Raw genomic sequence first — 72089 nt, forward strand, 5'->3', positions numbered from 1 at the left:
CCCACCCCTTGCATACAGTGCCACCCACACAAATGCCAAAACTGGGAACAGTGGCTGTGTTCGTGCAACCACCGCATCCCAATTGACATGAATGAGACTGTCTGCATGGGGGGGGGTGTACAGAACACCTGTGTATCCCCAATGTGAGTAAACACCGCCCTCGCATGGGCGCGCGCTGTACTGCACCCTGTGTGAATGAGGCCTTAGAAACTCAGGACCTCTGTCAGGCTTTCACTGCTATTTGTGTCCCCACAAGGAAGATTCACTCTCTCTATTCGTTCTGGAGACCACCGTCACAGGGACTAAAAAGAGGAGAAAACCCAAAACACTCACTATTATATAAGAGAGACTGGATATTCTAAATATATCACGGACTGCTTTATTTAACCACTTGACCTCCTGAAGGTTTCACCCCCTTCATGACCTGGACATTTTTTGCTTTTCAGCACTGCACTATTTTAACTAGCAAGTGGGTGGTTATGCAACACTATGCAGTACCGCATTTGGCCAGAGGTGCGGGGGCGCTGGTGACACTTGGAGCCGCTCGGATGCACTTGAAAACACTCGGCTCCCGCGTGTTTCCAAGCCTCTTCGAGTGCATCCGAGCGGCTACGAGCGGTCTCCGAGTATTTCTGAGTCTCTCTGGTGCCCCCCCCCCCCCGGCCACATGCGGTATTGCATACAATAGAAGTTAACGTGGAACTAATTATCTTCGTTTACATTGACTTCTATGAGGAAACTCGCTTTGATAGGCGAGTGCTTTGGATTACAAGCATTCTCCTGGAACGGATTCTCATGCAACACTGTACACAAATTAAATGTATATCATTTTTTTTCCCTCCACAAATAGGGCTTTCTTTTGGTGGTATTTGATCACCTCTGGGTTTTTTACATTTTTATTATATAAATGAAAACATTTTGAATGCCCCCCCCCCCCCCCCCCCAATATTTTCTACTTTCTGTAATAAAACATATCCATTAAAAAAATAAAACAATCTAATTTCTTAACAAAGCAGTGGAACCTTGGATTACGAGCATAATCTTTTCAAGGAGAATGCTTGTAATCCAAAGCACTCGCATATCGAAGCCAGTTTTCCCATAGAAGTCAATGGAAACTAAGATAATTTATTTCCACGTTGACTTCTATTGTATGCAGTACCACATGTGGCCAGAGGTGGGAGGGGCGCCAGAGAGACTCGGAAAAACTCGGAGACCATTTGGATACACTAGGAAAGCCTCGGAAACACTCGGCAATAGAGTGTCACCAGCACCCCCTGCACTTCTGGCCAAATGCGGTACTGCACACCGCAGATTCTTGAATCCTACTCGTTTTGCAAGACAACACAACACAAATAATAGCTCGTATTGCGAAACGCTCGCTGACCGCGTTACTCGCCATCCGAGGTATTACTGTATATGAGTTCTGCCACTAGATATCTATTAGATTGTAAGTTCTGAGCAGGGCCCTCTTAATCCTCCTGTATCTTATTGTATTATAACTGTATTGTCTCCCTTTTATATTGCAAAGCGCTGTGTAAACTGTTGGCGCTATATAAATCCTGTATAATAATATTGCATTTGTTACATGCACCTTTTATATTGTTACATTTTACCTCTACATGTATTTGATATTTTGCTATAAAGCACAATACATGACCCAATGCAAATGTTATGATGATGATCTGTGCAGGAACTCTGTTGGAGGCTCCCAGGCAGTGGAAACGTTGGGCTCCCTCTCGCAGGTCTCTGGAGGTTTCCTGTGCGCGTGCTCCGGTGGGATAACATTGAACTAAGGAGCGCGCAGGTCAGTCGCTAGACGGAGATGACATCACCGCTGTATATTACACAGATGGAGGATGCACCAACATTTTTTACAAACTGACAGCTGAAAGAAGATGAGCTGTTAAGGGACAGACTATAATGTGAACCCGATGGCTCTAGTTTATGGACTTTAACCTTGTTGCCGCCCCGCCCCACTGCCTGATTGTATGTCAGGCAACCAGGGGGAGAAGGAGAGACGAGGAGCCCAAATAGTGACTTATGTCAAACCGATATTTGATTTTTAAAACAATGTATAGTGCAGTACTCACGTTTCATACAGTAAAACTGGATAAAAACAAAAGGAGCAGCGAGCTCGCGACCAAAACTGCACTTCCGGTGTCCATATGTTCCTACGCGTGTCGTCACGTTCACCCTGATGAAGTCACGCGATCGTGACGACACGCGTAGGAACAGACGGACATCGGAAGTGACGTTTTGGTTGCGAGCTCGCCGCTCGTTTTGGGCTCCCCCTCACAGGTCTCTGGAGGTTTCCTTTGCGTGTGCTCCGGTGGGATAACATTGAACTAAGGAGCACGCAGGTCAGCCGCTAGATGGAGATGACATCACCGCTGTATATTACATGGACATAGGATGCACCAACATTTTTTACAAACTGACAGCTGAAAGTAGATGAGCTGTTAAGAGACAAACTGTAATGTGAACCCGATGGCTCTAGTTTATGGACTTTAACCTTGTCGCCGCCCCGCCCCACTGCCTGATTGTATGTCAGGCAACCAGGGGGAGAAGGACAGACGAGGAGCCCAAATAGTGACGTATGTCAAACCGATATTTGATTTTTAAAATAATGTATAGTGCAGTACTCACGTTTCATACAGTAAAACTGGATAAAAACAAAAGGAGCAGCGAGCTCGTGACCAAAACGGCACTTCCGGTGTCCGTATGTTCCTACGCGTGTCGTCACGATCACCCTGATGAAGTCACGCGATCGTGACGACACGCATAGGAACAGACGGACATCGGAAGTGACGTTTTGGTTGCGAGCTCGCCGCTCGTTTTGGGCTCCCTCTCGCAGGTCTCTGGAGGTTTCCTTTGCGTGTGCTCCGGTGGGATAACATTGAAGGAGCACGCAGGTCAGTCGTTAGACGGAGATGACATCACCGCTGTATATTACATGGACATAGGATGCACCAACATTTTTTACAAACTGACAGCTGAAAGAAGATGAGCTGTTAAGAGACAAACTGTAATGTGAACCTGATGGCTCTAGTTTATGGACTTTATCTAGTTGCCACCCCGCCCCATTGCCCGATTGTATGTCAGGCAACCAGGGGGAGAAGGAGAGACGAGGAGCCCCAATAGTGAAGTATGTCAAACCGATATTTAATTTTTAAAACAATGTATAGTGCAGTACTCACATTTCATACAGTAAAAATGGAAAAAAACAAAACGAGCGGCGAGCTCGTGACCAAAACGTCACTTCCGGTGTCCGTATGATCCTACGTGTGTCGTCACGATCAGTCTGATGAAGTCACGTGATCGTGATTACACGCGTAGGAACATACGGACACCGGGAGTGACGTTTTGGTTGCGAGTTCACCGCTCCTTTTGTTCTTATCCAGCTTTACTCTATAAAACGTGAGTACTGCGCTATACATTGTTTTAAAAATTAAATATCGGTTTGACATGCTTCACTATTGGGGCTCCTCATATCTCCTTCTCCCTCTCCATCATGATGCTGTACTGCACAGGTGACATTATGTAAAAAAAAAAAAATTAATTTCTTAATTTTCCAAAAAATTATGACAAAAATGTACAATTTCAAAAAAAAACTCGCCATGCCTCTTACTAAATACTTTGGACTGTCTACTTTTCAAAAAGGGACATTTGGGGGGGGGGGGATTTGTGCTGTCCCGGCGTTTAGGGCCTCAATAAATTAAATCGGCTGTCAGTACATCGGGATTGATCGATTTTCAGATATATCCTTTAGTTTGTGGGCTCTACAACTTTCCTACAGACTAAATAATATACGCTGATTTGGGTTATTTTTTACCAAAGAAATGGAGCAAAATATATTTTGACCTAAATGTATGAAGAAACATTATTTATTTGCAAACTTTTATAACAGAAACAAAGAAAAACGTGGGTTTTTTTTTTTTTTCAGAATTTTCAGTCTTTTTTCGTTTATTTAGCAAAAAATAAAAAAAACCCAGCAGTAATTAAATACCACCAAAAGAAAACTCTATTTGTGTGAACAAAATGATAAAACTGTCATACGGGTAAAGCGTTGCATGACCGCGCAATTGTCATTCAAAGTGTGATAGCGCTTAAAAGCTGAAAATTGGCCTGGGCAGGAAGGGGGTAAAAGTACCCGGTATGTAAAGCCTTATTATAGGCTTACCTGTAGGGAAAAATGTCCAAGGAGAGTATACAACCACTCTAATGCCCCGTACACACGGTCGGATTTTCCGACGGAAAATGTGTGATAGGACCTTGTTGTCGGAAATTCCGACCGTGTGTGTGGGCTCCATCACACATTTTCCATCGGATTTTCCGACACACAAAGTTTGAGAGCAGGATATAAAATTTTCCGACAACAAAATCCGTTGTCGGAAATTCCGATCGTGTGTACACAAATCTGACGCACAAAGTGCCACGCATGCTCAGAATAAATAAAGAGATGAAAGCTATTGGCCACTGCCCCGTTTATAGTCCCGACGTACGTGTTTTACGTCACCGCGTTCAGAACGATCGGATTTTCCGGCAACTTTGTGTGACCGTGTGTATGCAAGACAAGTTTGAGCCAACATTCGTCTGAAAAAATCCATGGATTTTGTTGTCGGAATGTCCGAACAAAGTCCGACTGTGTGTACGGGGGCATTAGAGTTCCCTTCACTGGAACGAAGAGGACAAGCCCAACCCCTGAAAAACAACCCCCACACCATAATCCCCCCTCCACCAAATGATTTGGACCAGTACGCAATGCATGGTACATAAAGACGTGGATGAGGGAGTTTGGGGAGGAGGAACTTGACTGGCCTGCACAGAGTCCTGACCTCAACCCGATAAAACACCTTTGGGATGAATTAGAGCGGAGACTGCGAGCCAGGCCTTCTCATCCAACATCAGTGCCTGACCTCACAAATACTCTTCTGGAAGAATGGTCAAACATTCCCATAGACAAACTCCTAAACCTTGTGGACGGCCTTCCCAGAAGAGTTGAAGCTGTTATAGCTGCAAAGGGCGGAGCCAACTCAATATTGAACCCTACGGACTAAGACGCCATTAAAGTTCATGTGTGTGTAAAGGCAGGCGTCCTAATACTTTTGGTAATTTAGTGCATCTACAGCCCTCAGCTCGCCAAATGATGCGAGCAGGCGAGTGGAAATAAGCTGAGGGCGCATATGGGGTCGCATGGGGGGGGTTGAATGGGAAATGATTCTTCTCCCAATGATCGGCCAGGGAACTGAGGACTGGGGAGGAGAGCCGGCCGGGTCACACAGAGAGGAGAGCTCCTTCTGTGACACAACTTGGATCTGAATCGCTGGCCGCTGTCAAAGAATGTCCCGCCTCCTATGATAGACAGCACACGTGTCCGATGCCGGGAAATTGAAGTAGTGTGTTGTCCATCATAGGAGCCCGTCCAGGAGGCGGGACTTCGATAGCGGCCGCCATTGCAGGCCCAAGCTTTGTCACAGTGGGAGATCCTTTCTCTGTGTTATCCGGCTGGCTCTCCTCCCTATGAGCCCCGTGCAGTGATAGGCTGCACTGATTGGCACTGATGAGGCTGCATTGATGGGCGCTGATGAGGCTGCATTGATGGGCGCTGATGAGACTGCACTGGTGGGCACTTATGAGGCCGTGCTGATGAGCACTGATAAGCTGCATTGATGGGCAATGATGAGGCTGCATTGATGGGCACTGATATGCTGCACTGATGGGTGCTGATGAGGCTGGATTGATGGGCACTGATAGGCTGCACTAATATGCTGCATTGATGGGCACGGATATGCTGCATTGCTGGGTGCTGGTGAGGCTGCATTGATGGGCACTGATATGCTGCACTGATGGGTGTTGATGAGGCTGGATTGATGGGCACTGATAGACTGCACTGATGAGGCGGCACTTATGGGCACTGATATGCTTTACTGATGGGCACCGATAGGCTGCACTAATATGCTGCATTGATGGGCTGCAATGATGAGGCTGCATTGATGGGCACTGATATGCAGCACTGATAAGGCTTCACTGATGAGGCTGCATTGATGGGCACTTATATGGCTACACTGATGAGTCTGCATTGATGGGCACTGATATGCGGCACTGTTGAGATGGGCACTGATAGGCTGCATTGATGGGCGCTGATGAGGCTGCACTGGTGGGCACTTATGAGGCCGTGCTGATGAGCACTGATAAGCTGCATTGATGGGCAATGATGAGTGCTGATGAGGCTGGATTGATGGGCACTGATAGACTGCACTGATATGCTTTACTGATGGGCACTGATAGGCTGCACTAATATGCTGCATTGATGGGCACTGATAGGCTGCATTGATGGGCACAGATATGCTACATTGGTGGGTGCTGGTAAAACTGCATTGATGGGCAATGATGAGGCTAGGCTGTATTGATGGGCACTGATATGCTGCATTGGTGGGTGCTGGTGAGGCTGCATTGATGGGTACTGATATGCGGCACTGATGGGGTGCACTAATGGGCACTGATATGCTGCATTCATGGGTACCGGTGAGGCTGCACTGGTGGGCACTGATGAGGCTGTGTTGATGAGCACTGATAAGCTGCATTGATAGGTGCTGATGAGGCTGCACTGGTGGGCACTTATGAGGCTGTGCTGATGAGCACTGATAAGCTGCACTGATGGGCACTGATAGACTGCACTGATTAGGCGGCACTAATGGGCACTGATATGCTTTACTGATGGGCACCGATAGGCTGCACTAATATGCTGCATTGATGGGCAATGATGAGGCTGCATTGATGGGCATGAATATGCGGCACTGATGGGGTGCACTAATGGGCACTGATAGGCTGCATTGATGGGCACTGATGAAGTTGTCGTTGTAAATATTTATTTTTGTAACTTAAAAGAGATGTATGTTTTATTTTTTACATTTTTTGATTCATACTTACCTAGGTGGATGCTGCATCTGTCCTCCGCCGTCTCTGCACTGAGAACCGATCCACCGAACACCGCCGATGGCTCAATTCTCACAGATCCCCGAGAGGAGGGGCGCTGCCTGTCAGTCAGCGCCTCTCCTCTCTGCTCCTCCACGCTCATTGGAGCGCTGAGCAGTGGAGGGGCGTGGAGCGGCGCGTCTCCGTGGCTCGCTGAGACCGCCATCAATCAAGGCAGCTGGCGGATCCAGACTTGGGAGGTCGGGACGACGCGGTGCCTGGACTGACGATGGTGACGTCGGACTTCAGACCGATCTCCGCTGAAAACGGGTCACAGGGGTGCAAAAAGGAAATCGCTCTCCTTCCTGTGATCCGTAGGAGAAACCCGGCCTGAAAAGCTCAGGCTGGACTTCTCCTTTAATTCTACATTCATGAGATCATTTACGAGGGGCGTGTTTAAAGGTGGAATTAGGGGGGCGGGGCATGGCCATTTTTTTTTTTTTTTTTTATTGCATTTTAGTGTAAATATGAGATGTGAAGTCTTTTTGACCCCCCCCCCCAGATCTCATATATAAGAGGTCCTGTCATACTTTTTTTCTATTACAAGAGATGTTTACATTCCTTGTAATAGGAATAAAAGTGACACATTTTTTTTTTTTTTAAAAGAACAGTGTAAAAATAAAAAAGTAAAATAAATAAGAAAAAAAACATTTTTTTTTTTAAAAACGCGCCCGTCCCGCCGAGCTCGCACGCAGAAGCAAACACCTACGTGAGTAGCTCCCGCATACGAAAACGGCGTTCAGCCCACACATGTGAGGTATCGCCGCGATCGGTGGAGCGAGAGCAATAATTCTAGCCCTAAACCTCCTCTGTACCTCAAAACATGCAACCTGTAGATTTTTTTAAAACGTCGCCCTATGGAGATTTTTTTTTAAAGGGCAACAGTTTATCGCCATTCCACAAAGGGGGGGGTGCAATTTTGAAGCGCGACATGTTGGGTATCAATTTACTCGGCGTAACATTATCTTTCACAATATATATATATTAGAAAAAAAAATTGGGCTAACTTTACTGCTGTCTTATTTTTTTTAATTCAAAAAAAGTGTATTTTTTTTTTTGCCCAAAAAAAGTGCGCTTGTAAGACCGCTGCGTGAATACGGTGGGCCAGAAAGTATTGCGACGACCGCCATTTTATTCTCTAGGGTGTTAGAATAAAAAAAAAAACATAAATGTTTGGGGGTTCTAAGTAATTTTCTAGCAAAAAAACAATCTGTTTTTAACTTGTAAACAACAAATCTCAGAAAGTTGTTCGGTCCTTAAGTGGTTAAAGGGACGCCCCACCAATCAGCTGTCCCGGGATTCTTCACACACAGTAGAGAATACAGACCTCTCCTCCTCCCCGCAGCGCCCTCTGGTGGCGGAGCGGCTCTCGGCGCCTTCCCTGCCCATCACAACAACACGGGGGATCCGGGGCGCCGCCGCCCATTGGCTGCCCCCACCGCAGGCTGCCTCCCGATTGGTCAGGCGAGCCGTCCGTCAAAGAAACAACCCCCCTGGTCCCGCCCCCCTCCTTCCCTGGAACCAGCAGGTTAGTGATCGCCGCCGAGGAGCCCGGGAGAAGCGCAGTGACCCGGATTCGGGTGAGACGGACAGACCGCAGGATGGACATGAAGAAGAGGATCCACCTGGAGCTCCGGAACCGGACGCCGGCCGATGTAAGACCCCCCCCCCCGGGGGGATCCGGTGTGTGTGGGGTGTTTACGGGGTATCTCACGGTAACGGGCGGGTGATGTTTACGGTCCCCCCCCCTCCCCCGCACGGGTGCTGTTTACCGACCCCGGTTTAGTAACTTTATCACGCGCCGGCGGTGTTTATCGCTCCTCCGGTAACGATCGGTGCGGCGCTCCCGTGCTGTCCCCCCCCCGGGAGACACAGGTGAGCTCCGGGTGTGGCGGTACATTCCGGGGTGTTTATATAAGATCGCCGCCATCCTCCCCTCCCCCCACCGCCCGGTCACGGCGGACCGGAGGATTACGCAGCCGCCTCCTCTCTGACAGAACATGGCGGAGGAGAAGCGGTAACATGACCAGCCGCCGGGGCCATTTTGTTTCCGAAGTGTGACCTTAGGAAGGGCAGACATGGAGGGAGGAGGGCCCGGTACTCGGTGCGGATCTCCGGTGAGCGGCTCCGGTGGGCTGTGTGACAGAAGACACAATGGTCACTTTCCCGCCCAGTGAGGAGAGCGGAGGGGCGGAACCCCATTGGATGACGGGCGGTCACGTGGGAGGGAACAGGTGTGTGTGAGGAGAGCGAGTCCCCTCAGACTCCGAGATCCGGGTCACTCACCGTACCGGGCGTTATTCTGAGGGGTCACTCACCGTACGGGGCGTTATTCTGAGGGGACGGTCACCGTACCGGGCGTTATTCTGAGGGGACGGTCACCGTACCGGGCGTTATTCTGAGGGGACGGTCACCGTACCGGGCGTTATTCTGAGGGGACGGTCACCGTACCGGGCGTTATTCTGAGGGGACAGTCACCGTACCGGGCGTTATTCTGAGGGGACGGTCACCGTACCGGGCGTTATTCTGAGGGGACGGTCACCGTACCGGGCGTTATTCTGAGGGGACGGTCACCGTACCGGGCGTTATTCTGAGGGGACGGTCACCGTACCGGGCGTTATTCTGAGGTGACGGTCACCGTACCGGGCGTTATTCTGAGGGGTCACTCACCGTACCGGGCATTATTCTGAGGGGACGGTCACCGTACCGGGCGTTATTCTGAGGTGACGGTCACCGTACCGGGCGTTATTCTGAGGGGACGGTCACCGTACCGGGCGTTATTCTGAGACAGTCACCGTACCGGGCGTTATTCTGAGACAGTCACCGTACCGGGCGTTATTCTGAGGGGTCACTCACCGTACCGGGCGTTATTCTGAGGTGACGGTCACCGTACCGGGCGTTATTCTGAGACAGTCACCGTACCGGGCGTTATTCTGAGGGGTCACTCACCGTACCGGGCGTTATTCTGAGGTGACGGTCACCGTACCGGGCGTTATTCTGAGACAGTCACCGTACCGGGCGTTATTCTGAGACAGTCACCGTACCGGGCGTTATTCTGAGGGGTCACTCACCGTACCGGGCGTTATTCTGAGGTGACGGTCACCGTACCGGGCGTTATTCTGAGGTGACGGTCACCGTACCGGGCGTTATTCTGAGGAGACGGTCACCGTACCGGGCGTTATTCTGAGGAGACGGTCACCGTACCGGGCGTTATTCTGAGACAGTCACCGTACCGGGCGTTATTCTGAGGGGTCACTCACCGTACCGGGCGTTATTCTGAGACAGTCACCGTACCGGGCGTTATTCTGAGACAGTCACCGTACCGGGCGTTATTCTGAGACAGTCACCGTACCGGGCGTTATTCTGAGGTGACGGTCACCGTACCGGGCGTTATTCTGAGGGGACGGTCACCGTACCGGGCGTTATTCTGAGGGGACGGTCACCGTACCGGGCGTTATTCTGAGGGGACGGTCACCGTACCGGGCGTTATTCTGAGGGGACGTCACCGTACCGGGCGTTATTCTGAGGTGACGGTCACCGTACCGGGCGTTATTCTAAAGTCTAATAAAGATTGTTTAAAAAAAAAAAACAAACTGTCACCCCCCTCCCCAGAACTGACCCCCCCCCCATTCCCACATGTCACTTCAGCCGTCGTTATTCTGGGAAGACGGATACCGTACAGGGTGAGGCGACAGTCACCGTACCGGGCGTTATTCTAAATTGTAATAAAGATTGTTTGTTTAAAAGAAGAAAAAGACTGCACTATAAACAAAAAAAAGAGGAGCGACTATTTTGAAAAAAACGCATTCTTTTTTTACTTTTTTCTATAATAAATGTCCCCCAAAAATATATAAAAAATTTTTTTTTTTCCTCAGTTTAGGCCGATATGTATTCTTCTACATATTCTTGGTAAGAAAAAATCACAAAAAGCGTATATTGATTGGTTTGTGCAAAAGTTATAGCGTCTACAAAATAGGGGAAAGATTTATAGCATTTCTATTTTATTTTTTACTAGTAATGGTGGCGATCTGCGATTTTTATTGTGACTGCAACATTATGAGGGACACATCAGACACTTTTGACACGTTTTTGGGACCATTGTCACTTATACCGCGATCAGTGCAATTAAAAATGCATTGATTACTGTAAAAATGTCACTGGCGGTGAAAGGGGTTAACTGTGTTCCCTGGGAGGTGATTCTAACTGAAGGGGGAGGGGACTAACTACAGGAAATGACAAATCGTGTTTCCTAGCTAATAGGAACACGCGATCTGTCACTCCTGTCAGAACAGAATATGGAAGTGTATGTTTACACACACTCGTCCCTGTTTTGTCTCTCCTGGTCGCGATCGCTCGTGGCCGGCGGTCATCGCGACCGTCGGCTACGAGCATCGCCCCCCCCCCCCCCCGCTGTGCAGCGGGTGCGCGCCTGATATCCGGGCCGCGCACGATCGCGTACAGTAACGTGGTTTCCCGCGGGGGAGCCAACCTGCTGCAGTAAAACTGCGGCGTCTGGTCCGGAAGCGGTTAATATTTTAGGACGCGGTTTCCATCCGATCAGAGGGAAAGGAATCTTGTGCCGTATGACGGATGTCTTTTCCTTTTCTCTATGCCGGCGTTATTTTCTGATGTTGCCCAAAGAACGCTTTGTAGCAGATGAATCTGTGTTTACCGCTTGCAGAGGGACCGCCCCATGTAAGTACGGTGCGGCCGCTCTGCGCCGGATCACGTACATTTACGTCATTTACCATTCACGGTTTAGGGGGCGATTCGGTAAGGCACAGGTCAGTCAGCAGGTCCCAGCTGATGCTTTATGGCAGGGACCCGCTGAGAAGCTTTGACCAATCACAGCACAGGCCTCTGTACACAGAGAAGAGATGTGGCTGTATTTTTTTTTAATTAATTTTTTTATTATTATTTCCTCCCTGCAAAGGGAGAGAAATCAGCCACAATCCGCACACATTTAACCCTTTGATCACCCTAGATGTTAACCTTCCCAGCCAGTGTCATTGTACAGTGACAGTGCATATTATTAGCACTGATCACTGCATTAGTGTCACTGGCCTCATACACACCACTAGTGTGCGTGTTTTTTTTTTTTTTTTTTGTTTTTTTGTTTTTTTTTTTCCGTTCGACCCGCTCAGGTTGGAGCTGCTGTACTAACAATCAGATGTTGGCACAGCGATCTCCCCTGTTGAGTTATTGTGTTCTGACAGAAGGACGTTCAGAACACTCCAGTCAGCGCTCTCAGCCATTGGCAGACCGTTTTCGGTCACGAGCCTTCAACTCAAGCCGGCCGAACCGGCTGCCATACACACGGGGGCCGAATGTTGGCCGGTTTCTTTTGAACCGGCTGACGTTCGGCCGATGTGTACACCAGGCTTCAGTCAGTTCCTCTCTCCCCAAGTGTTGGTGTCAGATTGTCCGCCGCTGACTTCTTCTGGTTTCCAGGCGCATGAAACAACCCCCCCCCCCCCTTTCCATCCCACGCCAACTCCCACTGTGATTGGACACAGGGATTTTGTCAGCAGGTCCCAGCCAATGATTGTCCAATCACAGCCCTGTATTAACAAACACACAGGGCTCCGTACAGAGGAAACGATCAGTGTCTGTTTGTTTCTTCTCCCTGCAAAGCATTTTTAGTAACAAAAGAAAGAAAAAAAAACAAAAGCAGCACATTATATAGACATTAACACATTCTTAACCCCTTGAGCGCCCCTGATGTTAACCCCTTCCTGCCCAGTGTCTGTACAGTGACAGTGCGTATTTTTATCATTGATCACTGTATTAGTGTCACCGGTGATGTCAGCGGCAGTCAGTCAGACCCCCCCCCCACTGTCACAGTCCCACTATAAATCGCTGATCACCATCATTCGTGTATATAAAAATAATAATAATTCCAGTATATATATATATACCATAGTTTTGTAGGCGCTTTAACTTTTATGCAAACCAATCCTATAAATGTAGCAAATACATTTTGCCCTCAATTCATGAAGATATTTTATTTTATTGAATATTTCATTTATGACAGTAAAAAGTATTGTCTTTTTACAAAAAAAAAAAAAAAAAAAATGTAATAAAAAACAAAAAAAACAAAAAAGAAACCCAGAGGTGATCAAATACCGCAAAGAGAAAGCTCTATGGGAAAAAAGTGATTTTAATTATATTTGTGTGCAGCGTCTCACAATTACCAGTTAAAGTAACTCAGTGCTGTATTGCAAAAAATGGCCTGGTCATGAAGGGGGGTAAAATCTTCCGGAGCTGAAGTGGTTAATGTCCTCTCCAGTGTTATTCCTGGGGGGGGGGGGGGGGGGGCTCCGTATAGTAGGCTGCAGCTAGTGACGGTAGAACGTTCTCCGTTCATAAATGATTATATTATTATAATTTCTGTTTATTTGCTCTGGTGCAGGATGTGGGATCTGATTGTAGAAAGACGTTTCCGGCTGCTTGGGGCCTCTTGCGCCAATTATCCCGTGTTGTGTGCTGCTTGATTCATCGACACGTAGCACCTGTGTGCTCTATCTGCTTGACCCCTGGAAGATATACCCCCCTCTCATGACCAGGCCTTTTTTTGCTATTCGGCACTGCGTTACTTTAACCGACACAACTGCGCGGTCGTGCGACGTTGTACCCAAAAATAAAATTGACGTCCTTTTTTCCTCCCCACAAATAGAGCTTTCTTTTGGTGGTATTTGATCACCTTTGCTGTTTTTATTTTTTGCACTATAAACAAAAAAAGAGCGACAATTTTGAAAAAATATATATTTTTTACTTTTTGTTATAATACATATCCAATTAAAAAAAAAAAAATGTTCATCAGTTTAGACCAATATATAGTCTTCTACATATTTTTGGTAAAAAATATAGAAAAACCAATAAGCGTATATTGATTGGGTTGTGCAAAAGTTATAGCGTCTACAAAATAGGGGATAGATTTAGGTCCTTCTTCCTTTTTTTTTTTTTTTTTTTCTTTTTTAACCACTTCAATACCAGGGGGCACTTATACACCTTCCAGCCCAGACCAATTTCCTGTCGCATCATGGCAGCATACACTTTGGGTTGTGACTCCGCCCCCACAACCTGATAGGACTACATAGCTATAAGTTGTAGAGATGGCCCCTGCCCAGTATTCTCTTATTTTTCCTCACCTGAAGGACTGAACATATCAGAAGCACCCCCTTACCGAATTCGCCCCAGCCAGGTTCTAGCCTCTCCTGGGTGGAAGTCCTTACCTGTACAGCCTCTAAACGAGCTAGATGGAAGGAGCCCCGCTCTGGTGATCTCGGGGGTATGTTGCGGTCTAGTATAAGCCTTAAACAGGCTTAGTTGTTGTGCAGCGGTCGCCATGCCTCCTTTTTTCACTTTGTGTTTTTCTCCCTCTTTGCTGGGCTCTGTGGTCCCTCTGTGCCTCCCTACAGGCTTCCCGGGCGTCTCGGCGCTTCCGCGCATGCGCGGTGCGCGCCGTCAGGGCGTCCTTTCGATTTTGCCAGTTTCCAAGATGGCGCCGGGCGCCTCGCGCCGCTACTGCGCATGCGCGAGCGGGTCGTGACCTCGGCGGCCATGGCGGCAAATTTAAAAGCCCTGTTTGTCATTTCTGAGCTCTCCTTGCTTCCTGGAAGACTTCTGACTGCTGTGTTTTGAACTTCTGCATTCCTAAAGCTCCCTCTCTCTCTGGGTAAGTGTCTAATACTTATGCACTGTTTTGTGGGACCTGGTTGCATGTTCTTACCTTCCTATACCTTTCTCAGGTATTCACCTTCCTCTCCTATGGAGGCCGCTGCCCCAGCAGATCACCACCAGCCTAATAGGTAAGGGGGGGGGATTCCAGCGGTAAGTAGAGAAGATTGAAAAAGAGAGCAGGACCGTACTAATGCTACCTAATTGGTCAGCCCTGTCAGGTCCGCAAGATCATCTAAATCAGGACGAAGAGAATCTTCGCACAGGAGAAGCCGCTCCGGCCATAGACGCAGCCGCTCACGCGGAAGAAGCCGCTCAGGCCGCAAGGGGAGTCGCAGACGGAGTCGATCCCACTCAAGGCATAGCCGTTCCTACCGCAGAAGATCCCCTGCACGAGGACACCAATCCTCTACGCACCCTTCCCGCCCAGCCGGGAACGCTTGCTGGGTATGTGGGGCCACGGCCCTCCCAGACAAACTAGCCTGCTGCAAGTGCATAGATGAAGCCACCAGGGAGAAAGAGCCGGATTCCATAGAACCCACTGGAGTCTCTACTCCCCAGGTCTCAACTCCTGATGTGGAGTTTACGGCCTATAGCACCTCACCCACCATTCCCAGTGCATCAAGAGAGCAAGAACTACCGTCGGATGATGAAGAGCCGGAAGCTTCAGCTGGCTTTGATTTTGCGCTCATAGAACCGTTCATCAGATCGGTTAAGGAAGCGATTAACTGGGAGGAGCTTGAGCAGACACAGCCTAAACAGAGAAAATATTTCCCAAACCTCAAGAAGGTTCCGGAGGCTTTCCCATTCATCGACGAGTTAGAGGAGCTCATTAAGGAGGAGTGGCAGAATCCGGAAAAGAAGTTCAGTCTGTCCAACAGACTTACCAAACTGTACCCTCTCAAGGAACCCAAAGTATCTCCTTTACTTTCTCCTCCAGTAGTGGATGCATCTTTGATGCGTCTAGCCAGGCACGTGACGCTCCCCATTGAAGATGCAGTAACGTTCAGAGACGTGCTTGACAGGAAGGTGGATACAGACCTTAAGAGAGCTTACCTGTTCGCAGGAGGCGCCTGCAGGCCAGCGGTGGCATTAGCGGCGGTTGGGAAAGCTATCTCCAGCTGGTCCTCAGCTACAGCGAGGCTCGTCACTGAGGGCGCAGATCAAGAACAGATCACTAAGGCCTTACAAGAACTTAGCCTTGCGGGAGATTTCGTGGCGGAGGCTTCCGTAGATACTATCAGATCCACCTCAAGGTCTATGTTAGCCTCTGTAATGGCCAGAAGGGCGCTATGGCTTAAACCTTGGTCGGCTGACCCCGCCTCGAAGTCAAACTGGTGCAGGATTCCGTATGATGGGGTGAACCTCTTTGGAGCAAAGCTGGATACCGCAATCTCTAAAGTAACAGGCGGGAAGTCGGGTCTCATACCATCGGACAGAAGGCCGAAACAACAAAGGCCACCTCCCTTTAAACGTAACCTTCCGGAAAGATATAGGGATGCGAAATCCTATAGACCCGGGAAGGAATACAGAAGGAGCTGGAAGAACCCCCAGACGTCCTTCCTTAAGTTCCAGAAACCCAAGACCCCTGCCTCCAATGACCAGAAGTCCTTTTGAAGGTTCGCCCGCCCAACCAGCGGTAGTGGGGGCCAGACTCACAAAGTTCAAGTTGGTCTGGGCGGGAATGATAAAAGACCCATGGACGGTGTCCACCATTCATTTCGGTCACAGGTGGGCATTCAGAGGTCGTCCTCCAAGAGACCAATTCTGCTCAACCAGACTTCCTCCTTCTCAAGAGAAAAGACTATCCCTAGTCCAGTATATCCAAGAGTTGCTCCAGAAACAAGCAATAGTGGAGGTTCCGCCATCCCAAAGAGGCAAAGGGTTCTACTCCCCACTTTTCTTAGTGAAAAAGAAATCAGGGGACCTTCGTCCAGTCTTGGACCTAAAAAACCTCAACCGGTCGATACGGTTAGAAACATTCAAGATGGAAAGCCTTCAATCAATCCTCCAAGCAATAAACTTGGGAGATTGGATGCTGTCAATCGACCTCCAGGACGCGTATTTGCATATCCCTATCCATTCCGAGTTCCAAAAATTTCTCCGGTTTACCCTAAATCATCAGCACTTCCAATTCCGAAGCCTTCCGTTCGGGATCTCTACCGCACCCAGGACGTTTACAAAAGTCCTATTACCTGTAATAGCCCACCTGAGAGAAAACGGGCTGAGGGTCCACCATTACCTGGACGACATCCTACTTCTCTGACAGCCAGGACTCTCTTGTCCTTCACAGGGAAATCCTGGTCTCCACACTACAGTCCCTAGGGTGGCTGATAAATTGGAAGAAGAGCAACATCCATCCCACACAGAGAATGGTCTTTCTGGGGGCCGAATTGGACACAAGGGAGAATACGGTGGAACTTCCGGGGGAAAAAATCCCTCCTCTAATTCAAAAGGTGAAAAGGGCAATCTCCGCTACAATGCTCCCGGCCAGGACCTGTCTCAGTATCCTGGGCTCCCTAGCTTCCACCATTCCAATGGTCCAATGGGCGCAATGGAATTCGAGGCCTCTTCAGATCTCCTTCCTACGTCAGTGGAAGGGCACATCAATGTCCCAACCAATCCTCATCTCTCAGGAGGTAAAGCAATCGTTGATGTGGTGGGTACGTCCTCACAACTTGAGAAGATGCAGGCATATAGTCACTCCCTATCAAGAAACCGTGACCTCAGATGCCAGTCTACAGGGATGGGGAGCCCACTATCAGGACCTTGCGGCTCAGGGTCGTTGGCCTTTCAGGGCACAGGATACAGTGTCGAACGTTCTGGAGATGAGAGCAGCGTTCCAGGCTCTCCTGGCCTTCAGTTCTCACTTGAGGAGGAAGCACGTCCTCCTGAGGATGGACAACAAGGTGGCCGTTGCCTACATCAACAGGCAGGGGGGCACCAGAAGCAGGTCCATGTTACAGGAGGTCCGTCCTGTTCTGGAATGGGCGCAGCTGAATCTACTGGACCTAAGGGCGGTTTATGTCCCGGGAGTCCAGAACACCTTAGCCGACTCACTAAGCAGAAATTTCCACTCCAACAACGAATGGTCTCTGAGTCCACAAGCCTATGCTCTCATATCCCGAACCTGGGGTCCTCCAGAGATAGACCTAGCAGCAACTCCGGAGAACTCAAAGTGTCAGAGATTCCTATCAAGGACACCGTTTCCTTCGGCAGAGGGGACGGACTGCCTCCAATACCCCTGGAACTTTCACCTGGGGTACATTTTCCCCCCGACGCCTCTCATAGCGAGATTCCTCCTGAGGCTCAAGAAGTCAACAGCATTGGTGGTAGCAGTGATCCCTTTCTGGCCGAGGAGGCCATGGTTTACTACCCTCATGCAGCTGAACACGGCAGAGCCTCTGCCTCTCCCATTGACGACAGACCTACTCTCCCAGGGACATCTTCTTCACCCGAACCCGGGGAAGCTACACTTGATGGCCTGGAGACTGAAAGGGCTAGGTACCTAGAGCAGGGCTGTTCCCAGAAGGTGGTGGATACCTTACTCCAGGCCAGAAAGCCTACTACCAACATCACGTACAGAAGAGTTTGGGAAAAATTTGTCTCCTTCTCCCACCAGCAAGGTTGGGACTCGTCCTCCCCGTCGGTGTCTCACATCTTGGAGTTCCTTCAATCAGGCCTAGAGAAAGGCCTTAGGTCAAGCACCCTGAAGGTCCAGGTATCGGCCCTGTCCGCCTTGACAGGAGTTAAATGGGCGCAAGAGCCTCTGGTGGTTCAGTTTCAGAGGGCCTGTCTAAAGCTGAGGCCCCCCAGAAAACCGTCATTCCCGGTCTGGGATCTCTCAATTGTTCTAGAGTCATTATCCAAGGAACCCTTTTTTCCAATGCAGAGCATATCCCTCTGGGATCTAACGCTGAAGGTTTCATTTTTAATAGCCATAACATCGGCGAAGCGAGTGTCAGAAATGCAAGCTCTAATGGTTAGCGAACCATACTTGGTTGTTCTTCCAGACAGGCTAGTCCTAAGGCCTTCGGATCGATTCATCCCCAAGGTGTCCTCATCCTTCCATTTTAACCAAGAGATTAATCTTCCAGCACTCAGCACGGATCAGGGAGACCCTCATCCACTAGATGTTAAGGGTACCGTTATAGAATACCTCTCAGCAACAAAATCCATCAGAAAGTCGGAAAACCTCCTAATTATCCCACATGGTTTCAGGAGAGGTCAAGCGGCATCCTCACGCACCATTGCTTCATGGCTAGTAAAGACCATCAAGAGATCTTACTCACTGAGTAACCATCAAGTACCTGAGGGCTTAAGGGCACACTCCACCAGGGCAGTGGCAACCTCCTGGGCGGCATATTGTAGAGTCTCGGCGGAGACGATTTGCAGAGCGGCTACCTGGTCCTCCAGGAACACCTTCATGTCTCATTACAAGGTGGATTCCGCCTGCTTATCCACGGTGGATTTCGGAAGATCCGTTATCCAGGCCAATTCCTCTATTATTTGATTAATAAACTTAGTTTGAATTCCCACCCAGTCTTTGCGAGTTACTCCCCAAAGTGTATGCTGCCATGATGCGACAGGAAAACGGAAAATTGTATACTCACCTTTCCGTAATTTTCCTTTCCTGTCGTATCTTCATGGCAGCATACAATCTCCCACCCGTCTAAGGTGAGATATATATGTACGGAGAATACTGGGCAGGGGCCATCTCTACAACTTATAGCTATGTAGTCCTATCAGGTTGTGGGGGCGGAGTCACAACCCAAAGTGTATGCTGCCATGAAGATACGACAGGAAAGGAAAATTACGGAAAGGTGAGTATACAATTTTCCGTTTTCCAGCTTTCAGCGCTGTCGCAGTTTGACAATTGCGCGGTCATACAACACTGTACCCAAACTAAGTTTTTATCATTTTTTTCCCCACAAATAGAGCTTTCTTTTGGTGGTATTTGATCACCTCTGCGGTTTTTATTTTTTGTTAAATAAAAAAAGACAGAAAATTAAAAAAAAAATAAAAGTTTTGCTTTTGTTTCTGTTAAAAATGTTTGTAAATAAGTACGTTTTCTCTTTCACTGATGGGCACTGATAAGGCAGCACCAATGAGCGGGTACTGCTGGGCACTCATGGGCGGCACTGCTGGGCACTGATAGGCGGCACTGCTGGGCACTGATAGGCGGCACTGCTGGGCACTGATAGGCGGCACTGCTGGGCACTGATAGGCGGCACTGCTGGGCACTGATAGGCGGCACTGCTGGGCACTGATAGGCGGCACTGCTGGGCACTGATAGGCGGCACTGCTGGGCACTGATACGCGGCACCGATGAGGTGGCACCAATGAATGGGCACTGGTAGGCGGCACTGATATGCGGCACTGATGGGCACTCATGGGTGGCACTGATGGGCACTGAAAGGCTGCAAAGATGCGTTCTTATGGGTGGCACTGATAGGCATCCCCGGTGGCAGTGGTAGGCATTGAGTGGGCACTGGCAGCTGCCTGGGCACAGATTAGTATTTCCCTGGGGGTCTAGGGGGCATACCTGGTGGTGTGGATGGCCATCCTGGTGGTCCTGGGCGGCTTCCCTGGTGGTCCTGGGGGGCCTGTGCTGATAAACAATCCCCCCCCCCCGTCAGGAGAGCAGCCGATCGGCTCCTCACTCGCATCTGGCTCTTCCTATTTACTTCGTGATTGGACATGGCTGATCACGTGGTAAAGAGACTCTTTACCTAGATCGGAGTTGCGGTGTGTCAGATAGACACAACGCAACAACGATCGCCGCGACGCCCAGTCAGGATATTGAAACCACTTTGCAGCCGTCGTTTTGCTGTATGGCGGGCGGCAAGTGGTTAAATGTTTTTACTGGTGATGGCGGCGATCTGCGTTTTTTATTTATTTATTTTTTTGTGGGACTGCGGTGGACAAATCTGACTCCGAGTGACACTTTTTGATGACCAGTGACATCAATACAGTGATCAGTACAATAAAAATGCACTGTCACTGTATAAATGTCACTGGCAGGGAAGGAGTTAACACTAGGGGGCGATCAAAGGGTTAAGTGTTCCCTGGGAGATGTTTCTAACTTGGGGGGGCGAACTGACTGGGAGTACAGAGAGATCGCTGTTCCTGATCACTAGGAACAGCAGATCTCTCTCCTCCTCCTGTTAGAACGGGGATCCGCCTTGTTTACATAGGTAGATCTCCGTTCTGCCTCTTTATGGCGATTGTGGGTGGTAGGAGGACTTCGCGGCCACCAGGCATGCGCATCGGCTCCCGTGCCGCTGTATTTATTACACGAAAGTGGTTAACTGACAATTGCGCAGTCATGCAACTTTGTACCCACATATTTTTTATTTTTTTGCTCTGTAAACAAAAAAAACAAAAAAAAAAAATGTTTTATTGGATGTGTTTACAGCAGAAAATAAAAAAATATAGTTTTTGTTTTCTGCTGTAAACACATCCAATAAAAACATTAAAGCAAATCAAATGTATTCATAAATTTAGGCTGTTATGTATTCTGGTACATATTACAAAAAAATCACAATAAGCGTATTTTGATTGGTTTGTGCAAAAGTTTATAAACTACAAATTATGCTGGAATTTTTCTTTTCTTTTTGTACTAGTAATGGTGGCAATCAGCGACTTATAGCGGGACTGCGATATTTTGGCGGACATTCTGACACTTTGTGGGAACCAGTGACGCTAATACAGTGAGCAGTACTAAAAATATGCACTGTCACTGTACTAATGGCACTGGCTGGGAAGGGCTTAAACAGCTAGGGCCATCAAAAGGGTTAACTGTGTGCCTAGCCAGTGTTTGTGCGTGCTGCGTTAGGTGCTTTCACTAAGGCCCCTTTCACACTGGAGCGGTGGGTGCGTCGGCGGTAAAGCGACGCGTTTCCATCAATTTCGCGCCGCTATCGGGGCGCTTTTACCCCCGCTAGCGGCCGAGAAAGGGTTAAAAACCAGCCGCAAAAGTTTTAAAACCACCACAAAGCGCTGCTGCGGCAGCGCTATGCTGGCGGTATAGCCGCGCTGCCCCATTGATTTCAGTGGGCAAGGAGCGGTGTATACACCGCTCCAAAGATGCTGCTAGCAGGACTTTTTTTAGCGTCCTGCCAGCGCCACCGGTCCAGTGTGAGAGCCCTCGGGGTGTTCACATTGGAGACACAGCAGCGGCTCTTTCAGGGCACTTTGCAGGTGCTATTTTTAGCGTTGTAGTGCCTGCAAACCGCCCCAGTGTGAAAGGGGTCTAAGGGATGTGCTTTGCAGGGAAAAAAAATCCATCACATCCCCCGCTGACAGGATGGGGCTCTGCCTTGTAGGGCTGGGAGATAAATATAAAATATATCAATATAAATATTTGATTCTCTTAAATAAAACTCGATTCACGATTCGAATCGAGTTTTTTTTTTTTTCTCTTTGGAAACCACGCCGGTCCTGAGGCGCTGCGGGCATGAGCTTTTAGGTGAGGCCGCGGCTTCGGCCTAGTCCGCGGCTTCTGACCTCGCAGACTAGGCCGAAGCCGCGGCCTCACCTAAAAACTCCTTGCCCGCAGCTCCTTAGGACCGGTGTCTTGTCGAATACAGTCCCCTATCCAGAAGTGTCCGCCCTGTACTGCGCAGGCGCAGTACGGAGGACAAACGAGACGCCGAAAGTCTCCGAAGTTCAACAGCTGATCGTCAGCTGTACACGGCGCCTGCACTTTTATTCTTACCCTATGTCCAGGATCATTCCCTACTATCCAAGTGGACATAGAGTTAGAATAAATAGTTGCCGAGCGCAGCGAGGCCGTGCCCGAAGCGTGGCGAGCGAAGCGAGCCCGCGAGGGGCCCTCTTACACAGCCATCGCTAACAGGTGCCTGAGCGCCGTGTACAGCTGATGGTCAGCTGATCAACTTCGGACATTTTCGGCATCTCCTGCTGCTCCGTGCTGCGCCTGCGGGACACTATATGTCAGAACACCGGCACTGTGTCAGCGCGGGTCCTGCGGCGCTGCGGGCATGAGTTTTTAGGCGAGGCTTCGGCCTAGTCCGCGGCGTCCGGCCGAAGCCGCGGCCTCGCCTAAAAACTCATGCCCGCAGCGCCTCAGGACCGGCGCGGTGGAAAAAAAAAAAAATTAAAAAAAATCGATTTGTTTACATTTTGAATCGATTTGACCTCTCAACTCGATTCAAGATTTAAATCGATTTTTCCCCAGCCCTACTGCCTTGTCTACATAAGCAGAGCTCTGTCCTGTGTCTCTGCTTGCCGATCGGTGGGTGCCGACAGACATCCATTGGCCGGCACCTGCAGGTCAGCTTCTTCCGTGATTAGCACGTCCCCCTACCGGAAGTTCAGAATTTTATATATATATGTGTGTGTGTGTGTGTGTGTGTGTATGTGAATCTACTCAGAACGGCCGCTTGATAAGTGGGTTAAAGTGGCATTAAAACAAAAAATGTATTCTATTGCAGCTTAGCAATCATAAGATGTGGCGGTTGCATTAGTTTTCTTTTTTTTTTTTTTTTTTTTTTCCCCCTGCTTTTACCAGGTGATCTGGCCAGTAACACACCATCTGTATTAGAGCGCCCCCCCTTATTCTGGATGAACAAATTATCCTCCTTTTTTTTTTTTTTTTTTTTTTGTTATTTATTTCTTTTTTACATGCTGGTCTCCTATCCAAAATGAAGAGGTTACTAAACATACAAAAATTTCTGTATGACAAAATACAACTACAGAAGTGATGTAACCACTTCCAGACCGCGCCTTTTCTGGCACTTTTTTCGCTTACATGTAACAATCACTATTTTTTGCTAGAACATTAGTTAGAACCCCCAAACATATATTATTTTAAAGCGGAGGCCCTAGAGGATAAATTGGCGGGTGTTGCAATTTTTTTTATATCGCAACGGTATTTGTGCAGCGGTTTTTCAAACACAATTGTATTTTGGGAAAAAATACACTTGTGGTTTTTTTTGCATTTAAAAAAAAAAAAACACTACGTAACTACATTTTTTGGTAAACTATAAAAGATGATGTTACGCCGAGTAAATAGATACCAACCATGCCACGTTTTAAAATTGCGCACGCCCATGCAACGGCAGCAAAAAAGACATAAATTTTACTATCAGTAGACGGCACTTTAAAAATCTTTACAGGTTACCACTTTAGATTTACGCAGGAAGTCTGGTGCTAGAATTACTGCCCATGACCTGACGTTCGCAGTCTTACTGTACATGTGAGACGACCTCCATTTACGTGTGTGCTGGAACAACGCGCGTGTGCGGGGGGGGGTGGATAGGGGCACTTTAATTTTTTTTTTTCTATAACTTTTATTGCTGTTACAAGGAATGTAAACATCCCCTGTGACTGCAATCGGCATGTGCCAAGGTACTTTTTATGGAAAGATCTGAGACTCCAAATCCCTCCTTTGCCCTCAACGCATTCAAAACACCAAGATCGTGTTTATTTTATTTTTTGATTTTTGATTTTTAACCACTTCTGGACCGCCGCACGCCGTTGTACATCCAAACTTGGCCGGTGGATATCGTTGTTATGGCAGCAGCTAGCTGCCATAACCCCGGTATCCCCGTTTTCGTGCAGCGGACGGCTTTCTGATAAAAGTGGTCTCTGCGGCGGATTCTCCACGGGATCACTTTTATAAGTGGCGGGAGAAGGGGCCCCCCCTCCCGCCGCGATCCGGTGCCCTCCGCCGCTTACCGGAGCTGTCAGTAGCGGCGGAGGTGATCGCGTCCGTCTCCCTTCTGTGCCTGGAGATGAGTGAGGCTAAGATGGCGCCCACTCGTCTCCATGACACTGCTGGGCGGAAGCGACGTCAAAACGTCACTTCCGCCCACGCCTCTTAAAGGCATATTTTTTTCAATGTCGTTTTTTTAAATGACTTTTTTTTTTTTTTTTTATTGCATTTTAGTGTAAATATGAGATGTGAGATCTTTTTGACCCCCCAGATCTCATATTTAAGAGGACCTGTCGCGCTTTTTTCTATTACAAGGAATGTTTACATTCCTTGTAATAGGAATAAAAGTGACACATTTTTTTTTTTTAAAACCGTGTAAAAATAAAATATAAAATAAATAATAAAAATAATTTTTTTTTTTAACCCCCCCCCGTGCCAACGAGCTCACGCGCATAAGCGAGCGCATACGTGAGTAGCGCCCGCATATGAAAACGGTGGTCAAACCACACATATGAGGTATCGCCGCGACCGGTAGAGTGAGAGCAATAATTCTAGCCCTAGACCTCCTCTGTAACGGAAAACATGCAACCTGTAGAATTTTTTTAAATGTCACCTATGGAGATTTTTGAGGGTAAAAGTTTGACGCCATTTCACGAGCAGGCGCAATTTTGAAGTGTGACATGTTGGGTATTAACCACTTACCAACCTGGCCAATTTTGACACTTTGCTCCTCAATGTAAAAATCATCATTTTTTTGCTAGAAAATTACGTAGAACCCCCAAACATTATATATGTTTTTTTAGCAGAGACCCTAGAGAATACAATGGCGGTCATTGCAACTTTTTATCTCGCACGGTATTTGCGCAGCATGTTTTCAAACACTTTTTTTTGGGAAAAAAAACAGTTTCATGCTTTAAAAAAAAAACAAAACAGTAAAGTTAGCCCAATTTTTTTACATAATGTGAAAAATGAAGTTGCGCCGAGTAAATAAAAACCTAACATGTCACGCTTCAAAACTGCACACGCTCGTGGAATGGCGCCAAACTTCGGTACCTAAAAATCCCCATAGGCGATGCTTTAAAATTTTTTACTGCTTACATGTTTTGAGTTACAGAGGAGGTCTAGGGCTAGATTTATTGCTCTCACTCTAACGTTCGCGGCGACACCTCACATCTGTGGTTTCAACATGGTTTTCATATGTGGGTGGGACTTACGTATGCGTTCGCTTCTGCGTGCGAGCACACGGGGACAGGAGCACTTAAAAAAAATTTTTTTTTTTAATTGTTAATTTTACTTAAAAAATTTTAATTTGACACTTTAAAAAAAAAAAATGTGATCACTTTTATTCCTATTACAAGGAATGTAAACATCCCTTGTAATAGGAATATGGCATGACAGGTCCTCTTTACAGTGAGATATGGGGTCAATAAGACCCCACATCTCACCACTAGGCTGGGAAGCCTGAAATAAAAAAAATAAATAAAACGATCACCGCTTCCCAGCTGAAGCGGCGCCGTTTCTTTTAATGCAGAGGCCTGGCGTGACGTCATAACATCGCGCCCGGCCTCCGAACGATCATAGAGACTCCGGGGACCATCTGGTCTGCCGGAAATCTCTATGATCGACATCCGGGGCCGGCGGATCCGCTCTCCGATTCACCGATCGCAGAGGTGAGTTGGAGGAAGCACCGGAGGGCGGCGGGAGGGGGGGGACGTCCCCTCCCACTGCCCGTAAGAACGATCAAGCGGCTGACCCGCCGCTATGATCGTTCTTATGGTGTAGGGAATCGCCGGCTGAAAACGGCAATATCTAAATGATGTCTCTAGTTGCAGGCATCATTCAGATATACCCCCACAAACCCAAGACGTCCATGGACGTCCTACGGTCGGCAAGTGGTTAATTTACTTGGCGTAACATTATATTTCATAATATAAAAAAAAAAAAATAAAAAAATTGTGCTAACTTTACTGTTGTCTTATTTTTTTATTCAAATAAGTGAATTTTTTCCAAAAAAAAGTGCGCTTATAAGACAGCTGCGCAAATACGGTGCAAAAAAAAAGTATTGCAACGACCGCCATTTTATTCTCTAGGGTGTTAGAAAGAAAACATATAATGTTTGGGGGTTCTAAGTAATTTTCTAGCAAAAAAAAATCCAAAACGAGGCTGGTCCTTAAGTGGTTAAAAATGGCGCCATTGACATTCGGGTAAACTGGAAGTGATGTCAGGTCATCACTTCTGGGTTACTATAGCGGAGAGTAAAACAAAGCCGACCCCGGCAGATGTGCCTGCTGGTTGCTGGGGTCTCCCAGTGGGACGGGAGAGTCCTAGCAAGCTGAGGAAGGTGGCTGGGGGGGGGTGGTTCCCTCCAGCTGCTTGTAAAAGCAGTCCAGCGACTAGTTGGGTGCTAGGATTGCTTTTACAAGAGAGTCGACCGCCGGCTCTAAAAAGAAAAACGGTACCGGGAAGATGCCTGCGGGTATGTTGCTGGTCCAGAAGTGAGGTAATGTGTTGTATTGTATTCTTTGGTTTCCAAGCATGCGTGGTCTTAGTCTTCCGATATATATTTTTTTTACGAATACTGTACTGATTAAGCACTTGCTGAATGATGGCTACAGCACGGCCGTCCAGTTCTGGGAGGGGGTCTATTGACACCCCTCCCAAAACCACGCCCACTGCGGCAAGCTTCCAGTGCGCTGTGATCGTTGTGTCCTTTGGACGCAGCTGATCACTGAGCGGGGTAAAGGGCCGATCACAAAGGGCCTTTACCATGTGATCAGCTGTGTCCAATCACAGCTGATCACGATATAAATGGGCGGCACAGTGGTGTGGTGGTAGCACTCTCGCCTAGCAGTAAGAAGGGTCGCTGGTTCGAATCCCAACCACGACACTACCTGCCTGGAGTTTGCATGTTCCCCCTGTGCCTGCGTGGGTTTCCTCCGGGTACTCCGGTTTCCTCCCACACTCCAAAGACATGCTGGTAGGTTAATTGGATCCTGTCTAAATTGTCCCTAGTATATGTATGAATGTGAGTTAGGGACCTTAGATTGTAAACTCCTTGAGGGTAGGGACTGATGTGAATGTACAATGTATATGTAAAGCGCTACGTAAATTGACGGCGCTATATAAGTACCTGAAATAAATAAATAAAAAATAAAATAAATACACTAGCTGGTTATCAGCATTCCTTTCCTCGCGCTGTCACAGAGAGAGGAGAGAGCCGGTAACCTGCAAGTGTGAAACGGACATCTACATCTCTACTGATGATCATTGCAGCTCCATCAGTACTTGACAGTGCCCACCAGTGCAGCCTCATCACTCACATCAGTGAAGGAGAAAAATTACTTATTTGCTAAATTTTATAACAGAAACCTAAGAAAAACTTTTTTGCTATAATATTTCTGGTCTTTTTTTTTTATCATTTGTTTAGCAAAAAATAAACCCCAGTGGCGATTAAATACCACTATAACAAAGCTTTATTTTTGTGGAAAAAAAAATGATACAAATGTCATTTGGGTACAGTGTAGCATAACCGCGTAATTGTCATTCAAAGTGGTGACAGCGCTAATAAATTGGCCTGGGCAGGAAGGGGGGTAAAAGCGGTTAAACGAAAATCGTACGAGAAAAAAATTTCTTGTTTTGTCCGGATGAACTCTCGTGCTCGGCTCTCGATAAGCTGAGTACGAACGATCAGGTTATCGGACGATCACAACAAAAGCGATATTTTTCATCTGATCGTGTGCAGTAGGCATTCGATTCAGCCGCCCCCCCACCCCCCCCGCAGTGCTTATGTTCCTAATTGGGTCCATCTTTGTTTACTTCCAGGTAAAAGAGCTCGTCCTGGATAACTGCCGGTCCAAAGAAGGAAAAATCGAGGGACTGACGGATGAATTTGAAGGACTGGAATTTCTAAGCACAATCAACGTCTGTCTCAGCTCTGTTGCAAATTTACCAAAGCTAAACAAACTGAAAAAGGTAATCGAGGACTGCTGATGGTTTTTTTTATTAATTGTCATTCTCCTGCTGTCAGTACATTAGAGGGGGGAGGGGGGGTCTCTTATCAGCAACCACTGGGGAGAGATTTGCCTATTTTGTTTGTCTCTAGTTTGGGACTTGCTGATGTTTTTGTTATATTTCATTGCTATTCTTTTCATGTGGCCCGTGTGCTGTAAAGGATTTATTTTCCTATGGAGGAGAGGAAATTATCTGTAATCCGTAACAGATTTTCTTTCATGTTATTCCAGTGGATTCACCCCATATGTTGCTGGTCTCAAACCATACACAGAATAGCTTTTTTTTTTTTTTTTTGTCATCTTTATTTAAAGTGGTGTTCCGCCCCCCCCAAAAAAAAATAAAAATAAAAGCCAGCAGCTACTTATACTGCAGCTGCTGGCTTTTAACAATAGGATACTTACCTGTCCTGGAGTCTTGGGCTGTCGTGTGCTACCGGCGCCATTGCGGGTAAGGGAACCCGGCAGTGTAGCCTTACGTCTTCACGTAGGGAACCCTACTGCGCATGCACGAGGCCCCGCTCCTCTCTCCTACTGGCCTGGCAACAGGGGGAGGAGGAGGGAGCCCCAGGGTCATGTCATGGGCCGCAGCCCCTACTCCCAGAAGTGGGAACAGGATACTTGTCAAAGACATGTATCCTGCCCCCCCCACCCTCGAAAGGTGCCAATTGGCACTGTAAGGGGGGTGGAGACAAATGAGCGGAGGTTCCACTTTGTGGGTGGAACTCCGCTTTAAGGAAAATTTTCATACATTTAAGTAGTGCAATCTAAAATGACAAAACCTACAGTTGACCATGAGCAAGATTGTACACCAATAAAAGTGTTATTAAACCCAGGAGCCTGCATTCACTATATCTGATCTCCCACAGAACATGGAAATGCAATTATTTTAGTAAATAAAAACTGCTAAATACCTTTTCTCAGCAGTACAGTGAGGGGAAAAAAAGTATTTGCTCCCCCTGCTGATTTTGTACGTTTGCCCACTGACAAAAAAATGGTCATCTATAATTTTAATGGTCGGTTTATTTTACTAGTGAGAAACAGAATAACAACAAAAATATCCAGAAAAACGCATTTCAAAAAAGTTATAAATTGATTTGTATTTTAATAAGTGGAATAAGTATTTGATCCCCTATCAATCAGCAAGATTTCTGGCTTCCAGGTGTCTTCTATACAGGTAACCAGCTGAGATTAGGAGCACAAGGCTTTTAAGGGATTAAAGGGAGTGCTCCTAATCTCAGCTTGTTACCTGTATAAAGGACACCTGTCCACAGAAGCAATCAGATTCCAATCTCTCCACCATGGCCAAGACCAAAGAGCTGTCCAAGGATGTCGGGGACAAGATTGTAGACCTACACAAGGCTGGAATGGGCTACAAGACCATCGCCAAGCAGCTTGGTGAGAGGGTGACAACAGTCGGTGCGATTATTCGCAAATGGAAGAAACACAAAATAACTGTCAGTCTCCCTCAGTCTGGGGCTCCATACAAGATCTCACCTCGTGGAGGTTCAATGATCATGAGAACGGTGAGGAATCAGCCCAGAACTACACAGGAGAATCTTGTCAATGTTCTCAAGGCAGCTGGGACCATAGTCACCAAGAAAACAATTGGTAACACACTACGCCGTCAAGGACTGAAATCCTGCAGCGCCCGCAAGGTCTCCCTGCTGAAGAAAGCACATGTACAGGACCATCTGAAGTTTGCTAATGAACATCTAAATGATTCAGAGGAGAACTGGGTGAAAGTGTTGTGGTCAGAGGAGACCAAAATCGAGCTCTTTGGCATCAACTCAACTCGCTGTGTTTGAAAGGAGGAGGAATGCTGCCTATGACCCCAAGAACACCATCCCCACCGTCAAACATGGAGGTGAAAACATTATGCTTTGGGGGTGTTTTTCTGCTAAGGGGACAGGACAACTTCACCGCATCAAAGGGACGATGGACGGGGCCATGTACCATCAAATCTTGGGTGAGAACCTCCTTCCCTCAGCCAGGGCATTGAAAATGGGGCGTGGATGGGTATTCCAGCAATCATGTTTTGCGAAGGGGTCAAATACTTATTTAACTCATCAATAACTTTTTTGAAATTCTGTTATTCCGTTTTTCACTGTTAAAATAAACCAACCATTAAAATTATAGACTGATCATTTCTTTGTGAGTGTACTTTTGTCCCTCACTGTATATAGCAATCTTGTGACGTCTATCAGTGTCTGGTTAAAGCTTGTAGGAGGAGTTTTCATTCTCATCTGACTGTCCTGTGAGGCTGCAGGACTCCTGACCCTCTGTCTGGACAATGCTGAATGGCTCTGTGCTGATCACATGCACCCTCCCAAGAAGGTAAAAAAAAAAACTCTAGCAATACACACCAAACTGAGCATGTGCAGAGTGCCCCCAAGGCCCTGTACTATCAGAAGATGGATTGGGGACAGTGGAAAAAGGGGAGGATCAGGGAAGACAGGATAAAGCCGCCTTTTTACACAATGGGAGGATTAACCCCTTAGGTTCCACAGTGAGTATAACAAGCATGCTTTACTGCATATACAGACTGATTCTACTGATGTTGGTTTAGTAACAATTTTTAACAATGGCAACAGAATAGGTCATTATGGGAGCCGATCTAAGGCTCGGTTCACACCTATGCAGTTTGCTTTTGATCAGTTTCTGCAGTGCATTTTGCATTTTTGCGCACACATTTTTGATGCGTTTTTCACACGTTCTCCCCCCCCCCCTCCCCCCTCCTCCCTCCTCCCTCCTCCCTCCTCCAAAGTCTATTGAACCAAAAATGCACAGTTTTTGCGTTTAAAAAAAAAAAAAAAAAAAATCCCTGACCCTTTCCAAAAACGTAGTGGCTGAAAAGGCATTGATGTGAATGTGTCCTATAGGAACCCATGTTAAATGGACTTTGGTGCCTTTCTGGAAAAAAGCACTAAAAATGCAGATGTGTGAACCAAGCTTAAGAGAGAGCCATTTTTTTTTTTACTTTCTGCTATAAAACATATCCAATAAAAGAATGTTAAAAAGCTAATTTGGGATATATACTAGAAATTGTATTTAATTTTGTTTTATACTAGTAATGGTGGCGATCAGCGACTTATAGTGGGACTGCGATATTGCGGTGTTCAATTGGGAACTGACACCTTGTGGGAACCAGTGACACTAATACAGTGATCGGTGCTAAAAATATGCACTGTCACTGTACTAATGACACTGGCTGGGAAGGGGTTAAACATATAGGGAGATCAAAGGGTTAAATGCGTGCCTAGCCAGTGTTTTGTGTGTACTGTGAGGTGCTTTCACTAAGGGATGTGATGGATTTTATTCCTTTTGCTTTGCAGTGACAGAAAATGAATTCGTTTCCACTGACAGGACAGCGATCTGCCTGGTTTACATAGGCAGAGCTCCATTCTGTGTCTCTCAATGATCAGCGGGTGCCGGCGGATATCCATTGGTCGGCACCGGCTGATTGGCTTCTGCTGTAATAAATCACAGCAGAAGAGGCGCGCCCCCTACCCGTAAGTGCTAGATCAAATGCCTAGCACAGGAGAACCGCTCTGACACAGTAAGGTATGCAGTCTGCAAGAAGATATCATATGTCAGGGCCTTATAAAGCGAGAAAAACAGTGCACGGCGCCGCTCCCCCATCGGAAGTATTGCTGACGCTGATGAAGGGGTTTGTGGAGCAACTGAGGCCCCTGAAGTATAGTGGATCCAAGTGGCCCAAACCGCATTGAGCCGTTCTATAACAACCTTTACATGTAACCAATTAATCCCCCGCCTTCGTAATGTTGTTCACCAGGAGTACCCACTCCGCACGGCAAGCAATCTGGGTCTTTTTTTCCAATAGATTGGAATCGGCTGCCGCGCTTACAAGGTGGGACAAAACGCATTTGCGATAATGGCTAAGGGGAAGGTACATGAAGTAGAAACTGCACAGGTGAATCAGGCATGTCAATATCAAGGATCAGTCTGATTGGGGCTCTGATATCCTGCAAATAGAGCCTTAGCTTGGGGCAGTCCCACCAAATGTGCAGGAAGGTACCACGTTGGCCACACTCCCTCCACCAAGCATCTGATAAAGATGGATAAATTCTTGCCACGAATCTCCTTGTACCTTTTTGCTAAGGACAGAAAACCTCCGATGGCTGTGGTTGGTTACAGGTAGTTGGCAGCAAAGACACAAGTTTCACATCTTCTTCCTTTTTAGACATGGAGCCTAGTTACCTAGAGCGTTTGAAAAACCGCTGCGCAAATATTGTGTGACCTAAAAAATTGCAAAACCCAACAATTTATTCTCTAGGGCCTCTGCTTTACAATAATAATATAATGTTTGGGGGTTCGAAGACATTTTCTAGCAAAAAATGCTGATTGTTATATGTAAACAAAAAGTGCCAGAAAAGGCCTGGGAGGGGTAAAGGGGTTTTAAAGGGATCTCTCCAATGCGGAGTATGTCCTTGTTTCATGGAGCAGGCGGAATAAATGTCTTATGTTTCGGTTATTGATGACTTTTTACAAACATCTAAACTTGTGTCTTGCGTAGGTCTGACTTTCACTCATATATAGACCGTGTATATGGCTACATGGCTAGGACAGTAATGCCATATTAAAGCGGAGGTCCTCCTATCTATTTATTTATTTATTTATTTTAACCGCTTGGCATCCGGAGGACGTCATATGACGTCCTCGACTTTCGGGGCTTATATCTGAATGATGTCTGAGGCTACAGACATCATTCAGATACCGGCATTTTCAGCCGGCGATTCCGTACACCATAAGAACGATCATAGCGGCTGTTCCGCCGCTTGATCGTTCTTACGGGCGGCGGGAGGGGACGCCTCCCGCCGCCCTCCGGTGCTTCTACCGACTCACCTCAGCGATCGGTGAGTCGGACAGCGGATCCGCCGGCGCCGGATGTTCACCATAGAGATTTCCGGCGGACCAGATGGTCGCCGGAGTCTCTATGATCGTTCGGAGGCCGGGCGCGATGTTATGACGTCACGCCCGGCCTCTGCATTAAAAAAAACGGCGCCGCTTCGGTTGTGAAGCGGCGATCGTTTTATATTTTTTTTTCTATTTTAGGCTTCCTAGCCTAGAGGTGAGATGTGGGGTCTTATTGACCCCATATCTCACTGTAAGGAGGACTGATCGTGTCATATTCCTATTACAAGGGATGTTTACATTCCTTGTAATAGGAATAAAAGTGATCAAAAAAAAAAAAAATTTTTTTTAAAGTGTAAAAATAAAAATTTTTAAGTAAAATTAACAATAAAAAAAAAAAAAAATTTTTTTTAAAGCGCCCCTGTCCCCGTGAGCTCGCACGCAGAAGCGAACGCATACGTAAGTCCCGCCCACATATGAAAACGGTGTTCAAACCACACATGTGAGGTATCGCCGCGAACGTTAGAGCGAGAGCAATAATTTTGGCCCTAGACCTCCTCTGTAACTCAAAACATGTAACCAGTAAAAAATTTTAAAGCGTCGCCTATGGGGATTTTTAAGTACCAAAGTTTGGCGCCATTCCACGAGCGTGTGCAATTTTGAAGCGTGACATGTTAGGTATCTATTTACTCGGCGTAACTTCATCTTTCACACAATGCAAAAAAATTTGGCTAACTTTGCTGTTTTGTTTTTTTTTTAAAGCATGAAACTGTTTTTTTTTTTTTTAAAAAAACGCATTTGAAAAATTGCTGCGCAAATACCGTGCAAGATAAGAAGTTGCAATGACCGCCATTGTATTCTCTAGGGTCTTTGCTAAAAAAACATATATAATGTTTGGGGGTTCTATGTAATTTTATAGCAAAGAAATGATGATTTTTGACATGTAGGAGCGAAGTGTCAGAAATGGCCTGGATGCGAAGTGGTTAAAGTAAGCAGCTACAAATACTGCAGCTGCTGACTTTTAAAATAGGGACACTTACCTGTCCCAGGGCACCCGCGATGTCGGCACCCAAAACCGATCTGTCCCTCGGCTGTCGGATGCTGCCGCTGACATCTTTGGTAAGGGAAATCAGGAAGTGAAGCCTTGCGGCTTCACTTCCTGGTTCCCTACTGCTCATGCGGGACTCGCTCTGCGCTATCCCACTGGTCCCTGCTGTGTTCTGGGACTTGTGTGTCTCCCAGAAGACAGCAGGGGGGACGGAGAAGGCGGCGGAAGTGGCGTAGATACCCGCAGGTGGCTTGAGTATCTACGCCCGGAAGTGGGAGCAAAATACCTGAAAGGTGCCAAATGTGACACCGGAGGGGGGTAGGAACCAGAAAAGCAAAAGTTCCATTTTTGGGTCGAACTCCACATTAAGGGAACAAATTACTTGGCCTTTGAGAGATGTTGTCTGTTCGGTGCTGCACTGGACACTGACAGACAAAGCCATGGGAGGCCGGACTGTACCTCTCTTCCTTCATATAGGAGGTTGGGGGGGGGTCTAAGGAATTCTACCCTTCCACTTTTTGTACTTTTGGTGTAGGCGCCCGCAGGCCCTCGGAGCCTGACTCCCACTCAGCCCCTTGGATTTAAAGCTAGAGGTCCGTGGAAAAGCTTTCTGCATTAAGGCGCACCCCAGCTTCTACAACCGGGGGGGGGGGGGATGGCGTTTATTTGTATATTCTGACGTACCCTTGGTTTTTGGCATGCAGCTGCAAAAAATGCCCCTTTTGGGGCCCAAAGTCTATGCTCTTCTACCTCGTATCCTCATTAGTTGCCTCTAATTATCTCCCTTTTTCTTCTATATGAAGCAGTGCAGCATACATGTGCAATTCATTTTGTTCTGAATTCGTTTTTTGTTTTTGTTTTTGTTTTTGTTTTTTTTTTTACGAATTTCGACAAATTCTTTAATTCGGAAATATCCGAATTAACGAAAACCCACTTTAACAAATTTTTCCAAAAATTCATAAATTAGAAATTCGAAAAAAATGAAAATGTGAAAATCTGAAATTAGTAACTAATAATAGCTTGCCTATAATTTAATAGTAATTAGTTATTGGAATTTCCTTTCAAATTTGGCTGTTAGTGAACATAACGAATACAAATTTATCCAAAGTTACGAATGATCCGAAATAACGAATGCCGCATCTAAACGAATGGAACGTAATGAATTAATAATAAAAACTATTTGTTACGTTCCATTTGTTTAGATGCGGGATTCGTTATTTTGGATAAGTCGTAATTTCAGATAAATTTGTATTCGTTACGTTCACTAACAACCAAATCTGAAAGGAAATTCCAATACCTATAATTTAATAGTTATTAGTTATTCTTTCGAATTTTCAGATTGTTTCTTATTTTTCGGATTTATGAATTGCGATCATAACGAATGACCCGAAAAAAGAAAGTAATGAAACAAAAACGGACCAATTTTTCGGCAGTGCACGTGTCTATTCCTGGGTACCTGGCTCCTGTCCTTTTTAGGTTACTTGATTTTTGGGGCTTTGCCTCATCCAGGCCTTCACTCCCTCCTTCCATGCTCTATCTTTGGGATATGTTAAGCTCCTTATGGTATACAGCAGAGGTCTCGAAACATTTTGAACAAAGGACCGATTTTATCGTCCTTCAGACTTTAGGGGGCAGGATTGTGGCCGGCAAGTGTAGAAATTGTCCTGGCATCGGTGGGATTAACATCGCCAAATTTTGGTATTGGAGGGGAGGAATAGTGCCCCATTTGTTTGGTATCCTAGGGAAGAATGCTGCCCCATTATGGGTGTTGGTGGGAGAAATGGCGCCTCATTTTTGGTGTCAGATGGCAGAATAGTGTCTCATATAAGGGGGAGGAATAGTGCTCCAAGGGCCAGATAAAGGCAAGCAAAGGGCCACAGTTTGGAGACCACTGGTATACAGTATGTTTTGTACCCTGCCTTGCTATAGAGACACCCTGACCTAGGGATCCTCCACATTCCTTGGGCACTCTGGCTACTTATCAGGTCATTGGTTAAAGTGCACTTTACTGCCATCCTCCTTGTGGGATGCTCAGACAACCTCCCATGAAGAGTCAGCTTAATGGACGGGCCGGAAACTTTGTAGATCGCTGCATTGTTGTGCGGCGATCTTGCCCAGAAGTGGGAGCGGGTACCTGGTTTTGACAGGTATCCACTCATCCCCCAAAAAGTGCCAAATGTTGCAATGGGGGGGGGGGGGGGAGGGTGCAAGCAAGCGGAGCTTCCACTTTTGGTTGGAGCTCCATTTTTAAAGTGTAAGTCCACCCTAACACTAAAATCCCTGCATCTACAGACATCCACAATCTAACACTAATCTATCTAGCCCTGTAATGAAGAAATCCCGCCGTCCACAGAGAAGCCACGGCTGAGCGCTCATCGTGGGATCGGAGGTATGTATACTGATTTCTACTTTACAGGCATAGATAGGTTAGTGGTAGATTGTGGATGTCTGTAGATACAGAGATTTTAGTGTATGGGCAAATTTGTATTTATTTTGGATAGAGCAAGGGAGGGTAGGGTTGCACTGATACCGTTTTTTTTTACCGTCGAGTAGGAGTACCGATACTTTCGGTCAAGTACTCGACAATACCGAGTACAGATACCTTTTGTGGTGCGATTTGAGCCCTTACAAAATGAATGGGCTGAAATCACACTGCAAAGAATTGCATGCGATTTTGAACATGAATGCGGTTTGATTCCTGTCCAAATCTCATGTGTTTTTTTCCCCCCACTGCTCTTATGTGAACCCAGGCTGAAGTGACTATGACAAGTCCTGGGGTCACACAGGAGCGGTGCGAGAAACCCCACATGTGATTCGGACAGGAATTACACCACATTCCTATTCAAATTGCATGCGATTCTTTGCAGTTCTTTTGTATGTTTTGTTCTTATGTATTTTGTATATCAAATCGCACTGCAAAGGTATTGGTTTCAGATGTTAAACGGATGTAATTTTTTCATTATGAGTAACGGCTTCTTGATTTCAGTGGCTTCTGGTTGACCAGTGATGACTTTTTTCTTTTGGTTGCAGTTGGAGTTGAGTGATAATAACATCTCGGGTGGACTGGAAGTTCTGGCGGAAAAATGTCCAAGCCTCACACATCTCAACCTGAGCGGAAACAGAATAAAAGATCTGAGCACAATGGAACCTCTGGTGAGAGAGACGCTTTTTATTCTGGGTGCAGGGCGGGTTTTCTGAATGTAACGTTACTAAAGCGCTAAGGCCCCTTTCACACGGACGGATAGAATGGGGCTTTTAGCTGCGGATTTTCTAGTTTTCTACCGCAGCTAAAAGCACACAAGGCTTTCCTATGGCCCCATTCACACACTGCGTTTAGCTGCGATTTAGTTACATGCGGTTTGGTGCGGATAGAAAAAATAGAATTGACTGCGTCCAGGAGCGATTTAGCGCAGCTATCTTTACATAACTGCAGGTAATCGCAGTGTACTATTTCTCCTGAGGATAGCAGCGGCAACAAGGAAAGAAAAGCAACCGGAAGCACATCAGAAATGGCAAGAATGTTCCAAACGCAGACGCATGTAAACGCAGGTAATCTCACTGTACAAATGCAGCTGATCGCAGTGTCTGGAGTCTTGAATTTCACAGAACATATTATATGCTTTTAACTGTGGCAGAACAGCCGTCCGTGTGAAAGGCGCCTTAAGGGGACATTCTGACTAACTGTACAAATTGTTATGTGAATGCCGCACCTTGATCTTTGTGTGTGTTCATAATTTTCTACCCTTGCGTTCTGCATCATTTTTTCCCACCTGCAGAAAAAATTAGGGAGCTTAAAGAGCTTAGACCTGTTTAACTGTGAGGTCACCAACCTCAGCGACTATCGAGAAAACGTCTTCAAGTTACTGCCCCAGCTCACCTACCTGGATGGGTACGACCGAGATGACAAGGAAGCCCCAGACTCCGACGCTGAAGCCTATCTGGAGGGTTTAGATGACGAGGAGGACGAGGACGATGGTGGGTACTGGAATTTTGGCTTCTCACGCTCCTATGGTGTGTTTTTTCTATTTTTTATTTTTTTGCCTTCTTTTTACTGCGAGTTAAAATGGGCTGAAAGTCTCCGCTATCATAGATTGTTTTTTTTCCTTTGAAGTTCTTTGAGAGAAAGGGGAAGGAAGTTCCTTTAGTAGAAATCTGCGAGTTTTATTTGCATATGCTGTGTGACTTCTATTCTTGAGGTGTTGCATTGGCTGTGGAGCTTACCACTTACACACAAACGTAGAAAGAGGTGCTTAAAGTGGTTGTAAACCTCAGACATGAAAAACAAACAAAAGCATATCTCTCTATAGCAATGTTTCTCAACTCCAGTTCTCAAGTACCCCCAACAGGTCATGTTTTCAGGCTTTCCATTATTTTGCACAGGTGATTTGATCAGTTTCGCCGCGTTAGTGATTACCACAGCCGTTTTCATCTGAGGGAAATCCTGAAAACATGACCTGTTGGGGGTACTTAAGGACTGGAGTTGAGAAACATTGCTCAGAGTATAGTGTGTACTTGTCTCAGTCCAGAGCACTAAGTGTCATTTCTGTCTGCTGCCTCTTTCCTCTGCTCTCTGCAGGAATCACTTCTGACTAGTTTTCATCAGTTTAGTGTTTATGCCATGGGGTCTGGTGCTAGAAATATTGCTCTCTGGTGTGTACTGCGATATGTAAAGTCTGACTCAAGACCTGTTCCGCGTGCCACTCTGGCTCTATTGAAGGGAGGTGCAAGTCCTGTGACATCCATCGCTGGGAGTGCTGGTAGGGGAGGGAGCTCACCCAGGCTCTTGCAATGGCTGAAAGTGAAGAGAGTGTGTCCCTATGGCCGCACATCCATAACATCCCTGGGGGGGGGGGTGTATCAACCTCAGCCTGGACTCTGACCAGGCCATGCCTCCAACGCATTTCGCTCCGCCCCCTTAGGTGCTTAGTCATGGGGATCATGTATTGTGTATCACAATTGTAACGTGTGATTTGTAATGTGTATCACGATCAAAGTTGTAGTGAGTTGGGGGTGCCCCAACACGTGCATTTTACGTTCGCGCGGGGGGGCTCAAAAATCTTTTTTTTTGGGGGGGGGGGGGGGGGGTCTGTCTATGTGCTTGGCTGAAACTTAAATTTTTTATTTTTTATTTTTTTTAACTTTTTCATCACATAGGGGACAAAAAGGCCTTTACTTTAAGATCCTATGAACGATCAACAGGGTGGATGGCTGCAATGTCTCTCACACACTGCCAGCGCTGTAGAATCCTTGACCATCTCATTCCTCTCCAAGTCTCTGTCACATTCTCAGATCTGGAGCAGTCCGCCAAACATGTGACTGCTTGGCTCTCATGAGATTTGCGCACTGCTCCGAATCTGAGGATGTGACCGAGAGACTCCGAGAGGAGTGAGATGGTCAAGGATTCTACAGCGCTGGCAGTGTGTGAGAGACATTGCAGCCATCCACCCTGTTGATTGTTCATAGGATCTTCGGTGGAAGTAAAGGCCTTGGCTGGGCTATAGCCACATGCTTTGTTTTACTTGCTATCTGGTAAGCAGGAATTCTTTAAGGTGGCGGTAGGGCTGGGGAAAAAATCGATTTAAATCTTGAATCAAGTTGAGAGGTCAAATCAATTCAAAATTTAAGCAAATAAATTTAAAAAATTTTTTTTTTTTTCACCACGCCGGTCCTGAGGAGCTGCGGGCAGGAGTTTTTAGGCGAGGCCGCAGCTTCGGCCTAGTCCGCCAGACCGGACGCTGCGGACTAGACCGAAGCCGCGGCCTCGCCTAAAAACTCCTGCCCACAGCTCCTCAGGACCGGCGTGGTGAAAAAAAAAAAAACGATTCGAATCGTGAATCGAGTTTTTTTTTTTTTTTTTTTTTTTCAGACAATCTCCCAGCCCTAGGTGGCGGCACATCTTTTTGATGTGAATCACTGTGGTGGCATTTCGATTAAGATCTACCTCATCATTCCGTGTATGGGCTCATATTGTCATGATATACAATCAAAGATGCACCAACTTAATTTGGGGCTTTATCAGCGCAGCTTCTCATTTACTATAGAAAAATAAGAGACCGGAGATCTTATTATACAAAAAATTATAACCTGATGAAAGGCAAATTAGTACAGAATGAAGTGATATGGAGGAGTGATGAAGCTTTTGTAGCTCATCCCAACAGCCCTTGTAGTTATAAACATATTCCCAATTATAGCATGTACTGGTTACCTTGGAAACTACCGCCCTTCCTGGTTCAACGCCGCCTAACACGTTATTGCTGGAAGATACTTTTTTTTTTTTTTTCTCTTTGTTTTCTTTAAAACGAGCTTTTATAGAAACAAAGAAATGAAAGCGATAAACAAATGTAGATGAGATTTTTCATTCTGGCAGTTGATAAATAATGTGGGCAAGGACAACATCCCCACACCGTTCCTTCTACAATTCTTATAGTTGTGAGGACCAAAGTTGGTATATCGCCATGAAACCTTATATAATCTCTTTACACAATCTTAAGTAGAAGTCCGACTAAAATTTCTAGGTTTTGCACTAGAATTAGAAGTAGATTTTCCTCATTTACTGTCCCGGAAACAATTTAACGGGGATATGGCGGCCATTGTAGGTTGTACGGACCTGACAGTGGGGGGGTTTTACACACACGTGTAAATCTGACTATCAGACTCCTGCCTTCCACACACCCTATGTAACAGCAACCCCAACCCAGGGGCTCTGCTTGGGCCCAGGAACGACATAGTGTGTGCAACCCGATAAAGGGGCAGGAGCAAAGCGGACCTCTCTCCTGCCTTGTTCCTGATCCGGAAAGTGATATGTTTGACATCACTTCCAAGTCCACCTGTCCGTGTCCCTGGCCAGCAAATCCGGAAAGAATGTAGTGCAATGTGATCTGCATAGCATTACATTCAGTGGAGCACAGGGGAGACATCAGGGATTTTTAAGACCCCAGATGTCTTCTTGAAGAGAACCTGTCTCCAAAAAATTATCACAAAAGGAACTTTTTGTCCCCATGTGATTATATAATTTTTTTAAGATTTAAAACTCTAAAAAGCACATAAGGCAGCCCCCCTCCCATATACACATGTACAAACGTAAACGCACGTGCCAGGAGCACCTACACATGAAAACGCTGATTGCAGTACACATGTTGGATATCGCTGGAAAGAGCAATATTTCTGGCACCAGACCTTCTCTGTAACACTAAACTGATGACCTGTAGGGGGCTTTTAAAGTGTTAGAAAATATAGGGTACTGAAGTTTGTCTCCATTTCAGGGGCGCATTCAAATTTAAAGCTCTACCCAAAAGGGGAAGCTCCGCTTGTCTGCTTCCTCCCCCCCCCCCCCCCTTTCGCTGCCACATTTTGGCACCTTTTAAGGGGGAGGATGGGGTACCTGATTTTAACAGGTGCCTGCTCCCACTTCTGGCTGTGTTCTCCATGGCCACGCCAGAAGTTCGCCCCCCCATCCCCCCCCCCCAATCCTTCTTCCACCGCAGGCGGCCCATATACAGAGCGCAGCCTACTTCGCACATTCGCAGTAGGAAACTGGCTGTGAAGCCGCAAGGCAGCACCCAAAAGCCGATTGAAAAATCGGTTCGGGTGAGGACACCGCTGGATGCCTGGACAGGTAAGTGCGCTAATATTAAAAGTCAGCAACTACAGTATTTGTAGCTGCTGACTTTTTAAGGTTTTTTCTGAAGGAGCCTGGAGCTCCTCTTTAAGGTTTGACATGTTGAGAATCTATTTACTCGGTGAACACTCATCTTTTATATTTTACAAAAAAATGGGTAATTTTAATGCGTTTTGCATGCACTAAAATTAACTTAACTAGTGTTTTTTTTTTTTTACTGAAATTTTGTGTTTTCTATACCTTTGCCATAATAGGGTTTGCCATAAAAAAAAAAATTGGAACTACCACTATTTTATTCTCCAAGGTTTCTGCTTTTAGAAAATATATCATGTTTTGATGGGGGGGGTTTATTGTTTGGGACAAGCTGACCCAAGTGAACCATTTCCATAACCATACTATGTGGCCCCTGTGTGCACTGTATCATAGGGTTGTATAATCGGCTACATCAAGTAACAGTGCTTACGGTAGTTCCTGCAGTACTATGGGTGACTTCCTATCTGCAGCTGGAACTAAATAGTCGGCTTAAATGCTTCTCCGCCATTCAGGAGAAGCCTTGTTCTCATTGATAAAAATACAAGGCATCTCCTAAAGGATGGAGAAGCATTTAGCCCAACTATACTTTGTGCTGGTAGAAGACGGGAAGTCATCCTTACTGCCGCCGTAACACAGCGCTGCCTTATGTAGCTTATTCTACTACAGAGCGCACAGCGACCGCATAGTTATTTTATGGAAAACGTTTGTTTTGGCCAGCTTGGCCCACAAACTATTTAACTACTTAAGGACCAGCCGCCGCCGTTATACGTCGCTACATTGACGTTCAAGCTAGCTGCCATAACCCCGGTATTTTTAAAAAACGGTGGACTTTAATCTTTACGATAAAATTGGTCTCAGCAGCAGATTAGCTGGAGATCACTTGTTTATCGGGGGCGGGAGAGGGGCCCCTCCCATCGCGCTCACCGGACCCGTCAGTAGAGGCGGAGCCGATCGGTTCCTCTCCCCTCACTGCCTGGATGCCGAGTGCTCCTAAAGGGGATTTAAAAAAAAAAAATTTTTAATTAGTATTGCATTTTAGTGTAAATATGAGATCTGAGGTCTTTTTCTAGCCTAGACCTCCTCTGTGTAACCAGTGTTAATTTAGTCGACTAAAACATTTTAGTCAACTAAATGAATACTATTTTAGTCGACTAAAACTAAAACAATTGAGATGACTAAAATACGACTAAAACTAAAAGCCATTTTAGTCAAAAGACTATGACTAAAACTAAATTGCAATTACTGAAATGTACTGGAGATTTAGTCGACTAAATACGACTAACAAACTACAAAGCCATTTTAGTCCTAAGACTAAAATTAACACTGTAACTCAAAGCGGGTAACCTGTAGAAATCTTTAAATGTCACCAATAGAGATTTTTAGGGGTAAACGTTTGTTGCCCTTCCCACGTGCGGGTGCAATTTTGAAGCGTGACATGTTTGGTATGAGATTACTCGACGTAACATTATCTTTCACAGTCTAAAAAAAAATTGGGCTAATTTTACTGTTTTATTTTTTTTTTCAATTCAAAAAAGTGTATTTTTTTCCAAAAAAAAGTGCGCTTGTAAGCCCGCTGCGAAAATACCGTGTGATATAAAGTATTATATATATATATATTATTATTTTATATACATGTATTTTTATTTATATATATATATATATATATTAATGTTTGGGGGTTCTAAGTAGTTTTCTAGCAAAAAAAACAAAACAGATTTTAACTTGTAAACACTGAGTCTGAAAAATAGGCCCGGTCCTTGAGTGGTTAAAGTCCAACAAGAGCTGGATTTCTACTTTAAATTGCGGGTTCCTCCAGCTGTTGTGAATATACCATTTTCAGCATTCCTGGTGTACTGACATGTGAGGGTTTCACAGGACCTTGAGAAGCACAGGTTATATTCAATGCACTTTAGGCTGGTCAAATGTTACAGTCTGATTTGTACAATCTGTTTAGGATGTAGTAACAATGATGTTGTGACCATACACAGTCCACAAGGTAAGGCCTACTAGACTGGATAGAAGGTGAATGAACTGTTTAGGTATACAAAACCATGACACAAAGGGGGAGAATTGCCAAAACTGGAGCACTCAGAATCTGGCGTAGCTGTGCATGGTAACCAATCAGCTTCTAACTTCAGCTTGTCCCAATTTAACCACTCGCCGACTGTCCAACCAGGAAAATGTCATTATTTTGATGTTCAACCCAGGGGTGATGGCTGCAGCTAGATGCCATAACCCCCGGTATTTTCTTTTCCCTCAGGCTCCGGTCTTTCAGATAAGAGTGATCCCCACGGGACCACTTTTAGAAACAGTGGGAGAGGTGAACAACCCCGCCGCTTCCCGGTGGTTGCCAGGTTTATGTTACCGATCGCTGGGCCCTGGAACCGACCGCCGCCGGCAGTTTCTTGCCATAGAGATAAGCAATGGCAAGATGGCCACCGCTCGCTCATCTCTATGCCCTTGAAGGAGCAGAGTGACGTCGCTTAAGGTTCTCGGGGCATGTAAACGTTTTTTGTTTTTTTTTCTTTAAGCAAAAGATGAAACGTTTTTTGTTTTTGATCCCTTACTTTTAAGGGTAGAAGAGAGATGTGAGGTCTTTTAGACCCCAGATACTCTCCATAAAGAGGACCTGTCATGCTGTGTTATCGCGAAGGGATTTTTGTTTTTTTAAGCGCTCCCATTGTCACGCGCTCGTGTGCAGTAGTGAACGCATACGCAGGTCACGCCCACATATGTAAACTGTGTTCGCACCACACATGAGGTATCGCCACGAAAGTCTGTGTGAGAGCAATAATTCTAGCACTATACCTCCTATGTAACTCTGAAGGGGTGACCTGTAGAAATATTTAAACCATCGCCTATGGAGATTTGTTAGTACGGTAGTTTGGTGCCATTCCACAAGCGCACACAATTTTAAAGCATGACATGTTGGGTATCTATTTACTCTATAAAAGCTTACCTGTCGGTACTGTGAATATCTTCTAAACTTGCACTGTTTAGAAGATATTCCAGAGTGTATGCAGCCAGTGATGTCACCGGCACATGAGCTCCGAAGGTCCGGTTTACAGTGCCATACCTTCAGAGACCCTGCTAGAAACGGTGGCTCTCGCATGCTTGCACGGGAGTGGCGTCATGGCACCCCCAGCCACTCATGTAGCCGGAGGCCGCGACCCCGGAAGGAATACCAGTTGAAAGATGCATACTAGCACATTATGACATTACCTTGCAGGGAATTTTTTCCTTTAATCACCTGCGGTTTACAAGCGCTTTAAGTGGTTAAAGTGATTTGTAAAGGTTTTTTTCTTAAAATAACAAACATGTTATACTTACCTGGTTTTGCACAGAGCGGCCCCGATCCTCCTTTTCTGGGGTCCCTCGGTGGCGCTCTTGGCCCCTCTTCATTGAGTGCCCCCACAGAGACCCCTTTTACCATGGGGGCACTCATGCGGGCGCTCTCCCGAGTCCTGTTGCTGCCTCCATTGACACAGACAGCAGGACTCTGCCCCACCCCCTGACTCCTGTGTCACTCGATTTGATTGACAGCAGTCAGAGGCAATGGCTCCTGCTGCTATCGGTCTATCCAATAAGGGCCTGAGACAGCGGCTGGAGCTGGTGTGCTTGTCCTCGAAGCTGGAACGATCGGGTTCAGGTTAGTAACAGGGGGGCTCTGGGGGGCTGCTGCAGCACAGGAATGCATAGAATCCATTAAGATGAAAAATCTTTGAGACCCTACAACTCTGTAAGGCTGGGTTCACACCAGTGTGAATTGGATGTGGGTTTTTTCCGCATCCAATTAGCACAGCAGGAGATGTGTGAACCGGCTCTTTAAAAAGCCGGTCACGATCTCCGCAGCGGCTCCGGTGCAAATTGCACCAGAGCCTTGTGTGTCTTTTGGTCCAAAATTCAGGCTGAAATCAGACCCGAAATGGTGAACGGAGCCGCACTGGACTCCTGCTGTGAGCCTCTGAGGTGTGAACCCAGTCTTAAGCTTTGACAATAAAACGTGGAAGCTGATTGGTTACCATGCACAGCTGCATCAGATTCTGAGTGCTCCAGGTTTAGTAAATCTCCCACAGTGGATGGATTTTAAATTTAATTGCACAGAGATTGTACAGTCTGATTGGCCGTCTTTAGTCTGTAAAACTTTATTACTACTGAATGAATTGGATGAAAAACAAAATGTGAATTGGTGTCTTCAGTTATTGGGGACTCTACGAAGGCTCTAGTGTTAGCTGATGTTCTGTTACTCCCTCTGTCTGTGGCTCACAGACTGGAGACTATATTGCACACATCTCCAGTCTGTTTGTGACTGAGGCTGCCCCCCTCACACAGAGGATGACTATGACGAGGACGTTCCACCGGGTGAGGAGGGCGAGGACGACGATGAAGAGGAGGAAGGAGAAGAGGAGGAAGTGAGCGGCGAGGAGGAGGTACAGCTTTTACAATTTTCTTTGTTTGTTGAAGTGTATTTCTGTTGTCTTCTAGCATAACGGTGTAGATATTTCTTTGCAGTGATATTGATGATGAGATTTGATTTTGTAGTGTGATAAAAACTCACTTTGCTTCATAATGTGGGCATAGCTGGAAATGCTGGCACGGAGGCCTTTCTGCCAGATTATCTACAAGATTCAGCCCCATGGTAGCTAAAGCCAGCCATAGATGGATCGAATCTGAGCCGGACCAGCTGAGATTCGATCCATCTATGGGCAGGCTAGTTGTACTAAAGTCAATCCATCAACTTCAGTACAACGAGCCTGTCGGATTAATCGCATGCGATTGCTGCCTGTGGCTATAGCCGCCAGCAGTGATCCTTGTATTCTGCTGACTGGGAAGGCTCCCCACTGGCAGAACACGATAGCACTGTGGGAGGGATCCCCCCATCCACACTAACTCTGATGAGGGAATTGAGCAATTTTTCTTGCCTGCAGCCTGTAGTTTCTGAAAAGAACATTGCATCAGCTATGGTTTGCCTAACCGAAATCAAAATGTTTTTGTGTCCCAAGTGGTTCTAAATTCGATTACTTGAATGCATTCTCTGCATTAGGCCCGGTTCACACTGGTGCGACATGCGCTCCGACTTTGAGAGCATCACAAGTCGCACCCAATTAAGTGCAATGGAACCGTTCTAATAGGAGCTACTTGAGTCGCTCCAACTCAAAAGGGTTCCTGCACTACATTTGGTCCGACTTCGGCACGACTTGCATTGACTTCTGTTAAAGAAGTCGTATGCAAGTCATGCCGAGGTAGCGCTGGGATGTCGGCTTCAAAGTTGCAGCAGTGTGAACCGGGCCTTAAGGTAACGGCACCCTACTATCCTTCTTGGCCCCCCTCTATCCCTAAACACTCACCTGCTTCTGTGTCTGGATCCAAGCACCAGATGAGGGTAGCAGAGTAAGGCTGCTGCTGCTGGCAGTCAAGCTCCTGTGAGTAGAGGACGTGGCTTTACCAGCGCTGTGTGCTTCTATGGAGACACACATCGCGGCTCAGAAGTGCACACACCACCTCATTACCACCTGGCTTACTAAGGAGGCACCCGGAGTAGGAAGAAGGTGACTCTGCCAGCGGGGGGGATTGCCAGAAGAGCAAAATATGTGCTTTCTGTTGAATATTGTTGCACAGAGCAGTTAAATATTATCATTTTCATAAAAAAAAAAAAAAAAATTTACTTTAGTATTAAAGAGGAATACCTGGGGCTACCCCAAATGTGCCACTGGCAAAAAATTGAGAGGATTGGACTATCTCGGACTATCAAGGATTAGGCAGAAGGCATGATAAAATATAAAAATTGTATTTATTATAGAAAAACTTGATTAAAATAAAGAAAAAAGATAATTTACAAAAGGGGCTATATACAAGCAATGGTTACAGCCGTTCATTTAAGAGATTTCAAAGGTTGATGATCCCCAAAGATCACAAGGGGCACCGGAATGTAGATCTTGACACAGTCCTCTACATGTTTCGCAGCATAGGCCGCTTCCTCAGGAGGGAGTCAATCATTGTCATCCGAGAAAACCAATGTAACATGAAACAGCACGATAGAGGCACCCGAAACAGTAGTCCCCCACCCCCCCATGGCGGACACAGGAGAGCTCTGAGTTCTAATGTGTCTGGATGTTCAGTGTAGCAACCCGGGGGTCAGGGTCAAAGGTTGAAGGCAATTTCATTTCATAGATATGCAGGTTTTTTAAAAATATTTTTTTTCAAGGTGTTGCTTGCAGATGGGGGACTGTTAGGAGACTCCAAAGAATATCAATCACAATGGACTCACAGCCCCATATAGTGCCTTCAGCGCTGCTTACCCCAGAGAGCGGCCTTCTTTACTTTAGTGTCATGATTTTAGTTATTTGCATTTTTACTCAAGAGATAAATGATTTGAGATGTTTCACAATAAGACCTTAAAGTGGTTCTAAAGTCAAGAAGGTTTTTTTTTTTTTTATCTTAATGTATTCTATGCATTAACATAAAAAGCTGCCTGTGTGTAGCAGCCCCCCCTCAGCCACCTAATACTTACCTGAGCCCCATCTCGATCCATCGCTGTTGCACGAGAGCCTCAGTTGTCTGGGACTTTCCCTCCTCATCGGCTGAGACAGCAGCGGGTGCCAATGGCTCCCACTGCTGTGAATCAGTCAGTGAGCTAATGAGAGAGAGGGGGGTGGGGCTGAGACCAGGTCCGTGTCTGAATGGACACACAGAGCAGCAGCTCGGGTGCCCCCATAGCAAGCTGCTTGCTATGGGGGCAGGAGGGAGGGGCCAGGAGCGCCAGCGGGGGACCCTAAAAGAAGAGGATGGGGGCTGTTCTGTGCAAAACCATTACACAGAGCAGGTAAGTATAACATGATTGTTAAAAAAACAAAAACAAAAAAACAAGACTTTAATATCACTTTAAGTTTGAATTAGTTATTTAGGTTACAAAAAGATTCAGGTCCAGTGCACCCATGTCACCATAAACCTGTAAGTAAATGCCAAATATCACCTACAATTATTTCCTGTTTAGATGTATTGTTGCCTTTTTATCTAGGACTTGAGGGAATAGTAATATTAATACTATACAGTATTGACCAATATAATGTTCTAAATGTGATTAACATTTCTGTCTTCAGAATTCGCTGTATAGCATTCCTAGTTCTCCATATTAGATATCACACATTGTGTATTGTAGTAGTTTAGTTGCTGTTGATATTTTCTGTTCTTTTGTTTTTGTCTTTTTGATGGAGTGGGGGGTTGTGGGGGGGAGGTCGGGGGGGGGGGGGGCTTCAGAGGTTAATCTGTGTTGGAGACGTACTTAAATCCGCCATTAATCTGCTTTTTGTTTTAAAGGAGGATGAGGAGGCTTCCAAAGAAGGGGAGGAGGATGAAGCTGAAGAGGATGGTATGTGATCAATCCCCCTTAATGCAGACGGCTTATGTTTGCAGTTTATAACGCTGAAAGAAGGACTTTGCATCTTCAGCATAAATGTTTTGGCAGTATGTTGCTGCTGTATTAAGGAATACACAGGTGTCGGGATATGTTGTCTGTTGCTGAGATTACACATAATTTTAGCCCCTTATATATACAGTGCTCAGCATAAATGAATACACCCCTTTTGAATAGTAAGATTTAATAAACACAAGAACAGTTTTCCAAAATTTTGACAAAACTGAGTTTTATAGAACATTTGTTTAGCTCATTACATGAAAGTAAGGTTAATAATAGAACTTATTTCCCCCGTACACACGAGCGGAAATTCTGTCAGCAAAAGTCAGATGAGAGCTTTTGGTCCAAAAATGCGACTGTGTGTATGCTCCGTCGGACTTTTGCTGGCGGAATTGAGAGCATGTTCTCAATTTTTCGGTCGGAAAAAGTTCCGATCTGATATTCTGATTGTCTGTACCAATTCTAATGCGCAAAATTCCTACGCGTGCTCGGAAACAATGCCACGCATGCTCGGAAGCATTGAACTTCCTTTTCTCGGCTCGTCGTTAGTGTCGTACATCACCGCGTCTTGACGGTCGAAAGTTCAGCGAACTTTTGTGTGACCGCGTGTATGCAAGCCAAGCTTGAGCGGAATTCCATTGGAAAAAACCATCCCAAGATTTTTCAGACGGAAATTCCGCTCGTGTGTACGCGACATAAGATTACAAAATCTTCAATTAGTTGATTGAAAAATGAATACACCCCACAACAAAAACTCCTCCATCTAGTATTTTGTATGACCGCCATGATTTGTAAGGACCGCGCCTTCTAGGCATGGAATGAAACGGCGATAAATCCAACATCAATCTTTTTCCATTCTTCAAGAACGACCTCTTTCAGAGCCTGGATGCTGGATGGAGAGTGATGGTCGTCTCTTCAAGATTCCCCATAGGTGTTCCCTGATTGGGTTCAGATCAGGAGACATACTTGGCCACTGAATCACTTTCACCCGGTTCTTCTTCAGAAATACAACAGTGGCCTTAGATGTGAGGTTTGGATCATTGTCATGTTGGAAAAGTGCACGACGACCAAGGGCACGGAGAGATGGTAGCATCTTCTCTTTCAATATAGAGCGGTACATCTGTGAATTAATGATACCATCAATGAAATGCAGCTTCTTGACACCAGCAGCACTCATGCTGCCTCCACAGGTTACTGCCACCACCATGTTTCACAGTAGGCACCATGCAATTTTCTTGTACTTCGTGGTGAGAACTTCCCTGGACGTCTCTGAGATGGTTGCAGTTCCATCTTTGTTACATTTTTGTATCACTTTTTCTCCAGTATTCTGACTGATAAGTAAAGCTTTGCTGATTTTTTTTTTTTTTTTGTAGCCTTCATCTTTTCTTGTGTAAAGAAATTATTCTTTTTCAGGCCTTGTGACATTTCTCTTTCATGTGGTGCCATTGCTGACAGCATGAAATGGAAGGGGTTTTCTTTAACCCCCTTGTCACACAGGCCAAATTCTGACATTTCTCTCCTACATGTACAAATCATCATTTTTTTTGCTAGAAAATTACATAGAACCCCCAAACATTATATATGGTTTTTTTAGCAAAGACCCTAGAGAAAACAATGGCAGTCTTTGCAACTTTTTATCTTGCACGGTATTTGCGCAGCAATTTTTCGAACGCTTTTTTTTTTTTTTTTTTTTAAAACAGTTTTGTGCTTTAAAAAAAAAAACAAAACAGTAAAGTTAGCCCAATTTTTAAATTTTTTTTTGCATAATGTGAAAGATGAAGTTACGCTGAGTAAATAGATACCCAACATGTCATTGCTTCAAAATTGCGCACGCTCGTGGAATGGTGCCAAACTTCGGTACTTATAAATCCCCATAGGCGATGCTTTAAATTTTTTTACTGGTTACATGTTTTGAGTTATGGCCCGTACACATGATCGGAAATTCCGCCAGCAAAAGTCCGATGTGAGCTTTTGGTCAGAAATTCTGACCATGTGTATGCTCCATCGGACTTTTGCTGGCAGAATTTCCGCCAGCAAGAAGATTGAGAGCAGGTTCTCTATTTTTCCAACGGAAAAAGTTCCTATCGGAAATTCCGATCGTCTTTAGCAATTCCGACGCACAAAATCCTAACGCATGCTCGGAAAACAATTCGACGCATGCTCGGAAGCATTGAACTTAATTTTCTCGGCTCGTCGTAGTGTTGTACATCACCGCGTTCTTGACGGTCGAAAGTTCAGAGAACTTTTGTGTGACCGTGTGTATGCAAGCCAAGCTTGAGCGGAATTCCATCGGAAAAAACATCCAAGTTTTATCCGACGGAAATTCCGCTCGTGTGTACGGGGCATTACAGAGGAGGTCTAGGGCTAGAATTATTGCTCTCTCACTCTAACGTTCGCAGCGATACCTCACATGTGTGGATTGTAACACCGCTTTCATATGTGGGCGGGACTTACTTATGCGTTCACTTCTGTGTGAGAGCACAAGGGGGACAGGGGTGCTTTTTTTTTTTTTTTTTTTTTGTTTGACACTTTAAAACAAAAAATGTTTTTGATCGCTTTTTATTCCTATTACAAGGAATGTAAACATCCCTTGTAATATGAATATGGCATGATCGGTCCTCTTTACAGTGACATATGGGGTCAATAAGACCCCACATATCACCTCTAGGCTGGGAAGCCTGAAATCCCCCCCCAAACAAAAACAATCTCGGCTTCCCAGCCGGGGGGGGGGGCGCTGTTTGTTTGAATGCAGAGGCCGGGCATGACATCGTAACATCGCGCCCGGCCTCCGAACCATCATAGAGACTCCGGCGACCATCTGCTGGAAATCTATCGTCACCATCTGGGGCTGGCGGATCCTGTTTCCGACTCACCGATGGAAGCGGTGAGTCGGTAGAAGCACCGGAGGGTGGCGGGAGGGGGCATCCCCCTCTTGCTGCCCGTAAGAACAATCAAGCGGTGGAACAGCTGCTATGATCATTCTTATGGTGTAAGGAATCGCTGGCTGAAAAAGCCGATATCCGAATGATGCCTGTAGCTGCACCCATCATTCAGATATCCCCGCACAAAATCAAGGACGTCATATGATGGCCGGCAGGAGGGAAGTGGTTAATCATTTCACGCCCAAGGACGTCATATGAGGACTTTGAGCGGTGATATCTGAATGATGGGTGCAGCTACAGGCATCATTCAGATATATTTTTCATCCGGCGATTCCCTACACCGCAAGAACAATCATAGCGGCAGTTCAGCAGCTTGATCGTTCTTACAGGCGGCAGGAGGGGACATCTACATGCTCGCCTGTGCAATCAGCAAGCCAGAGAAGGAATCCGCCGGTGCCGGAAGTTGAGCATAAAGATTTCCGGTGACCAGATTATGCCGTGTGGCGTAAAAAGTTGCAACAACCGCCATTTTATTCCCTAATGTCTCTGTATAATGTTTGGGGGTCCTGAATAATTTTCTAGCAAAAAAATTATGCTTTTTACATGTAGGAGAGAAGTGTCAGAATAGACCTGGTATGGAAGTGGTTGTATACCCATTTTTTTTTTTTTTTTTTTAACTTTTTTTTTTACCTACAGGTAAGCCTATAATAAAACCTGTACGGGTTAGGAGACATTCACTTTGCATGCAGCCGCTGACGTCGGCACCGCATGTGCTGTGAATGTGCGGGCTGAAGGTCCGGCAGACATTGCCGGGAAGAAGACTCCCGCGCGCAGTGTGAGTGACTTCATCGCGGCTCCGTCCATTCGCAGCGCCGGAGCCGCGAACCCGGAAGACACGCCAAGGGCAAAATGTCAGCTCTATCGGTGTGGACCGGACCTCGTTCTAAGGCAACTATTTCATAATGAGCTAGTATGCGGTGCATACTAGCTCATTATGCCTTTGTCTTGCAGGGTTTTTTATTTTATTCTTTGTAACTTTTTTTTTTTTTTCTGTGGATATACAACTCTTTTAAGTAACGCTCTTTTATAATCACCTGTCTGCTGGACACCTATTTAATGAATAATTAGACTCGCCTGTAGTTGAATTCCTGTTAATTAGGGTTAGGTTTGTTGTGTAATATTTAGCTTTGCTCCGAAGACTTTCATTGGGGTGTATTCATTTTTGCAACATGGTCTTGAATTAATTTGTTAGGAAAAATACATTTTTGTGTGTGCAAATTAACAAATCTTGGTTGCAATCAATGGCCTGCATTTGTGGGAGGATTTTGTAGTATAGTGTCCCATAGAAAATGTTGATTCTGAAAGAAAAGATTTTCTGACGTCTGTTGGGCTGTACTCATTTATGCTGAGCTGTGTGTGTGTGATTTTATATATATATATATATATATATATATATATATATATATATATTCTCACATACACTGCCTAAATTTATATATACATATAATTTAGGCATAGTGTGTATGTATGTATGTGTGTGTGTGTATATATATATATATATGTGTGTGTGTGTGTGTGTATTATTTTTATATATATATATATATATATATATATATGTGTGTGTGTGTGTGTATAAGTGAAGCATCTGTGATTTTTTTTTTTTGGTTTGCTTTTTTGTTTTTTCTGTAAGCATTGTATGTAGGTTTCAAAGTTAATTTCTTTCATCTATGTGTAAGCAGGAAAAGGACAAAAGAGAAAACGGGACCTTGAGGACGAAGGAGAGGAGGAAGACTGAGCAGCCATTAGAAAAGGACAAAGTACAGGAGGAATGAGCCTCGTCACTTAGTGGAGAACTGAACCCCAAGACCCAATCAGAAAATTCTGTTGTAATTTGTTTTACTTTTTATTGACCCTACTCCTTTTTATTTCCTGTTTTGTAAGGTTGCTGTGTGCTGAACAGACACCGAGCAAGGAGAATCGTGCTTAGTATTTCTACTACTGCTCTTCAGTTTTATTTTTTAAATTATTTTTAAAGGTAAAAATTTTGTGTTTTGCACAGGCCCTCGTACAATCCAAGACATGCAGTCTAAAGCCCGTTTTTTTTTTTCTAAATGTGTCTAGTTTTCTTTTTGGATGTGGTTTGACTTTGGTTACCCTTTTACTGGTTCGTAAGGAAAGTCTTAAAGCCGAAATTGGTGTTAACGTTTTTCCTGCAGCTCACTGTTGGTGAGTTAATCCTTCAGTCCTAGAAGCCAGGTGATTGGGTAGAAGAGTATGATGCAGCGATTGTACCACCTCCCCCTGTCTCCTGTTAACTGAACACCAGCATCTCATCCCCATAAACATAATCCAGTTGTTAGGAATACAAATTCTCAGATCCTATTTAGAGTGTTAGATGTGTGCGCAAAAAACAAAAAAAATATTATCAGGCTGTTGTCTTGTTATAATATGTGGGCGAAACGCGTAATGTCATGGAGATTCCAATCGCATAGCAGGTTGTTGTAGTTAGAGCTATGGAATTGGTTTTCTGACTTTACATTAGAAAATCGGGTGCACTATTTTTTTTATTTTTTTTTGTATGTGCATCAGATGCAATGGGGGTTTGCTAGTATATCCTATCCAGTGATCTGTGTTCATACACCTCTAGATACGTTACATAGAAAGCAGTGTGGTGGAATAGCTAGTGAACCTACAGGACCAGTTAGTAAATATGGATCATGTAGCTTGGCAGTAGAGTCCATTACATTTTAGAAAAATAAGTGAGTGATGATTTTTTTTTTTCCTTTTTAATTTTGGTTTTCTTTAGTCACACGTTTTATGTTGTTATCAATTTCATTAATAGGCAGAAGGATTTCTGTAATGATCTCATTATAGATGCGCTCATTGATCATGATCAGATTTTTATTTTGGTTTTTTTTTTTGTCATTCATCGTCAGGTTTTTTGTTTTTGTTTTTTTTTTTCAGGCACAAACAGCAAAGTGTGGTAGCATACAGCAACCAATTGGAATTAGTCTTTTAACAATCAAACATTTAGCAAATAGAAATCTGATTGGTTTTGTAATGGTTACTACACTGTACATTAGGACTGCTCTTGGCACTGCTTCACTGAACTGGTGTGCATGCAGCACTCTTCTAGGGCTTGGAAGCAGCGCATTCAGTGCAATATAAAAAGAAGAGAACGTAGCCATGTCCTCTCTGACCTTGTAACTTTGCACAGGCTTTATGCAGACCTAATATATAGATGTTTTAGGGAATTACAATAACACTGGAACCTCAAATCCTGATTGAGTATCCCAGAATGCGCTGTGATTATATGAGGTTTGTAAAGGGGAGAATATGACACAGGTTATAGCAGGATTAGACAGCAATGGTGGGATAGAGGAAACAAGTTCTTTTCAAGCGGAGTTCCAGGAATTCAGCCACTTTGCAAAAAAAGTGTAGGCACACTGTGAGTTAAGTTCAAGGCGGTGCATGAATGACATCACCTGAACTTATCTCTAATAATTAAAGAGGACCTATTCCTCTGCTTACCTCCAGGCGATGTGTGCAGTGTTTGGATACTCGCCCAGCCCCCCTGATCCAGCGTTGTCCTGCTGACAGTCTTTTGTCAACAAGACACCGCTTGGTCCCACGCCACCATCTTACTTCTGACATTATCAAATGGTCCGCCAGCTCTTCCTGGTTTATCCGGCGGGACCTCGCAATGACACACTGCTCCTTCTCACTTACCCTGACGGAGCATACACTAATGCTCGGGTTATGTGAGTGGGTAAAGGAGGCTCTCCTTTGCTGCCCATTCAGAGAAGCCTTTGTAATTTGTTAATGATTTCCTAGAATACAAGGGCTTCTGTGATTAGGCAGGAAGAGGGGAAGGGGCAGGCTTCACAGACTCTAATGCTGAAGATGCTTAGACCTGACCGGTTTATGGCTTTGGCGGAGCTTACACTGATGCTCAGGACTGTGTGAGAGGAGAAATGAGGCTCACAGAGCTGCTATTACCGCCTTTCCCCTCTGCTGCCCATTTAGAGAAGCCTTTGTAACTTGTTAATGAGTTACTAGAATACAAGGGCTTCTGTGATTGGGCAGGCATCACAGCTTCACAGACTTTATTGCTGAAGTTGCTGAGAGCTTAAAGGTTTTTGGCTCTGCCAGAGCATACACTGACCCTCAGGGCTTTGAAAGAGGCACACGGATCTCCTACGCCTGCCCCTTCCCTCTGCTGCCCATTCAGAGAAGCCTTTGTAAATTGGTAATTATTTCCTATAACACAAGGGCTTCTGTGATGGGGCAGGCATAGCAGGTGCTCCGACTCTAATGTTGAAGATGCTTAGACCTGAACATCAGCGTTGGGCTCCCTGAACTACAGCGATAGACGTCTTCCGGGAGTGAAATAGAGATAAGCCCAGGAGATGTCGTGCTCCTCCTTGGACTTAACTCATAGTGTGCCTTCACTATTTACAAAGTAACTGAATTTCTACAATGCAGCTTTGAGTCTATCATATTACTGGCACATTAGTTTTATAGTAATGGGGATTGTTTATATATATAACTGATTACATACAATTTATACTAAATATTATAGTTGCAAAAAATGGGTGGTCAGTATCCAGCATACTGGAAATATTGTAGCCTCTAGAGCAAATGAAGAGGAAAGTCATTCCTCTTACACATCCCACTTACATGCTGCATGTTCATGACTTCTTTTTTTTTTTTTTTTTTATTGCTCCAGCACAGTATTCATCTTGTCATGTATGTGTCACGGCTCAGAGAGGTTCTGTTAATGTGGTTAGGGAATCTTTCAGTTTCCAGTACTAATCTCATCTGATTTCTTACTTAGGAGTGACTGCCCTGTCTACTACAAATCACTAGTAGTCCGTTGGGGATTCTTCTTTTTTCTTTTTCTTTTTTTTTTTTCTCCCAGGAAACCCAAACACTGCAATTTCTGTCTATTTGTCATTGGTAAATTTCAATAAACCTGTTTTTTACAGTTTTCTTGATTTATTAATGTATTTCATGTGTTCCTTTTTGGTACATTTTGGTCAATCCCCTAACCATTTAAATCTGATCTGCAGCTTTTAGTGACGTTTAACCACTTGACCCTCCGGAATGTTTTACCGCCTCATGACCAGGGCATTTTTTGCTATTCAGCACTACTTTAACTGGTAATTGCACGGTCATGCAACGCTGTACCCAAATGAAATTTTATATATATATATTTTATAACATTTTGTTCAATAAAAATATTGAAACATAAAGTAAAAAAAAAAAAAAAATACATTTTGAAAAAAAAAGATATTTTTTACTTTGTTATAAAGCATATCCAATAAAAAAAAAATCTAAATTCTTCATAAGTTTAGTCTGCTACATGCCTTTAGTAAAAGAAAAAAATCCCATTAAGGCTCCTTTCTCACCTATGCAGTTTGCTTTTTTTTTTTCTTGCAGTGCGTTTTTGCACATGCGATTTTTACCATGATTTGCGTCTTTTGTATCCTTTTATGCCTTTTTTTTTTTTTCCCCTGTCGATTTTTATTCTTTTGCAGATTTTATAACATGCAAATCACGGCAAAAACACACTACATGCTCTTCTGCAGCTTCTTCATTGAAGTCTATTGAACCAAAAAAAAAAAGCACCATTTTGCATTTTTTAAAATAGACCCTAACCCTTTCCAAAAACGTAGCAGCTGAAGAAAGTATAGATGTGAACGTGTCCCATAGGAAACCATGTTAAAAGAACTGTAGTGCGTTTCTGCAAAAAACACCAAAAATGCGTAAGTGTGAGTCAGGCCTAAGTGTATGTTGGTTTCTGTTAAAGTTGTAGTGTCTACAAATGATGGTGTGTGTATATGTATGTATGTATGTACAGTATCTCACAAAAGTTAGTACACCCCTCACATTTTTTGTAAATATTTTATTCTATCTTTTCATGTGACAACACTGAAGAAATGACACTTTGCTACAATGTAAAGTAGTGAGTGTACAGCTTGTATAACAGTGTAAATTTGCTGCCCCCTCAAAATAACTCAACACACAGCCATTAATGTCTAAACCACTAGCAACAAAAGTGAGTACACCCCTAACTGAAAATGTCCAAATTGGGCCCAAAGTGTCAATATTTTGTGGAAGCCTCTTCTAAAGATGATGAACAAGAAAGCCCACAAACAGTTTGCTGAAGACAAGCAGACTAAGGACATGGATTACTAGAACCACGTCCTGTGGTCTGATGAGACCAAGATAAATTAATTTGGTTCAGGTGGTGTCAAGCGTGTGTGGCGGCAACCAGGTGAGGAGGACAAAGACAAGTGTGTCTTGTCTACAGTCAAGCATGGTGGTGGGAGTGTCATGGTCTGGGGCTGCATGAGTGCTGCCGGCACTGGGGAGCTACAGATCATTGAGGGAACCATGAATGCCAACATGTACTGTGATATACCAAAGCAGAGCATGATCCCTCCCTTCAGAGACTGGGCCGCAGGGCAGTATTCCAACATAACGACCCCAAACACACCTCCAAGATGACCACTGCCTTGCTAAAGAAGCTGAGGGTAAAGGTGATGGACTGGCCAAGCATGTCTCCAGACCTAAATCCTATTGAGCATCTGCGGGGCATCCTCAAACGGAAGGTGGAGGAGCACAAGGTCTCTAACATCCACCAGCTCCGTGATGTCGTCATGGAGGAGTGGAAGAGGACTCCAGTGGCAACCTGTGAAGCTCTGGTGACCTCCATGCCGCAGAGGGTTAAGGCAGTGCTGGAAAATAATGGTGGCCACACAAAATATTGACGCTTTGGGCCCAATTTGGACATTTTCATTTAGGGGTGCACTCCACTCTTCTTGCCAGGGGTTTAGACATTAATGGCTGTGTGTTGAGTTATTTTGAGGGGACAGCAAATTTACACAGTTAAGCAAGCTGTACACTCACTACTTTACATTGTAGCAAAGTGTCATTTCTTCAGTGTTGTCACATGAAAAGATAGAAGAAAATATTTACAAAAATCTGAGGGGTGTGCTCACTCGTGTATGTATGTATATGTATACGCAGCTATGACACTATACTGGTAATGGCAGTGATCAGCAACTTATAGTGAGACTTTGATAGTGTGGGGTGCAATCTGGCGCTAACAGACCCTTGCTGGGAGGTACACTAACTGACATCAATAGTGACACTAATACAGTGATCAGAATACCGTATACTGTAATAATGACACCTGCTGGGAAGGGGGTTAACTGTGCCTCACAAGTGTAATATATGCTGCTTTTATTAATGGATCTAGCTGGTTTTCCTCTCGGGTTTGCAGGGAGGAGAAACAGCCAGATCGCTGATCTGTGTACAGAGCCCTGTGTGTTTGTAAACCCAGGACTCTGTGTTGTGATTGGCTACAGCAGATCTCAGCCATAAATCATTGGCCAGGGCCTGCTGACAAAATCTTGCTGTAGCCAGTGAGAGTCGGGTTAGTAGGGGGACACCCTAACCGGTGACAGGCTAGATGTTACATGTACGTCATCCAGCCTGCCTGTGCCACCCGCAGTAAATGCAATGTGGGTAGGAAGGGACTGGTTAAATAGTTTGTTTGGACCAAGCTGTTCCTAAAACTAATACTTTCACAACCAGATGCAGCGACTTTAAACGCAATATAAACTGCGTGTTGCCTCAGCTACATACAGTATACATCGCTGTGTTCCTGCAGTGGGAGGTGAACTTCTGATCTCGCTCCTGGAACAAAATCGAGCCGAACAAAGCTTCCACTGATGGACTGAGGTGGGCAGATGTCACGATTATCCAACTCAGCCAATCAGAAGGAGCTTTATATTCATTCATAGAATACAAAGCTGCCTGTGAATGGCTGAGCAGCTCTCAGCCCAACTTTATTTTGTTCCAGAAGCGAGTCAGGAACTTCTAACCCACTGGCAGACAACAGGCCTGTATATTGTATGTAGCTGAGGCTACTTATAGTCCATACAGAGTTGACAGCTGCTGCATCTGTTCGTGAAGTTTGTTTGAACCAGCTTGGTCCAAAGAACTTATTTAAATGTCGCTAAAAGCTGGAGATCAGCGTCTTCGCCATTTTAGCCGTTGCCATGAAGGTTGAGCTGTGCGGCTACAAGATCTACCTGGGCCATGGGTGGCGGCGGTACGCCAGGACTCGCGGCCAGGTATTCCAGTTCCTGAATGCAAAATGTGAATCTGCCTTCCTTTCAAAGAGAAACCCTTGGCAAATCAACTGGACTTTTCTGTACAGACCAACACACAAAGGATTGTCAGAAGAAGAGTACTTGCCAAGCAGTTAAAAGGGCTATTACTGGTACTTCTCTGGCTGAAATTATGGCCAAGAGAAACCAGGAGCCTGAAGTGTGAAAGGCTTAACGGGAACAAGCAATTAGGACTGCCAAAGAGGCTAAACAGGCCACCAAAAAGACTGTTCCTGCTAAGGCTCCACCAAAGTCTGCACCCAAGCAGAAGATGGCCAAGCCAGTAAAAATGCAGGTTGGAGGAAAATGCTAAGCAACATGTTCAATTGGAAGTGTTAATAAATTACTATTTTGAAAATAAGCTGGAGATTGGCCATGGCTGGATCTATGGGGGTGCTGGGGTGGGCTGTGCCCCCTACCCACCCCCCTCCACCCTGGAAACTCTGCCTGGCCGCTGAGCTCCTTTCCCATCCCAGCACTGTACCCAGTACTCCCACCCCCCCCCCACACTCCAGAGCTGAAATCGCATTCTTTTACTTACAGCTACGATCTTCACCGGGTGTATCTGGCTACTGCAGCTACACTGCCGTTCCGTCCAGGGAATTTCACAGGTCAGAATGGCAACATAGCAGCCAGCTGCACCCCGTGAAGGTCGTAGCTCTATGTAAAAGAATGTGATTTCAGCGGTGTTCTCTGTCCTCTGCCTCTCCTGTGGTGACCTCTGCCCTGCCAATACTGACCCCCTGTCCTCCACCTTGCTTACCCCTGTCCTCAGATCTTCCCCTGCTGACCTTCCGTTCTTTGCCCTGCTGACTCCCTGTCCTCTGCCCTGCTCCCTCCTGTCCTCTGCCCTGATTACCCCTGTACACTGGCCTGCTCCCTCCCTGTACACTGGCCTGCTCCCTCCCTGTACACTGGCCTGCTCCCTCCCTGTACACTGGCCTGCTCCCTCCCTGTACAATGGCCTGCTCCCTCCCTGTACAATGGCCTGCTCCCTCCCTGTACAATGGCCTGCTCCCTCCCTGTACTCAGCCCTGCTACCTTCCTGTACTCAGCCCTGCTCCTTCCCTGTACACTGCCCTGCTCCCTCCCTGTACTCAGCCCTGCTCCCTCCCTGTACACTGCCCTGCTCCCTCCCTGTACTCGGCCCTGCTCCCTCCCTGTACTCGGCCCTGCTCCCTCCCTGTACTCGGCCCTGCTCCCTCCCTGTACTCGGCCCTGCTCCCTCCCTGTACTCGGCCCTGCTCCCTCCCTGTACACTGCCCTGCTCCCTCCCTGTCCTCTGTCCCGCTTCCTCCCTGTTCGCTTCGCCGCTCCCTCCCTGTAAGCTTCGCCGCTCCCTCCCTGTCCTCTGCCCCGCTCCCTCCCTGTACACTGCCCCACTTCCTCCTGTCCTCTGCCCTGCTGACCCCTCTACACTGCCCCGCTCCCTCCCTGTCCACTGCCCCGCTCCCTCCCTGTCCTCTGCCCCGCTCCCTCCCTGTCCTCTGCCCCGCTCCCTCCCTGTCCTCTGCCCCGCTCCCTCCCTGTCCTCTGCCCCGCTCCCTCCCTGTTCTCTGCCCCGCTCCCTCCTGTCCTCTGCCCTGCTGACCCCTGTACACTGCCCTAAAAACCAAGAACCTCTGTACACTGCCCTACAAACTGCTGATCCTATCCTCTGCCCTGCTGATGCCTTGTACATTGCCCTGCAGTGCTGATCTCCCATCCTCTGACCCACTGAGTTTTTTTTTTTTCTGCACCCTGACATCAGACAGGCTAGATCCAGACCTGAGATCAGCTTTACATTTCTGCACACACTCTACTATAGATCTATGGAAGGGTTATAGCATGTGGTTTCTGTCGACTCTGAAAGCTATTTAACCACCTCAATACCGGGCACTTACACACCCCCTTCCTGCCCAGGCCATTTTTCAGCTTTCAGCGCTGTCACACATTGAATGACAATCTTGCTACACTGTGAAATTTTTTATCATTTTCTTCATACAAATAGTTTTCTTTTGGTGGTATTTAATCACTTCTGGGTTTTTTTTATTTTTTCCTAAAAAAAAAAATTTAAAAAAAGGACCAAAAATGTTGAAAAAAAAAAAATTTTTTATTAGTTTCTGTCAGTAAATTTTGTAAATAAGTAATTTTTCTCCACTGATGAGGCTGCACTGATGAGGCAACACTTATGGGCACTGATAGGCTGCACTGATGAGATGGCACTTATGGGTACTGATGAGGAGGCACTAATATGCCGCACTTATGGGCACTGATAGGTGGCACTATGTGGTGCTTATGGGTGGCACTGATAGGTGACACTGGTGGCCACAGGCGGCACTGATGGGCATTAGTGGGCAGCATTTATAGCCAGCACTGACTGGCATCACTTGTGGGCACCGATTGCTGGCACTTGTCGGCAAAGGTGGGCACACATTTCTGGCACTGGTGGGCACTTAATTGTAATCGGGGCACTGATCATCAGTGCCCTGATTACATCCCTAGATGTCCTCTGTGAGGAGATGCTGCTGATCGGCTCTCCTCTCCTCACACTCTGTCAGCGCGAGGCGAGGAGCGCCGATTACCGGCGTCTCCGTGTTTACATAAGGACACAGCCGATCACATGGTTAAAAAGCCACGGCTCTTTACAGAGATTGGGGTCACGCTGCGTCCTAGCAACACGGTGCGGGCTTGGGAGAGCGGTCGTTCTGGGAAGCCGTCATGTGACGTCCACCCGGAACGAGAGCCGCACCACCCCGCCGTCATTTGACGGTGGGGCGGGCGGGAAGTGGTTAAAGAGACAATGGGGGTTATTTACTAAGAGCCCTTTCACACTGGGGTGGGCGTCGGTGGTAAAGCGCTGCTATTGTAAGCGGTGCTTTACCGTCGGTATGCGGCCGCTAGCGGGGTGGTTTTACCCCCCGCTAGCGGCCGAGAAATGGTTAAAAACCAGAGGCGCTTTGCCGGCGGTATAGCCGCGCCGTCCCATTGATTTCCTTCACCCCTCCGAAGATGCTGCTAGCAGGACTTTTTTTACCGTCCTGCCAGCGCATCGCTCCAGTGTGAAAGCCCTCGGGGCTTTCACACTGGAATGAAAGCAGCGGCACTTTCGGGTCGGTTTGCAGGCACTATTATTAGCGCAATATCGCCTGCAAACCGCCCCAGTGTGAAAGGGCTCTAAAGGCAAATCCACTTTGCGCTACAAGTGCACTTGGAAGTTCAGTCGCTGTAGATCTGAGTGGAAGATCTGAAATGAGGGGAAGCTCTGCTGATTTTTATCATCCAATCATGTACAAGCCAAAATGCTGTTTTTTATTTTCCTTGCATTTCCCCCTCATATCTACAGCAACTGCACTTCCAAGTGTATTTTCAGTACAAAGTGGATTTGCCTTTAGTAAATAACCCCCAATATCATCTTGCCCATGCAATACAAATTGTCTCTGCAAAGGCCTCCCCTGACCCCCTTATTCTTATGATCTTACCTCCTCTGCATCTCCAAGATGCGAGATAAAATCTCTTTAACTACTTGCTGACCGCTGCACACCGATATACGTCGGCACAATGGCAGTGGCGGGCAAATGGGCGTATCTGTACGTTCCCCTTTAATTTAATTGGCGGGGCTAGCGGACTCTATGTCCGCCGGTGTCCTGGCGATCGTGTCACAGAGCCGCAGAACGGGGAGATGACTATGTAAACAGGGCATTTCCCCGTTCTGCCTAGTGACATGACAGAGATCTACTACTCCCTGTCATCGGGAGCAGTGATCGCTGTCATGTCAGTGGTAGCCCATCCCCCCCACAGTTAGAATCACTCCCTAGGACACACTTAACCCCTTCATCGCCCCCTAGTGATTAACTCCTTCACTGCCAGTGACATTTACACAGTAATCAGTGCATTTTTATAGCACTCATCACTGTATAAATGACAATGGTCCCAAAATAGTGTCAAAAGTGTCCGATGTATCCACCAAAATGTCGCAGTCTCGATAAAAATCGCAGATCGCCGCCATTACTAATAAAAAAAAATGAATAATAAAAATGCCATAAAACTATCCCCTATTTTGTAGACACTATAACTTTTGTACAAACCAATCAATATACGCTTATTGCAATTTTTTTTTTTTTTTTTTTTTACCAAAAATATGTAGAAGAATACATATGGGCCTAAACTGAGGAAAAAATTTTTTACATATATATTTTTGGGAGATCTTTATTATAGTAAAAAAATATTGCTTTTTTTTTTTTTAAATTGTCGCTCTTTTTTTGTTTATAGCGCCAAAAATAAAAATCACAGAGGTGATCAAATACCACCAAAAGAAAGCTCTATTTGTGGGGAAAAAAAGGAGATCAATTTTGTTTGGGTACAACGTCGCTCGTCTGCGCAATTGTCAGTTAAAGCGACGCAGTGCCGAACCGCAAAAAGTGCTCTGGTCTGGAAGGGGAGTCAAATCTTCCGGGGCTGAAGTGGTTAAAAGTAATGTAGAGGATTACAATGTGATGGCATTACTCGAGGTCTGTGTTCATTTTGTACCTGCTGCTCGACACCGCTTAGTATTCAGAGCCCTGTAGCTTTCTTTTTTCAAAAAGCTGAGGTGGTGGCTGCTTAGAGTGCATTATGTTCTAACGCGGGTGCTGTTTAGTGTTTCTGGAGTCCAGCACAGCACTTCTCTGAGCTGAAATGCGGAGCGATGGGTCAGTGTGAGGATTTATATTGCAGGCCTTTACCGAGGAAGGGAACGCAAATGTTTCTAAAGTGGGTCCAAAGGTAAAAAAATTTTTTTTTTTTTTTTTTACCTTAACCCCCCTCCCGCCTAAGTGTAAAACAAATGTTAATGCCTAAGCACAATTTTGCAACTTTGATAGTAAAACTGTACATATCATCACAACTACTTTGTGCATCCAGGTGGAATATACTGCGGGTTTTTTTCAGGACAAATTGCGCTTTCATTTAGTGGTAAATGGATATCTCCTTATTATTTTATTTTTTTTAATTTATATATAATTTTTGATTATCAAAGGAAAACTGGCCTAACATAGTAAATATATATTTTTTTTTAACCACTTAAAGTGGACCTTCAGTCATTTTTTCAACTTTCCATCTATTAAATCTTCTGCCCTTGTTGTTGTTTTAACTTTGCATAGTAAAACATTTTTTTTTTCTGCCAGTAAATCCCTTATACAGCCCACTTCCTGTTTCTTGTCTGGTCATTAGCCTAGGATTATGACATCATGCACAGCTCTTTCTCTCACTCTCCTTAGAATTTGCCAGAAAGAGATGGGGGGTGAGTCATAAGAGGGCTAATGAGCGCTGCAGAGCTGGAGGTGTGCCTCTGTGTAAATCCAGGAAGTGAACAGGCAGCACCTCCAGCTGCCCACAGTTAAAATGGCTGCAGCCAGACTCAGTGGAGGGAGATTTCTGCAGCCTATTTGGCAAGTACAGAATCACAGTATATATAAAATAATATGCAAAGTGATTTGGAGGGAAGCTTCAGAATGGCAAAGATGTTTTTATAACAAATTAGGTGAGCAGACTGCAGTTCCCCTTTAAAGACTGCCCACCGCATATATACTGCATACCTCCCAACTGTCCCTGAGTTCAAGGGGCTGTCCCTGATTTGGAGCAATGTCCCCCCTCATTTGTCCCTCATTTTGGTCTGATCCATATAGTTGTATATAATATGCACTTTTTTTGTTTCAGAAATGTTTCCCAGTGCTAAACCTTTCATCCAATTTCTAAATTGCTGCATTTGTACATTTTAAAGGCCAATATAAAGGAATAGTAGTGCTTGTGGATTTAATTAACCTTTTTTTTAATTTATTCTCCTTTAAGGGGGTGTGGCAGGGGGCGTGTCCTATGCCTACATACCTTTTGTTAGTAGGTGTCCCTCATTCTCATCTCAAAATGTTGGGAGGTATGTATACTGCGACCGGGTTGGCCCTATTGCATGAAGCGACGTACCTGTACATCGTTTCATGCAATAGATGGTCTTGGTGTGGGTGTGCATGCGCGCCTGCTGCACGGAGGAGGAGCCGATGCGTGTGCCCGGTGGACCTGATGTCTGCTGGCCCCCCGCGATTGCTTCACAGAGAGGCAGAACGGGGATCTGCCTATGTAAACAAGGCAGATTCCCTGTTCTGACAAGGGACCCCATATAGATCTGCTGTTCCTAGTGATTAGCAACAGCGATCTCTGTGTTGTTCCTGTCAGTCCATCCCCCACACAGTAAGAAAGCACCAACAGGGAACACATTTAACCCTTTGATCGCCCCCGATGTTAACCCCTTCCCTGCCAGTGACATTTATACAGTAATCAATGCATTTTTTTTTTTTAGCACTGATCAATGTATTGGTGTCACTGGTCCCCAAAAAGTGTCACTTAAGGTCAGATTTGTCTGCCGCAATGTCGCAGTCCCACTAAAAATTGCTCATCACCAGAATTGCTAGTTAAAAAAAAAAAAAAATTACAAGGCCATAAATCTATCCTGTAGTGTGTAGACGCTATAACTTTTGCGCAAACCAATAAATATACGCTTATTGGGATTTATATGTAACAGAATAAATATTGGGCTAAATTGATGCAGAAATTAGATTTTTTTATTTTTTGGATATGTATTATAGCAGAAAGTAAAAAATATTGTTTGTTTGTTTTTTTCAAAATTGACATTTTTTTGTTTGTTTATAGCGCAAAAAATAAAAACCGCAGAGGTGATCAAATACCACCAAAAGAAAGCTCTATTTGTGGGAAAAGAAGGACATCAATTTTATTTGGGTACAGCATCGCACGACCGCGCAATTGCCAGTGAAAGTAATGCAGTGCCGTATCGCAAAAAATAGCCTGGTCTTTAAGGGGGTAAATCCTTCAGCCTTTACAATCGCTATGAGTGGAGTTCCAGTCATATTTTCGTTTATTAAAAGTCAGCAGCTACAAAAAGTGTAGCTGCTGACTTTTAATAAACAGCCACTCACCTGTCCCACGGTCCAGCGGTGCACTCACCGCAGCCATGTTCTCCCCATCTCCTCCCTCGGCGCCGGCATCTCTACTATAGGTACCCAGTTGTGACAGCTTGCGGCTTCACAGCCAGGAAAATGTTATGCTAGACATAGAAAATGGCTGTAAACTCTGTGTGCATGAACAGGCAGTTCTTTGGGCAGTTCCTTGTGGTAGGGCCACACATCTAAAAATTGCCAGTTTAGTGCCAGGTGATGGTGAGTTGTGGAAAAATGGGACAGACTTACCAAGAACAGGTTTGCTGGCCCTCTTATATATATATTATTTTTTTATTTTTTTTAAAGAGTGAGGAAACCTTCCTACAAAGTTTCCTTCTCCTTTTGCCTCCACCCCTCTAAGTAGGTCTAGTCCCCAAATAGCTATACTTGCCTTGATCTCACAAGGTCCGTGTGTCAGGGCTGGGCTCAGCCCTCCCTTCTCAGTGCTCAGCTGTCGGTTAATTGCCAGCACTCACCGTCCCACAGTGACTCACCTGGTGATCATTTCCTGCTCGTCAGCCAGCCCCTTATGGCTATTTAAACGGCCTGGTTCATTCCTTCAGCGCCTTCGCCTTGGTCAAACATATCTGCAAACGCTCTGCTGTGTTCCTGTTGAAGACTTGCCTGGCTGTCATCCCTTCTGGTTCCTGATCCTGTCTGCTGCCTCCGACTACGCTGATCTCTGGTTTTCTGATTTACTGGCTGGAAAGGTGTGATTTTTACGGCATTTTCTGTCTCCGTCTGATTCATGGTTCCTGACACCGTGGCATTGTTTACAGCACTCAGCCAGCTTTCTGATCTGACGTCTGCGGCTGTGCAGTTCGGCCCCATGGGTCCCTAGTGGGCTGGGATATGGATGATGCTGAACTGCACGGACTAGGAGGGACAGTTTTCTTACCCTTTAAGAAACGTGCCATTGTCCTTTATAGTCCAGTCAGAAACTACCTTTCCTGATCATACCGTATAGGACACTGGCTTCAAATATCTCATATGACTGGAAAAAAAAAAGAGAGCTGCATGGGCATCCCTCTAAATCAGTGGTCTCCAAGCTGTGACCCTTTGCTTGCCTTTATCTGGCCCTTGGGACACCAGTGATGGGCACCATTCCTCCCACTGACGCCATTAATGGGGCATTATTCCTTCCACTCATACCAAGATTAAGGCACCATTCCTCATACTAAAACCAATGATAGTGGGCATTGTTTATTCCCACGGATGCCAGGGCATTTTTTACATTCACTGGTTACAGTCTGGCCCCACTAAAGCCTGAAGGCCAGTAAGCTGGCCCTTTGTTTAGAAAGTCTGGAGGCCCCTGCTCTAGATAACTCCTCTAACTCCCAGCTAGCCTCAGTTTTGGCTAGTTTCCTTAGATGGTAGACCTCCTCCCTCCCCTTACTGAGAGAAGCCTGCCCCTCTGGGGAGGGAAGGGGCTGGTGCCCATTGTGAAGAGAAAGGTTAATGGCATTTTGGCATTATTTAGGTGTCTTACCGTCCTACTTTCAGCCCCGGTGCACATATATACGATGCAGGAAACACTGAATCCTGAGCGTTTCCCAGGCCGCATTGAAACTCCATTCATGTCATCTGCCACTGGTGTCAATGTTAAATTAATGACACCGCAATACGTAGTGCAATTATAAGAATCAGATCGCATGGGTGTTCCGATTCCGGTGCGACAAAAAAAAAAAAAGATGGCCGCACCTTTTTCGTGCGGTGCGAAATAAGCCCATACGAAATGAACAGGCTCAAACTGCACTGCAAAGAATCACATGCGATTTGAATAGGAATGCGGTGCAATTCCTAACCGAATCACATGCGGTGCCGTGCACTGCACAAGTGTGAACCCAGGCTCGAGTTGAGGAACGACAGATGTGTCCAGATTTAGGCTGGGTTCACACTATTGAAAATTGGATGCGGGTTTCCCCACATCTAAGTCGCATAGCAGGAGATTGTGACCGGCTCTCTATGGAGCTGGTTCGCACATCTCTGCAGCGGCTCTAGTGCGAATTGCACAGGAGCCCTGTGTGTCTTGGTCCATTTCAGGTCCGAATTCAGCTAAAAATTCGGGCTGGAATCGGACCTGAAACGGTGAATTGAGACGCACCGGACTCCTGCTGTGAGCCATTGCGTTCTCCAGTGTGAAGATCAGTTCAAGCTAATTTACACCTTCCACCCCTCCAGAGTCTACTCGCGCATGTCCCAGGATTGAGCAGGAGAGTATCTCTGTAATTCTTCTCTGTGACCAAGCCCCGGTGAGTGGGGCGAAGTGCGTCAGCAGGCATGGCCGGAGCAGCATTGGCTAAGGACACATACTGTAAAAGCATTGGGTCGGTCTGAGCGTTGCCTCATCTACAGCATCCCGGTAATTCTTATTGCACCAAGTTGTTTCAAGAGATCCCTTCCAGATTTGAGAGTCCTTCCAGACTGATTAGACCCCCTGTTTTAAAAACCAATATTCCATCCTGCTTCCACGTCTCTGGCCTTAATGGCATGGCTGTTGAAGCCACAGTCCTGACGACAGGGGGCCTTTAGGACTCGGTCATCCCTAGCCTCCTAAAGGCTATGAAGTTGACTTCCTGTAAAATCTATCATCACACCTGGAAGGTCCACTTTGGTGCGAGGCAAGGAACGCCTAGAGAGTACTCTGTGGGACATGTCCCGTCCTTCCTCCAGTTTGGTCTGGACCAGTTGGCCTGAGTACCATTAAGGGCCTCTTTGTTCAGGGAGTAGCTCACATTTCCCCCCATTATCATTTCCCTGTATCACCTTGGGATCTAAATCTAGTTCTTTTGGCTCTTCAGATACCACCCTTTGAACCTAACAGGGATATTCCTCTGTCTGAGGCTTCCCATAAGGTGGCCTTACTGATGGCTATCACCTCTGTGAGATGAGTATCTGACTTAGCGTCTTTATCTTCTAACAGTGTCTGCAAACTTTCTAAACAAAGGGCCAGTTTACTGTCCTTCAGACTTTAGGGGGTCGGACTGTGGCCATTGAGAGTAGACAAGGTCCCGACATCAGTTGGAAAAAACTAATGCCCCATCTTTGGTGTCATTGGAAGGAATTATGCCCCATTGTTGGTATCAGTGGATGAAATAGTGCCCCAAGAGCCTGATAAAAGCAAGCGAAGGGCTGCAGTTTGATGACCACTGTCTGATAAGGAGCCTTTCTTAGATTTGCACGAGGACAGGGTTGTCTTGAGCCTAAGATCCCTTTCCTCCCAAAATTAGTCTCTGCCTTTGACCTTAATTAGGATATTGTTCTTTCTTCCTTATGTCAGACTCTGAAACATCCAAAGGACATTTCTCTCCACTGTCTGGACAAGTGCGTTGGCAGAGTTTACCTCTCAGTTACTGCTGCTTTTAAGAAATAAGAGTTCCCTCTTTGTGCTTTCTGAAGGCTCTTGCATGGGTCTTCCTGCCTCTCGCTTCACCATTGCTAGGGGCATCAAATAAGATATCATTAGAGTGTATAGTATTGGGGTAGGGGTCCTCCCTCCCCTGTTAGAGCACATTCTACCAGATCTGTTAGAGCCTCGTGGGCTTTTTACTATCTGACATCGGTTTCTCAGATTTGTAAGACTGCCACTTGGGCGTCCATTCACACGATTGTTAAGTTCTACCAGGTGGATGTTTAAAGTGGATGTAAGCCCAATGTCATCCTTTCTAAACTACTGCCATAGGGGTTATCTATAAGGATATATACACCTCCTGCATGTATCTTTACCTGTCAAATGTCTTCCCTCTGTCTGTTATGAGACCCGAAAAACCGCAGATTCTGTGGGTGGGTCTGTTGTCTGGAGCTCAGTGGGTGGAGTCGTGATGTCAGTAGACTCCCCGCCCACCTCTACACTCCCCTTGTCAATATGCATTTTCTCCTGTGTATTTCTAACGGAACTTCTGCTATGATCTCTAACATCCAGTGAAAAGACAGGAAAGTAACCACATGACTTCAGCATGCCAAATCATGGTGAGGTGTGGAACAGCCAATCCTTGCAGAGCTGCTGAAGAAAGGAGTGGGAGGGAATTAAAAAATCATGCCCGTGTCTTAGGCTGTCCCTCACAGCAAGAGGGAGGATTTGACAAAGTTTTTCTCAGTTTGTCAAGATTTCTCTCACTGAACAATAAAAGAGGATTGCTCAGAGATGGATTAACTCTGTGTGGCAAGACTGGGCTCAAATGTGAGGAAATCTTATACTCTACAGTATGATATAAAAAAAAAAAAATTTCGGGTTTACATCCACTTTAACCAGTTGCCGACCGCCGCACAACGATGTACGTCGGCACAATGGCACGGGCAGGCAAAAGGACTTATATATAAGTTCTTGCCTTCCCGCGGGCGGGGGGTCCAACCGGACCCCCCCCCCCCGGTGCCCGAGGCAGTCGGCTTTTGTCTGGGAGCGATCAGACGTGAGGGGGAGGCCATCTATTTGTGGCCCCCCCTAGCGATCGCTCCCAGCCAATGAGAATCTTCCTCTGCCTCTGTATAGTAAACAGAGGCAGAGGAAATGATGTCATCTCTCCTCGGCTCTGTATTTTCCGTTCCGGCGCCGAGGAGAGAAGACATCGATGTGAGTGTAAAACACTACACACACAGTAGAACATGCCAGGCACACACTACACCCCCGATCACCCCCCGATCCCCCCTGATCACCCCCCCCCATCATGTCCAGGTGGCACAACCCCCCCCCCCAAATGACCCCATTTTGGAAAGTAGACACCCCAAGC

At 45.8% G+C, this 72089-nt stretch overlaps 1 protein-coding gene and 1 pseudogene across 3 annotated transcripts; both read left to right on the forward strand.

Moving 5' to 3' along the window:
- The first annotated feature begins 8433 nt into the window (after window positions 1-8433).
- On the forward strand, window positions 8434-57201 carry ANP32A (acidic nuclear phosphoprotein 32 family member A). Of its 3 annotated transcripts, none has more exons than XM_073618269.1 (7): window positions 8435-8630; window positions 28160-28309; window positions 37298-37420; window positions 38044-38242; window positions 46251-46348; window positions 49236-49287; window positions 53951-57201. In XM_073618269.1, the coding sequence occupies exons 1-7, from the start codon at window positions 8577-8579 to the stop codon at window positions 54007-54009; spliced, it is 735 nt and encodes a 244-aa protein (XP_073474370.1). In that variant the 5' UTR covers window positions 8435-8576; the 3' UTR covers window positions 54010-57201. The 3 variants fall into 3 exon arrangements, with proteins under 3 accessions (XP_073474372.1, XP_073474370.1, XP_073474371.1); XM_073618270.1 differs by having other exon boundaries at window positions 8437-8630; window positions 53954-57201; XM_073618271.1 differs by lacking the exons at window positions 49236-49287; window positions 53951-57201 and having other exon boundaries at window positions 8434-8630; window positions 46188-46325.
- Window positions 57202-60239: 3038 nt separating this feature from the next.
- On the forward strand, window positions 60240-60727 carry LOC141134408 (large ribosomal subunit protein eL24-like; annotated as a pseudogene).
- Window positions 60728-72089: the final 11362 nt, after the last annotated feature.

Source organism: Aquarana catesbeiana, linkage group LG03 (assembly GCF_042186555.1).
Source record: "Aquarana catesbeiana isolate 2022-GZ linkage group LG03, ASM4218655v1, whole genome shotgun sequence".
Taxonomy (NCBI): domain Eukaryota; kingdom Metazoa; phylum Chordata; class Amphibia; order Anura; family Ranidae; genus Aquarana; species Aquarana catesbeiana.

Coding starts and splice junctions, on each gene's coding strand:
- ANP32A (XM_073618269.1), top strand. CDS start 8,577: ATGGACATGAAGAAGAGGATCCACCTGGAGCTCCGGAACCGGACGCCG. Junction 37,421..38,043: donor TGAGCACAATGGAACCTCTG/GTGAGAGAGACG, acceptor TCCCACCTGCAG/AAAAAATTAGGGAGCTTAAA. Junction 38,243..46,250: donor CGAGGAGGACGAGGACGATG/GTGGGTACTGGA, acceptor CCCCTCACACAG/AGGATGACTATGACGAGGAC.